Source organism: Protobothrops mucrosquamatus, unplaced genomic scaffold (genome assembly GCF_001527695.2).
Source record: "Protobothrops mucrosquamatus isolate PMUCROS unplaced genomic scaffold, P.Mucros_1.0 scaffold_168, whole genome shotgun sequence".
NCBI lineage: Eukaryota > Metazoa > Chordata > Lepidosauria > Squamata > Viperidae > Protobothrops > Protobothrops mucrosquamatus.
Window position 1 is genome coordinate 57541 of NW_015386244.1, and position 72089 is coordinate 129629.

Sequence of the window (72089 nt, forward strand, 5' to 3'; positions counted from 1 at the left end):
ACAATCTTAGTAGCTGCAAAACTGAATGTGTGTCCTTGTTCATTGCAGTGTGAAGCTACCAATGAGTTTGGGTCTCCTCATCTGACCACTCAGCACTATAAATACCACACACAGAATAGCACACACACTGCTAGAGAGAAGTTCCCTGAAGACAGGCTCCAGCCCAAGTCTGAAAGCTCAGAAAACAAAACCTCTGGTTTTGGATCCTGCATTAATGAAAAAAAATATGCTGAGCTGAGAGGAAGGCATTCTATTCTAGATCAGCACTATTGCATCCAACAGCTGTCTGGGAGGACCTCAGAAGAGAGACACGGTGATCAATAGCTAAACTGCCCTTATTGATGGATGATGACATTGCGAAAGATCCAAATCTAAAGATAATGTTCCTGAGAACAGAAGAGAGCAATGTCCTCCTTCCCAAAATGGAGTAAAAATTTTAATTTAATAAACAAAATAGATTTTAATTAAAAAAATATTTAATAAAGATTTGGACCAGCTGAAAATTTCTGGTCAGAGTGCAATACATACTTCCACTTAGTACTGTAAGAAATAAGGCAAAGGGCTACATCAGCGGTCCAAACCTTTCTGGCTCCACGAACCAGCTGTGGCAGTGGCAGTGGGGATGGTTGTGTGTGTGCACCCACCGCTTGCACAAATGGAGCTTCACACGCTCGGCTGCCGCTTGCGCAGCCCAGTTCCTAATGGGCCACGTGCCAGTATGGATCCATGGACCAGGAGTTGGGGGTCCCTAGGTTACATAATTCATCTCTTTCATTCAATTTTATTTCCAATTATATATCTTAAGATCTAGCCTTTTCTAATATTTTCTGGAGTTCTCCCATCCAAGTGCTAATCAAGCTTCATCCTGCTCGGTTTCTCAGCCCAGATAATACCAGGCAGTTGTTATCTGTCAGTATGTATATGAATATATGTATTTAACAGATATGTATTTAACAGACACTCACATTACATATGTTATATATAAAGTTAGTTGCCTAGATGTTAACATTGTGACATTAATTACTAGATGACCCTGATTTTGAAACAATACGCAAGACAATTCAAATCTATATGAGCTGCCACTTTCCTAAAAATGTCAGTGGGCATTTGCATTTGAAATGAATCCCCTTTCATGCCTATTTCACTACTTTGATGCACAAATTGTATTTGCTTATTCTACTTAGGTAAGCAGTAGATGCCAACTTTCCTAAATTCCTCCCAAATAATAGCACAAACTCAGAATCATACACAGCTGTTTGCTTCCTTGTGCAAGTGAACCAACAGTTGTTTGTTACATGCAGAAATATGCACGGAGGGGGAGTTGTATAAATGTACACAATAGCTGCCTCTTCAGATAAGCTCAGTTCAAGCATATGCACCTATGGATAACAGTGAACATCTATCTGAGCAGATGTCCATAACAGCACAAATATAAACACCTGTTTCCACAAAACATGCACAAATACTATCCACACATTTCAGATGATTAAAGATACCAGATGCAGTGCTTACATTCATATTCGGAGATAGTCCCATTCTTATATAAGGAGTGGGCACAGTCTGTTCTAGCTAGGAAATTCCCACCTACTCTATCGTTACATTAATTCAAACATGAATGGTGTTACCTGATTTGCTCCCCAACCTTTTAACCATTCCCCAGTTTGATCAATGTTTGCATTATTGTAAAATGGGGTTGATTGAGGTCAAAACTGCTTATTGCAGAGAAATAGTTGCTTTTTGCAGTTGGACTTCACTAGAAGGAGTGTAGAATGCAGGCCTGCCTGGAGGAAGGATCCAATTTGAGGAAAAGTCAGGAGTCCCTTTCATGACCACCTGGATACTGTATAGATATTCTAGCAACCAAGGAGCATACACACTGCACACACTGAGTAGATAATACCAAAGGACACTAACTAGCAATTATTGAAAGGAACCTCCTATATTCCTTCTTCTCCAAGTCTGCAGGATCCATCTAAGAATGAATTTCAAGTAATGTGTGCGTTGGCTGCAAGGAAACCATCCTTTCCGATCTCTGTCTTTTCCTCGTTGATTCATAAATAGTCTCTAAGTCAGGGGTGTCAAACTCAATTTCATTGAGGGCCACATCAGCATTGTGATTGCCCTCAGGGGGCCGGGTGGGTGTGGCCAGGGTGGGTGCGGCCTACTGGGTGGGCGTGGATGGAGTGGGTGTGGGCTACTGGGTGGGTGTGGCTAGATCTACATCATTCATGTCAAGGGTGCCTGGGCAGGAGTGGGACAGATCTGAGGGTCTCTGGAAGAAGGGGGTGGGACCAGGGCAAGTGCCAAGGCATGGTCCACTGGAGGACCATGGTCACTGTTCCTCTCAGGCCATGCAGGGGGGCTTATGGAGCTAAGACTGAATGCGTTTCAGCATAGATGGCCACCACAGAATTGTACATTGGCTCCCGGCTGGCCTGGGCCAGGGCCAAGGCAGAGGGGGCCGTTTCCTCACTGTTTCCAAGATGGCTTCACGGGCCACATGAAACCATTTCGCGGGCTGCGTCTGGCCCCCAGGCCTTGTGTTTGACATGTCTGCTCTAAGTTATTATCCACTTCCAAGCAAAGCAATGTCTATGCAAGTGGTATTGTCCCTTAGGACATTGATATGCGAATGCTACAACTTGCACATTTCTCTCCTGTTTTGATGTGCCAAGAAATCTTCTGTACTTGGATAAACAGGGTAAACTGAGTAACTTTTTGAAATCTGCCCCACTTCCTCTGCTACTCCCTACAATCCTGTTTCATCTTTCTTTCTTTCTTTCATTGAATGGCAAGTGCTTTTCTCTAAATTCTTGCCTTTCATGGAATTGAATAATGTGTTCATAATTATAAATAATAATATCCTACATTAATAACTGCTTCTTGTTTGATTGCCTTGTATAACATTAGCTTCAAGTAGTGTTTCATAAATTGCATTTATTAATTATAATTTCAGATTTAGTCTTTAAAATTTAACACTTAATAATCCTTAGGATTAAGATTTTGGTAGAAGTAGCCCAACGTATATGTCTGCTCACTAATCATACAACTTGGGGAAGTTCACAATCAATTCAAAGCATAATCAAGAATAATTAAAGCAACACATGGCCCTTGGGGTTATTTCTATCACCTAGTATCCTACCCATTGCCCAGTGTTTTTATCTACTACCAAATACCAAGAGATGTAAGTATTAAGAATTAACTACCAGTGGTTTAATAATCAGATTAACAATAGCAAGAAAGTTCAGAAACCTTTAATATCCTGAGGCACAGAGAACAGCAAAGAAATTACATAAAAGCATACCTGTGCTTCTACTCTTACTTGACCTTTAGACTATCTACTGAAGAAGTAAATGTTTTTTCCCTTTTTCATCTCAGACTTTTAAAACAGACAGATTTTGAACTTTCCCAGTTTTCTCTCATCCTAAGTTATTCTTTTTTAAAAAATAATTTTTTAATTTTTAATTTTTCAAAAATAAAAAAAACAAAAAACAAGAATTACAAACAGGACACAGAAAAAGGGGAAAAAATAAAAAGGAGTGTATACAACATATATATATAATTAGTAATAAACACACAACCTCCACCCTAGTTGAATGTTGACACCTGTATCTCACACAAGTCTAATAGGTTCGCTCCCTTACATTACAGGTCTACAAATGGTTATCCATTTTTCATCTATACTTGCTAATTTACTATTTTAAGTTACATTCTCTTAACAAATTTCTCAAGCATACAAATCTGTTATCTGTCATCAAGTTGACCCATTGTAGAAAACCTGTTCACTGTTAACCTCCCCAAATATATTAAAAGCCCTCTGTTAACAGTCCATTATTATATTTAACTCACAGAAACTCCATAAATGGCTTGTGGGCACTTATAAACTTATCCAAACCATTGTCTCTAATCAATGCAGTTAATTTCACCATCTCTGCCAATTCCATCAGTTTCAAAATCCATTCTTCCACTCTTGGTATTCCTTTTTCCTTCCAATTTTTAATACACACAATCCTTGCAGCTGACTCCATATACAAAAATGAGGTTCCAAATGGTTTTTCTGTCAATTTATCCATAATACCTAGAAGAAAGGCTTCAGGTTTCATTAGTATTTGTGTTTTAAGTATTTTCTGGATAACCCTTATCCAATATGATTTAGCATGTTTACAAGACCATAGCATGCATCCTGAGTTTGATTACATTTCCAACATTTGTTGGAAGTTCCATTATATATTCTTATCTATCTATCTGGAGTCAAATACCGTCAGTGCATCATCTTGTAAAAGTTTTCTTTCAAACTGTAATTCGAGATAAACGTTAAAACATTAATCCACATATTTTCCCATGGATCTAACATTATGTTATAACCTAGGTTTTGTTGAAAGAAAAATCTTCATCAGTGTCCAGTCCAAGCCGGGAATAAACAAAACGGAGACTGCTATAGAAAGAAGGTTGTAATTTATTAAAGAGCAGAGCCAGACAGAAATGTGGGTCTGGAGCAGATGACCACATGGAGCAGGGAGTGGTGGGTTTTTATACCTTCTTGGGTTTTTGTGTTTGGAGTTGTTCCTGTGGTATGAACTTTGACCTGAGCTTTGAGTGTGTCCTTTTTGGTATTCTTTTTTTTAAAAGCAAGTTTTATCGGTTTTTTAATTTTTACATCAAACTGCTTAAGAAACAATGTGGTGGTGGGGTAGTCAATCATCCAAAAACAAAATCATACATATATAATTCAGGTTAATTTATTAAAAGTTCCCTCTCCATTTCCCTCGAATAATATAACATATTCAAATTAATATGTTTCTAAATAGAATTCAATCAAACAAAACAGTCCTCAATAACATTTCATCTATAAAAATCCAAATCCTATTTTTGAGCTTTACTAATTTACAATTGCCATATTCCAATTTAGCCTTGAATAAACATATTATTAACACTTCGGGTATCCCTTGTTTCCCTTTTTTCCTAACATAATAGTTATATCTGAAAAGCTTATATTATTCCAGTAACATTCTTGTATTTTCACATATATACTATTTCTTAATCTAATAAGTCATTTATTAATACCATTTCTTCTCTTGTCACAAATCCCTCTTATTCTCCTTCCATTACAAAATAATTATTCTACCTAAAATAAAAATATTACTCCAGAGATTACTTTTCTACTCTATTTTAGATATATATTCTGTCAATCAATCTATATCTATAAGAAATCTTTTTAATCCATTAGGTAAAGTTTAAATCTCCTCCAAATAGTTATCATATCTAAGACAAGCATATTATTAAAAAAGATATCTCCTTACTAAATTCACATACTCCATTAATTATTAAATCAGTCAAGATCTCTAAAGCCTTTTTAACCCATTAAGTGAAATTTTAAGTCGCATTTTTAAATCTAACTCTGGCTTTCTTCCTGTGCCAAACCGGTTTCCATAATAAAGTTTCTGTATCATCGAATCTCAGTATTTGAGTGGGGGTATTTATCAACACTTCAGTCTGGTCAAAGTTCTCTTGCCCTTCTTCCAGTGTCATCTGAACGGTGTAATCAGTTTTATTCCATGTTGTAGTACTGGTTGATTATCCACGTTATCACAGTTTTCAGTAACTCGTGTCTAGAAGTCAATTCCTGTTGTTTTTGACACTGCAGGTATCTCAGTTGAAATCGTTCTTTGGTCGTCATGGTTCTCCATGACTTGTGCATGGGGTTCTATAAGATCCTCTTCTATGTTAATTGATTCCTTTTCTGTTGTTTCTTGACTTATGGTGTAATCAATTGGAGTCTGAAAATCAGTTTGAGGTTTTGGGGGCAAGAGCTTTTCTAAAATTAATTTGCTCAGTAGCTTCCACAATTTTCCCCGGTATAGGTTTATAGTTTATTTTATTTATTGAATTTATATATACCGCCCTATCTCCCTTACAGTTGAGTTGTGGGTATGGTTCCTCCATCTCTTTGAGTTGTGTATATAGTTTCATACAAGCTTCTTTAGAGCTAATCTGTTCCTCCTCTATTGTTCCTTGGCATATAGATTGATCCATTAAAATTTGAGATTAGTTTGTGGTTCTGAAATAATATTTCTCCAAGATTTCATGTACTCCGTAGCTTCCAAGATTTTTTTTTCCAGTATAAGCTCATAATCCAGCTGTGGGTAAAATTCCTCCATTTCAGTGGTGAAATAGTCTTTTAATCTTTTAGTGGAGGCTATATTTACTAAAAGTCAATGAATATCCACCTCCACAATTTCTAGTAAACAAATTCACCACCCAGCTGTTTCAAGTCCTTTATCTTTTCCCTTTTATTATAATTTGAAGGTCAAATCCATCTTTAAACACCAAGAGGAAATACAGTTGCAATAACAATTTTCGCCACAAGATGTCCTCAGTAGACTGTAAGATCTTTTCCCCCCCAAATTTATAAAATTTTATCTCATTAGGAAAATAGAGAAAAAAAGAAAAAATGCAGATATCTCCAGCATAATAAATAAAGTAATAATAATGTTCTATGATAGGAATTTTTTCAGGACCCCAAGGTATCCAAAAAATTAGATAGTCAGTAAAAGTTAGCTATTTCATTTCTTTTGTTTCCAAGGCTTTTTCCCCCAAGTAAGCAGACACCGCTTTCTTAAAGCAGGGAAGTAGTTTGAGGGCTTTTTACAGGAAAAGTAGTTAGGGAAAGAGAGGGAAGGAAAGGTCTCACCCGGATCCTCCACAGTGGTTCTTTACGCTTAGCTGTTTTTCTGACTTTCAGCTGGCGCGGCTAAGTGATTGGCCATTTTACTGGCCGATCTTTTCTCTGTCGGCCCTAAGGAGCTGGCTCGGACTGCGGAAGGAGCTGCCGCCCTTCCACAGTCAGACGAGGGGCCTCCTCAACGGTAGTCGTCCCTCCAGGGCGACTTTTCGACCCTATTGAGGGTCTACGGCGGATGGAAACCGGACGGCGAAGAGACGGCTCTCTCTGATTTGACCGCCTGCGCTGTGATCCGGAACCAGAAGTCTCCTTTTTGGTATTCTGATGGTGGTGGGTTAATCCTGTTATATCCTAAAGGTCATATCCTGCTTCCCTGTGGCTGTGGCTGATGGCTATGTCCTAAGTTGGATTTTTTGGGGTGAGAGGTTGTTGGTTCTAGAGATCTTTGTCTTTCTAATCCCATCAGCTCCAAGCTTCTTGCTACAGCCTTTCTGAAAGGAATATCAAATCTGCATTTCTAAAACTGGCCTGCTTGGTTTCTGCTTGGGGAAGGGAGACTTGGGGCTGTCTTTGCCTAAGATTTTTCATTATTCCTTTGGGGAAATATAATATTCTGTCCTTTTTAATATCCCCGCAAAATATTTACTTCTCTAGGAGGGTGGGTGGGTGCTGACTTCCAACAGTTTTTTGCCCATTTTGCCATACAATCCTTAACATATTCATCTTCCAAATTCATCCTAAGTATCATTATAAACAGGGATTTCAAAGTCAGAATTTGACTGGTTTCTTTTGCAATATCTGGATATGCTTTCCTATCTAAATCATCTGAAAGTATTTGGTCTGGAAGCATTTTTCTACAGTAGTGATGTTCACTTTTTCATAACTGAAGCCCCATAATCACTCGATCAAAGAATTTGGATCTCATCATAATAGAAACAAATTGAGGAAATTATGGTGTTTACAGGCAAGATCTATTTACAGTCAGTTTTAAAGACATTCAAAATTTCTTACTGTGTGATCCACTGAGACTACTTTTGATCTCTACTTAGGGTTGCTGCGGATTGAGAACCATAATCTGCTATGCATAACTTGCTATCAGAAAGAAGAACCTCATTGATATGTTTATAGTCATTAAGTTACTTACCCCATGTCAAATATAGATCTCCAAATATCCACGATATTACATAATTCAGTGAAATTGCTTCAGGCATATGCATTTTTTCCATCGTGTTTCATTTTTACCCAAATTTGGGGAAACGTCTGGGATTTTTTAGTTGGTATAAATCTCAGAATGAGATAAAACCTTTCCAGTCTGCATTAACACTACCCTGCATTGTGATTTATGATTTTTCTTTTCCATAAAGACCTGGTCCCTGACTTCTTCCAAAGTTTCAGTGAAAACTCTTTCATATACTGTATGTTTAGTGTAGGGTTATAAGCCCTGTAACACTGAGTCTTACCTGAGATACCTCCCATGTGTTAAGAAGCTGGATTCTACAATGGGGCTTTGTATTGTTTTGTTGTCTTCGGATCACTGTGTTCTGAATTTTATAGGTTGCTCTATCACAAGCACTTTTCACTGTACATTCTCAGGATATATAGCCTTCACTGGCTGACTTCTCTGCCGAATGAATGACTGGGACATGTTGAACAGATCAGCCCAAATCAAATAGCACGTTCTTCTATCACTAGACAATGAAGGCAATGCACATAAAAATGCTTTTATTACATTTTCACATCTTTTCATTTTAAAAAGAACAACACCCACAAACACTCACCCAAGACATTGAGTCTTATTCACAGTAATATTTACAGGGGAGTTTTCAAAACAGGGCAAGATGTGGGTGGAGCATTACGATGCAAGCCCCATCCTTTTTGAATGGAACTAATTTGTATGAGAGAAGAAATACACATCTGATCTAATTTCCTAGGAGGAAATAATAAACTTTGGAGTATTAAAATTAGGTAAACATTTTTTAAAAAGGAAATTAAAAAGGAAATGGTATTTAAAAAGAATATAATATATTTATACTGATAAATATAAATATTTAAATAGAGTTACAGTATATTTATCTTTTACATAAAAGGCAAATGCCTGTGTGGAAAGCTGAAGCAAAACCAGCAAGATACAATCAATGCAGATACGAAAAATGCCCAGTTGGCTCCGGATGCTTTGCAAGATGGTGCTTGTTGATCTGAAAAGTGGATTCTGCAAACTGAGAGAAAAACGCTAGGATGATGATGATGATGATGATGATGATGATGATGATGATGATGATGATGATGATGATGATGATTTTTTAAAAAATCCTATTGCACTTAACTAAAACAAGAATGGTTGTTGAACTGAATGGTTCCTGTCCATGAATATATTGGCATAGGATTTCATTTAAAGTTCAATAGGTGGAACTGGAATGTAAGTGCATTTTGTATATCCATGATATTATTTATTGGTTTATTTGTCTACATTGCAAAATGTTGAGTGAAATATCTGTTTTTCATTCCTATCCTCACAGGAAGAGCCACATTTGTAACACAAAGACCATCAGCATACAGCAACACACTGGAAATCATAATTAATATAAGGAAACCAATGCTAGACTAAAACTATTGCTACAATACAGCATAAGAGCCCTAAATATGATCTCACCAGATGATATATTCAGAGTAAATATTTGAAAGATTCAGTTATCTTCTCCATAAGCTTTGGGGATAGCATAAAAAAAAATCATGATTCCAGACAATAACAATGTTAATCTCTTTTGTTTGATTTCTCCATTTAAGAACCTTCAATTTAAGCAAATACATTTGACTATCAAATTATAGTGGACCTCCTCAAAAGGTATAATTTGATTTCACAGTTTTGATGGTCTCACACACCCTCATGGTTACAGGATCACGTGTGGGACACTTGGCAACAGGCTCACAATTATAGCAGTGTGCAGTCTCCTGCAGTCACATGACTGTAATTGTTGGGATTTTGTGCCCGTTTCCGACATTTACTTTATGGTTTTATCCAACTGGATAAACAAGATTCACTTAATGACTACAGTGTTCTTTTAATAACTGCAGTGTTCATTTAACAAGCACCACAAAATTTGTCAAAATAGGCACAGTGATGTGGTAGCCCACTTAGTGACCGTAAGGACTTACGACTGGAATTCCAGGCTCAAACATCAAATACTACCTGTATTGATTTTATCCACAATTGTTGCTTAACAATACTTGCACATTGTCAAACTGAATGTTTTGTTATCAGCACCCCAGAAGGTATTGAATAGGCAGGGACTGAAAATGGCTATCAGTTACATTTATGTGTTCAATTAAAACAGACTCACCCTGAGTATTGCAACAATCTCTGGTGCAGAATAAACTGCACAGATGTTATTCAGAAACTCCCCCAGATAAGGATTTCTTCTGGTTTATGTTCTAAAGTGCACCAGTGATATATAGTTTAATTACAGAATGGGTGATAGTTTTGCTATATATTACTATGAGATGCTATTTTATTATCTAAAACTGCCTCTTTTTGCTTAATATATATAGAAACAGGTTTCAGGTTTCAGTACAGACAATGCACTAAAGGACAAGGAACAGGTTAAAGCATAACATTTGGAGTGACCTACTATTAATTTGGTTCCAACCTTTTTTTTCAAAGTGCTTTAAGTTTTGTTGATTACTCATTTAGTTTGAATAGGTTTAAAATGTAATCTTCAAAAGTTGCTTCAATTTTTTTTGTCTTCACAGTACTTTTAAAGACCCAAATTGTAGTGCCATCCCTGTGGCCACTGATCTTATCTATTGACATGTCAAAAAGCAGATATTCTGGCTTTCTAATAATAAGACTAAAGCACAGGCAATTGTGTACCAGTCATGACTCTGTTGATCTGATGCAATAGAGAAGAGGATACAAAGCAGCTCTGCAACAACTACAATTTCAGCAAGTGTTGCATCTCATCTAAATCATGCCCATTGCAATTCCCTCTTCATCACATTGACTAACACTTCACATGCTCTGCCCTTGTCTGGTCATTCTAATGATGGCTAAAGTATGGTCATTATATGATTATGTTACTGCTTCATCTTACTATCTGCTTATTTTTTCCCCTTTGCAAGGTTTACCTAGCAACTGGCTCATAAACAGGATGTGGTACTACATGAGACTAAGGACAACAACTACACTTTAAACCAGGACTGTATCAAATTTTAGATACTGTAATTGCTCCAAGGTTATATACATGATTATAAATTGTAAAATCTAAAACCAAACTGAAAAAATCCATATAATCAACTTAACCAAGAATTATTGGAATTATATGAAAGCTGTTTGTGATTCTATTCTTGGTCCAAGGAAGATTTCCTTAGATGAAGTTTGGCATAAGTTATTTAATGACATCCTAGGTCCATCTGATGAGCCCCTTCTTGCTTATTATTAAAACCCATGCTTACTTCCTTCTAAATATTTGGGAGAGCCAAATATTATTATTAGCCCAAATAGCCCCAGCTTCTGATTAATAATTATGGAGATGACTCCCCAAAATACATCAGTTTGCCTACCCAATAAGCCATTAAAGGAAGCAGTTGATCAAATAAGTAATTATAATGGGCAGAAGGAATAACCTTGAATAACAGGAGAGCCACAACCAATACAATGGTCAGCTAAAATAAATCTGAGTCCAGGGTAGAAATGTAATTTGAGAAAGCATCTCAGACATGAGCTTTCCTAGTTCTCATGAAAATAAGGAAGGGGAAAATGGCCTTCAGACTTGCAAGGTTCTATTACTGTAACCATATAATAAAAGTACTATTAATTTGCATATTGTTGGTTTTAAAATTGAGTCTACCTTGGAGAGATTACAGTAATTAGTCCCACTTCCTTATCAACAAATTTCATTTGGAACCTCTGAAAGTCATCCAAGAGCATAGGATTTAGAAGTGGACCCAGCCTATTTATGGATTCTAGAGCAGCCATATACTGTATGGTAGCCTCCAGGTTAAAGAATATGTGAATGACTTTGTCATCAGAACACATCGCAAAAAAAAAAATCACAGTCCACACCGGAGAGTTCTTTCGTGCCACTCTGATCACATACATGGACAGAACAGCAAGAACATCCTTTCCTATGGTGATTTATTAAAATGACTCTTCGCAAATACAACTGAAACATAAGCTGATTAGAAAAGATGTTATACACTGATGTTAATGTTATTTGTGTAAACACTAGAAAAATATTTACATTTAACTTTGTATATATTGAAAGTACTAAGAACTGTATTTACTCAATATTGGCAAAAGGAAAATACTACTGGAAGAAGAGAAGATCAAGGAAATGTATCACTACCTAGTATGTTGATTATGGAATCATAGAACCTAACTATTATTGATTGTTTTAAATATATGAATCCAGACAACGCACTGTTTACCAAGTACTAAAGATTGTTATTGTAAAAAATTAATAAAATATATTTTTAAAAAAAGAAAGAACATCCTTTCCATCTAACCCACCTCATGGATTGTTGTTGGGTAAAAATTGGAGGAAAGAATGTTATTCTCCCTTCAGCTCCTGAAGGAAAGGCAGGACATAAATCTAACAAATAAATAAACTGAGTTGGTTCAAAACCTAGTTCTTTCCTGGATTTGGTGAAACACACTAAGTTTTTCATTGCCTGAATCCCACCATTCCCATCCATTCTCCTGGCACCATTCAGTTTCCCAGCTCCTCTATGATCCAAGATGTTGAGCTTATAGACATGATTGTTCTTGATAAGAAGCCCATCGTTTTAATCTCTGAGTAAACTGTACTCCTGATATTTTGTCAAAAGCTGGCAGACTACATTCTGCAATTACCTCATGTTCTTTACACAACCTCATTATACATTTGCACAAAGTAAGAGTTAGGGAAGCAGCTGCAGTTTCTCTACTTCTCTATGCACTTGGCATATTTATAAGCATTTACATGTCAGCATCTCTTTGGACTTCATCTTCCCAGCATTTCCTAAGCAAAGGGGGCAGATTAATTGTTATAATGATCTGAATCACATACACATTCATCAATGCCATTTAAAGTGCATTTCTTTCCTTCTTCTTTGTCTTTCTTAAAGAGAGAGAGAGGAAAAAAAATAACAATCTTTTCTCATCCAGACTAAAAATTAATTTAGACACTTACCCCACAAAATACTGCCCGAAAAAATTGCATTTGAATTTGAATTAATTGCTTTCTTTTCTTTTCAGTTGAAAGACCAGATGTTCACTTTGGAAGGAAAATTTCAAATGCAGAGGAGAACAAGCAAAGAGCACCTCTGTCAGTCTTTAAGTAAATGGATCATTCTCCAGACTGACCATCTCCTTGGTTCTTTTATCACAAAACTACCCAGTTTGAGGGATGCCAAGGCCTGTCATGCAAAGCAGTACTATTCTCTTGAAAGCTGCCTATCAGGTAAATATATGTAGAAATAAATGAAGTTTTGAACCTACCACTCAAGTTCAGTTACTATGTAACGCTCTGAGCCGATTCACTTATAGAAACTAATGTGCAAGCAGATTTCACCGGTTTCAGGGGCCACTAGTCACATGGTCTAATCATAACAGCTCAAGAACTGACCAGGGTATCTGCAGAGGAGTTTCAAAAAAAAAGTTAAGATAGTCACTGCAACCACAAGTCAAAGATTTCTGCCCTTTTTGCCATAAACATAAAAAGAGACAGATGTGATGGAATATAGTAGGGAGTCACAGGAGGGAGGGGCTCTTTCCCACAGGACAAAGAAACAGAGGAGCTTGGAATGTCTGGTAGGCAGGAAGAGGGTGAAGGTGGACCCTTCCTAGCAATTCACACAGTATATCTAATAGTTATGTAGACAGTTGCTTTAGCCTAGCAAGATTCTGTTCGAAGGTGAACGACATAAAATACTACACAGAAATAACTTCAGGGGTTGTTCTTGGTTTTTTGGCCTCACAGCAGCGCTTCAATCACATAGTCACAACAACCATCTTGATTTTTTTTACACCTTCCCCATGGATGCCCCTGGAACTAATATTTCCCAATAAGGCATAGCAGTGCCCTGTAAAGCCCCCTTAAAAGCTTTTTGTGCAGTAAATAACCTTCCAAATAACCTGCTGTCAATTATCGCTTAATTAAAACTTGAAGTAAGTTACTTTAAGAGAGCTAGTTTGGTGTAGTGGTTAAGGCACCAGGTTAGAACCAGGAGATCATATGTTCTAGTGCTGCCTTAGTCACAAAGCTAGCTAGGTGACTTTGGGCTAGTCTTTCTCTTTCTCTGTAATCTTTGTCTTTTTCTCTCTCAGACCTAGCAAGGAGGCTGTGGCAAACCCACATCTGGAATTTGCCAAGAAAACTGCGGGGACTAATCAGGAGTCAACACTGATTCAAAGGCACACACATACACAAAGAAAAGTTGCTTTAAGACTAAATAAGATGGGAGTGAGGGCAAGGTGAAGGACGGGATCAAATAATGTCATGGTAATGTGGGAATGACCTAGGAAGGAAGAGTGGCAAATGATAGACAATGGTTGGATAAGAGGCCACTTACCCCACAAAAAGAATGCAGACGTGACAACAGGTCTCAGAAGGGACCCTCCCTAGTTGTGGGGATGGTAAAGGCAAGGGGGAAAATGTTCTTTCAAACTTTCAAGATTCTGTTAGTGTAACTTTACGTTAATCCCAGCCAGCATGCATGAATGCTGAGAGTTGAAGACCATACTGTACTTCTTAAAGTTGCCAATTTTAAAAAACATTGAACAAGAGATACTAATGGAATGCAAGCCTTAAGTCTACATCACAAAAATTGATAGATTCATCATATCACTTTCAATCATTTGTCTCCTGTGTTGGGTGAGGCATTTGCTTTGCTTGGTTTAAACTTGATTAAGTCTACTACTGAGGAACAGCAGAGATTCATTTTTTTCCCATATATTTCATCACTAAGCATTGTTTTATTGAATTCTATGTTTGAATTCAGCTGAAGACTATTATCTCTCTTTTCATTCAGCTGGGCTTTTCATAGTTTAGATAATATCTGTTAGACTCTGAATCAAGCTGTACCATGTGTGCAGTACAGCTTGCTATTTTAACCTCTTCAAATCTAATCTTCAAATTTAATCTGTGGCTTTATTTTATTACATATTACAAAGTGACCAACTTTTATCATATTGTGTGCCTCGCACACTACCGAAATATTATTACTTTCATATCTTTTTCTTTAATGTAACAATCATTTTCTAAAAATAATGTATCAACTGATGAATATAAAGCTGGGTCGACTCTTTTTTTTTTTAAACTCTCTGGTTTTCTTTGAGGTTGAGCTGAACACGGCAGGTTGGTGTCCTGCTCTTACAGCAGGAGGACTGTGTCTCCATTGTACACTAAAATGTTCTATATCAGGGGTAGGCAACCTTGGCTCTTTTATGACTCATGGACTTCAACTCCCAGAATTCTTGAGCCAGCATGGCTCAGCTTGGAAACCTCTCTCTTTCCCCTCAGCATGGCTGGCTCAGGAATTCTGGGAGTTGAAGTCCACGAGTCACAAAAGAGCCAAGGTTGCCTACCCCTGTTCTATATGATCATGTGACTTTTTGTTGCAAGTTTAAAGTCAGCAGCGGCTTCTGGCATGGTCAGGCAACTATATGAATCCCATGGTCACCCATATCAAGGAAGGAAATGTGACAAACACAACGATAAGACCAAAAAATTAGAATGATCCTTGCGGCATCATTCCAACAAGTATGGAAGGTCATGAACCTTTGAATAATTCTAGTCATCTCATTTTATATTAAAAAGGGATTTTTAAAAAAACAGAGGATTGTCCATTGTTCTGTTAATGTTCTAAAGTAGCCTTTTTAAACATAGATATCTTAGACAATAACTCACACTATATCCATCCAGGAGAGCTGTAAAAGGAAACATTTGGAGAATACGAGTTTGGAGAATGCTAATCGAAGACATTGCCTGGAGCTGATGATTTTTGCCATATCCTCACAGGTTCTGTTTATCAGAATTGGCCACTTGAGTGAACTATTTGATTTACTTGACATTAAAATCATTCTCAGTGGTTCTCTGCTTGCCAGCAATTTCTGAAATAATTTCCTGTGGCATCTGGTTTCAGAGAACTGGAAAAAGAAAGAAGAGGAAGGAAGGAACAGCCGCTTAAATATTCTGGTTATTCAAATTATACATATTATTGTTAACATCATTATTCATCAGGAAACCCCTATTTTTTTCTGTAAACTATATAGGTCCTGAAAAATAAAACAGATTAATACATTATTGGGAAGAGAAGAGCAAGGAAGCATTCCAACAACTACTGTATATACAGTACTCGGTTGACTGAAAGGAGTATTCCAGTCTCCTGTCTGTCATAAACCTTTTGTTACTGTTTGACAATATAGGTCAAAAATGCAACTTCTCCCAACTCTGCCACTCCAGGCAACCTGGACAATTGGCACTCCGTTTATTAATGCCCCAAACAAATCTACACCTTGTTTAAAATTAGGATTAGGGTTTATATTTTGTAACATTCTCTTTCAGTATGAGTATTCAGTGAGGGCATTTTCTAGCCCTCATTGAATGAAGACATCTGAAATCAAGCATGGATTTTTGATAGATCATTTTTTTTCCAAATCTGTTTTGAAAGAGAAGCAGCTATTGGAGATTTGTTGTTGTTGTTGTTGTTAGTTGCAAAGTTGTGTCTGACCCATCGTGACCCCATGGACAACGTTCCTCCAGGCCTTCCTGTCCTCTACCATCTTCTGGAGTCCATTTAAGTTCACGCCTACTGGTTCAGTGACTCCATTCAGCCACCTCATTCTCTGTCATCCCCTTCTTCTATTGCCCTCAATCTTTCTCAGCATTAGGCTCTTCTCCAGTGAGTCCTTCCTTCTCATTAGGTGGCCAAAATATTTGAGTTTTAACTCAGGAGATACAATGGAATAAATGTTCTGAAATCAGATTTTTGTAATCTACTGCAGGTTAGGCAACTGCAGGAACTAATGTCCCCTCAGACACTTTTGTCCCAACTGACTATTCAAAAGATTCTTTTAATAAAAATACACAAGGCTGGCAAGCTGCAAAGCCGAGTACTAACTTCTAACAACCCATTTATTTGCAGCAGTATGTTTAGGTCCCACCAGGCTGGTAAAGAGCAATCTGAGAAATTAGTTCACTTTCTGTTAAATGCATGCTTGGTGACAAATAGGAAAGTCTCCTATGTCACCTGTTATATAAAAGCTCTCACCACTAATTTTTTAAAACACATACCGGTATGTTTCCAGAAGTTGTCTAACCCTCGAACCCTTATTTTATAAGGTTTTCATGGTTGTTGGATCCTTTTTAGAACATTGTTCTCCTAATGGCAGCCCACCTAATTACACATTTTGTTTCAAGTGACTGTGCGAATAATCATTTACAGTCTTATTTTGGCACCATAGAATATTTCACTCTGTGATTTTTAGATTGAAATTATTTAAGTTTGGCAAGATAGCTGAGGAGGAAATGCAGACAATATTTGAAAAAAATATCCCCAGGTAGCAAGCCCTCTTGTAGTCTCCAAACCAAATGGGTAGAGTCAACTGGGTTTTGCCTGATATGACCCGTACTGTGCCTTACTATAAAGGCCTTCAAAATAATGAGAAGTATTTTGAATTGGGCTCCAAAGGCATTACTGCCACAAAGGCATCTTAACTGAGTTAGGGCCTAAATCTGTGCATCAGCTGGTGCTTCAAATTTACCTACTGCAGTAATAGACTACCAGCCTTCATAGTTCATTATCTGACCCAACATTCTGACTTTGAATACACTATTTTTTACATTCTATAAACCTGAGAGTGGAATTAATCTGAAACACTAAAAAGATGCATAATTCAAAATAAAGAAAAAAAGCTGTCTATATTTTTTATACCACTGTTAGACTGGGAGATACCATTGCTTTGGCATTTCCAGACCTTTAGTCATGTATCTTTATCTGTTTAGCACTTTTTGCAATATCAAATGACTGCATTGCCTTCCACATTGTATAAAGCCTGGGTGGGATTTTTGTATCACAATTTCTCCTGAAATTGCCATACTGGAAGAATAACCTGTCAGTTTATTCTGGGTTGTTTTGTGATATATTGCCAGCCAGTCTTTTGCTGAGCCACACGCCTTTCTTCGGGTTGGAAAATTTGATTAGCACTCAATTGAACAGTTGGCTCAAATCAGAAAGGGTAAATTAAACAATAGAGATATTTTATAATTAGATTTAGCACTAGTTAATCAGCCAGAGCACATTCAACATTTTCAGATATAAGGAAAGGATTTTTTTTTTTAAATCCTCAGTGTGTGTTTTTCTTCCCAAATAATTATTTTAGGCTGTAACCCCCATGAGACTATAAAAACTACCTGAGGGAATTCACCAGGCCTCAGACAAATAAATGATATAATGGGGTTGTAATGGAGAAGCCATGCCATAATTTGTGTATAAACTTTTCAATGGATAGCTAGATTGGAAAACAGATATGTGAACTTTTGTGATGTATGATTTTTGAAGCTCATCCTACTCCTCCCCTTCCCTCCCTCCCTCCCTCCCTCCTTCCTTCCTTCCTTCCTTCCTTCCTACCTACCTACAGATGTAAAGTCCACATGTTCATAACAGACAATCATTCTAGAAAGCCTTGCAATGAGTGACCAGCATATTTTTTGCAAAGAAAAGAAAAAATAAACAAGAGTAATCACTTACTAATTCATACCCTTAAATATATTATGGAATCTATACAGATATTCTTTAAATTAAAAATCCACACCTCTCTGGGATTAAAATCTACCCTGTAAATTAGGCAGTAAAACAGATCAGATTTACTGTTTACTAATCTGAATATTTATAATCTGAGAATTTATTTAATAATTACAGCAGGGGATAAAGCGAAAACAATGCAAGGTTTTATTTTATTTATTTTATGTTATGTTATTATTTTATTTATTTTATTTTATTTTGTCAGGGAATTGTGCAGAAGCTGTCCAAATGAAGTCATAGAGACGATTAAACAAACTTGAAATTTTATATAAATAAATATATATGTACAGCAAACTAGATAGTCAGGAGCAGGAGCAGGAGCATCGTAAATCACAGAGCACACAGAAGAAAAAGGTGGGAAAAAAGGGAAACTCCCCCTCCACACCCACAGCAACCAATCACAGCACAGATTGCCTCACGCAGGAGCCAGCACTCTCCACCCACAGCAACCAATCACAACTGTGTGTTCTAGCTCACTGCACAACCCTACTGCTCCAGCTACTAAATTTAAAAATATCTTAACTATTTTACTGTATTTTATTTTAATTTTACGTAAAGGAGAACCAGATTATTTGACTGCTGGTAAGAAGCTTGAAGCTCAACCGTCTGGGAGTATCTGTGCTTGAGAAGTAGAAAAGAAAATGTAGTTTGCACATGTTCAAAAAAAAACCTTTATCTCCAGCTTTATGTCCCAGAATTTCAGTAAGAGTTCAAGTGATTATATGAGCTAATTAAATTAAATAACCATTACAATTTATCAGTCAAATCTAACATGTTGACTGCCAGGTCATCAGCATTTGAGAACTGTGGTTTTAGTTGGGTTCATTCTTTCTATTTGGAAGTATTTAGGAAAAAAATGAGAGTGTTCTCAGTTTAGCTACAGTGCTAATGCTAGTTGTATAGATGGTTATTGAGAAAAAAAAGATTAATGCAGAGAACTAGGGATTGACATTTTACATTTTGATTACACAGGATATCAAGCTTAACATTCATGACTGCCCTGTAGCCTTCAGATCAGTACTTAGGGGGAATTTTCTGCTCTGTCAACTACTGTGATTGAATCTGCTTTACATATCATGCTAGATTTGGGAATGGGGCTGTTCCAAAAATGCATCAGCACTTAAGGGTGAAAGCAAAAAGACATCCTTATTTCACTAGTCATTAAAACATCTCACATATAGGAATACAAGCAATGAAACATTGGAGTCTAATTTTAATGGACTAGATGACCTCCAAGGTCTTTTCCAACATTATTATTATTATTATTATTATTATTATTATTATTATTATTATTATCATCATCATCATCATCATCATCATCATCATCATCATCATCATTCAAGAATCCAAAGCTCATTAAAGAGTATAAACAGGTTATTAAAGCTTTTATTTTGTCTTTAACATGAATTCTCCCTTGTTTATCCGTACAAGTGTTTGTCTAAATGTTTGAATGTTGTCATTTTCATCTAGATAAACAATCTTTGCATTGTAACAAGCTTCCAGATGACCATCTCCTTCTGAATGAAGATTACAGATATGAATTGGCATGCATAATCAGCATTTTTCTGTGTGCTGAATTTGGCCCATTTCTTTTCATCGTTCTTATCTGACTCATATCTGATATGGATACATGTTATAGAACCTGATTTTTTTTCTTTTTCTTTTATTCAGTCATTGCAGCTATTGGAGTAGATGGAAGAGAAGCTTGTTCCTGATAAAAATAGGATGGAGTGCAAACAAGCATTCATGGAAAACTGGGCTAATTTTTTATGGGACAATATCTCATCTGGTGGACATCATGGTAAGGAAGATTGCTTTGAAGAGAAAGTGAAATGGTGAATAGTAACTATTAAAATGGGTGAAAAAGGTGATGTGTCAACTCTTCCAAATTATAGCTAAATAACCACAAATTCAACATGTGCCTCTATTAATTTTTTGCACATATGTGCTATATTTCTGTATTTCTTTGTACATCAATCAGATTCTCACAATAAATTTCACAAAGTAAGATTCTGTCTACATGGCGTGAGCAAATAAAGAACAGAACCTTGGCTGGATTGTTCTATGTCAGGGATCTTCAAACTTGGTCCTTTTATGACTTGTGGACTTCAACTCCCAGAATTCTTCAGCCAGCGTGCCTGGCTGAGGAATTCTGGGAGTTGAAGTCCACCAGTCATAAAAGGACCAAGTTTGAAGACCCCTGCTCTATGTCATTCTTGGGCTGGGCCTGACATTAGTCTTGCCAGACTAAATCCCTACTGAGGGGTCCTTGGTTCTCTCTGAGCTTGCTTGTTTTCTTGCAGATGTTTCATTACTCAAACTAGGTGACATCATCAGTGCAGTGCAGTGAGCTACAAATATTGTCCTTTATTGGTAAATCTTTACAATTCTCACCCTAACTGATTTACTCTGGGAGATTATATGAACTGGCTATGCTAAATCTCTTCCTCTGTCTCCAGTCTCCAGTCTAGCTCCAGGCTGTGTTGTCTCTTGTCTCGTCCCCCTCCTTGGAATGTGCTTCCTCTTCTTGGGAAATTGCTGCTTCATTGTAGTCCATCACACCATCTCCTCCTTTGCAGACACAATCCACCGCAGAGCTATTCATGCAGAAATTGGATGGGTATCTGTTAGGAAGAATTTAATTTGGATCCTGGCATTGAGCATTGAGCATGGATTTGGATTCAACAGCTTAAAATTATGCTTTCCAACTCTGTTATTCTATACGAACAGACTTCACTGGATAAGATTGATATTTCATTCTGTTATACTTTATAAAGCAATGAGCTATCACATTAATGGAGGTTGTTTATAAATCAAAACCTGCCTGCTACAATTTTTTTAAGTCTCTGCAATAATAATACAGCAACGCTTCAAAGGGACTATTCTATTAGAATTGCCTTAAAGAGATACAGTATATTTATAGTTTTTTATTATTATTTCAGTGTGCCTTGTTTGATCTTCTCTATAATTTATATGATTCATTCTATTCACACTAATTTAAAACCACAACGGCAACCTTGGTATTAAAGTGCAGGGATCACCTTCATACCTATTAGGGTTGTTAGAGCCAACATGCAAACTGAAAAATGGTGATAATATTGTATGAACATTCACTGCCATCATTTTGGTAGAAAGGATATATTCTTTTCAATTATTTCTCCTTTATCAGCCAATGCCCAAATACTTTCCAAATACTCATTGAGTCCCTATTCTCAAGGCATAGTAGAATGACTCTGGGGTTGTGTACTTCTCCCCCTGTGTGCATGGAAACTTTTTTTAGACACTATGTAGCTGGGGAAGAAGTACACAACAGGTTTTTTTTCTTTTCCAATGAATATATTCCATCACCCTCATGGTTCAAGAAAATGCAGAGAGTCAATGTGATGTAGTAGTTAAAATGTTAGACCAAGAAGGGCAAAGTCATTTCCAGTCCCCACACACACATCCTATACCCTCTGGAAGCATCTGGCTTCTGAGTTGCATCTTTCTGGGTCTTTGATCTATGCCACAGTTCAAAGCATTTGGGATCCTGTAGGAAAAAAGCAGGCAGAGCTAGGGGGGGGGGGAGGGAAGGGAAGGGAGACAGAATTAAATATATCATCAGCTTAGAGTCCTTACCTTGCCATAAATGGTCCAAGTCCAGCCTCCCTTGAATTCTGTTGATCCTTACCTAGTTCCAATTTAATGTTGACTTTTAGTTGACTAGATTCTTGTGTATAGGCTTGAATAAATCATCTGTGCCGTGACTTAACGTATGATCCCAATCCTTTGTGCCTGGCGTGCCTTATCACCTATTTGTTCTTTTTCAAGAACAAAGAGTACATAGGTTATATAAAGAGTACCACACCTGGAGATGGTCTAATGGCCCATTTTATCAGTGACATCATTACAGTCCAAGGCAGTTGATTTTCTGCCAAAAGATATCATACGAGAAATATTTTTTAGAGTGCCACTGTTGATTTTCCCTTCTGCAGGTATCAAACCAGGGAGCGCACGTTGTTTTCTTTATATTCACTGTTACAAGCTGTGATCCTGATGAAAGGCTCAAAGGCAAAAATGATTGCACACTGAAACTGAGAATTGTTTCAGATTGAAAGAGCACCCAGGTTTTAACAAGGCAGCCTTACTAAACTTGGTGGGATTTATTCGCAGGGATACTAACGTAGGCTGTCTTGGATCTTCTTTTGAAATTTGTCTGGACAAACAAAATTAGTTAATAATATGTCCAGTAGCTATATAAAGTGAAATGTAGGTATCTGTTTTAAATTGTTCATGTTGTTCTCTAACAATCTCATGGGTTTAAAGATTTCACCTCTCATATACTGGATGCCTCCCACTGCCAAATGGATTTGGCAGTGGGAGGCATAAAAAGTCACAGGCCTGAATCCTGCTTTGGATTAGAGTTTCTGTCTGGTTTTATATTCTCTCAAATTCTGAGTTAAATTAGACTATTACCTGAATCATCAGACTGGATCCAAACTGAATCTATACATCACTTCAAGGCTTGTAACTTCCATTTTGATTCTATTTAGTAGGTATTATTTATGTTTGCATCCTGTCCCTCTTCCAAAGAACAATATTGTACACATGTAATTTTTCAAAAATACATATCATACGATTTAATCAGGAAGAGTTTTGTAAATATGTAAAGAGGTTGTGGTCTTCCATGTCAAAGGCCAATACTGTTTGCAGTCTAGTCTTTAGAAGAAATTGCAATTTGATGATTCTAATATTGCTCAGTATCTTGGCCAGCTTTTTAAAATTAATATGTGCTTTAGCTGGAGGGACAACTAGCTTTCTTAATGTAGGATGAACTATTTAGTTTACAAGTTCACTTTAATGAGAGGAAATAACAAAGAGAGAGGAATGAAAAGATTGTCATTTGGAAAGCCTATAATACAACATTCTGGACTTGTTAAATGTAAAATGAATCAGGTCCACTTTATGTTCCATGTGATTAATAGGATCGGGATAAACAGTAAGAGGTAACACATGTCAAAAAGAGCTAGTGTTTGCTGCTGTTGTTTTGCATTGGCTCAAAAAAGCACACTAAGTCTCATGCCATGTGTCAATGTCACTTGGAGAGTTACTTTCATACATTTAAGAAACATGCACCAAAAATATCTGTAATTTGTATCAGCAACTCAAGACAGTAAATATTTTGAAAGTTATTTATAGAGAGCTAAATTAAGTCTCCGCAGACATTTAAAGCAGGAGTGCCTTATAGTAGATTAGGGTCTGCTGATAGATTTCTGAATGTTTTGCAATCAATCATAAGAATGCAATGATGCCTTGTTGTTTAAAAGCAATAATAACTAGATGGCACAGCTCTCCATGCCCTTTCCAAGCCCCTCCCCCCAAATAGAAATAGAGTATAGGAATGAATGGAGTTTAAAATAAGCCAGAATGGAAAGTCATCAGTACATGAATGGACTTTTCTGTATCAAATCTCTGACTGAGATTTCAGGTGAATCTAGTTCTCAGGTCAAACTTATTTGCCTAGGGTTACCAGACATCCAGCAAAAAGAGGATATCTCCTTGTGGTTATCCTCATGGCATCCATTCAAAACAAATATTGTCTGAATTTTTGAGAATTGAACTGAGCAGTTTTCTCTGGCGCAGGAGTTTCCTGATTAGTGTTATGGGCAAGTTAACGAGCTCAGTTTGAAATTGACCTTAATCAACAAAGATGATTAGGGGCCTGGAGGCTAATACTTATGAAGAACGATTGCAGGAATTGAGTATGTCTAGTCTAGTGAAAAGGACTGGAGTGACAGGATAGCAATGTTCCAATATTTGAGGGGCTACCACAAAGAAAAGGGGGTCAACCTATTTTCCAAAGCACCAGAAGGTAAGACAAGAAACAATGGATGGAAACTAATCAAAGAGAGAAGCAACTTAGAATTAAGGAGAAATGTCCTAACACTGAGAACAATTAACCAGTGGAATCACTTGCCTTCAGAAGTTGTGGGTGCTCCATCACTGGAGGCTTTTAAGAAGAGATTGGACAACCACTTGTCTGGAATGGTATAGAGTCTCCATGGTGGGGGTTGAACTAGAAGACCTTCAAGTTCCCTTTTAACTCTTTTATTCTGTTATTAATCAATTACACCTGAACGCTTTTGCCTCCTAACAGAGCAAACAGCTGGAGCTAGCATGTTCCTCTCCATGTATATACCCCATTGTGAACTTTTAACTCACTTGTCATCCTTTTCTCTCTCATCAGTATATAAATACAAATATTTAATAGTTACTGTATCCTCCTTTTCCCCATTTGTTCTCCTTTGCCTGTCCAGAACTGTGCCAGCAGTATCTGAGGTGTGTGTGTGTGTGTGTGTGTGTGTGTCTATCAAAACAGATAACATGGGTGCCTTGACAGCATGTCCAAGTCTCATGTCTTATGTATAAGTGTTGTCAATCATGCTTCCTACGGACATTGCTGCCCTGTAAAATTCTTTAATTCTGTGTTTTTAGAATTCGGCTCCAGCTAGAGAACATTCAAATTCTAACAAGGAAGAAAAGAAATTCTAGCTCTGATTAAAAGAGAAAATATCGGGCCTTTAACATTAAAAATGGGAGAATGCATTCAGCTTCTGAGCAAAGAGGTCTATCTGCTTCAACTACATAGGCAAATATTTGAGAGAATATTAGCAATTACTATTCAACTCTAGACAATGTATTAGGTATTCTATGAGCCATGTCAAAAATATATATTTTGGCGAGCAAGAACGATGTCTTTTGAAAGAACTAAAATTAAATGAGAGACTGTATTATTTTTTGCAGTCTCCATGAAAATACTTTCTCTCTCTTGTTTATCTTCCAATGCTGTTCCATTTGACAAATTTCAATTACTGCTATGAAATAAAGTGTTAGAGCCCTGTTTGCAACGTGGCATTATTCAGTATTTGTAAACATTAAACCTGTTTCACAAGATTCTAACCACTGGTAGTGAAAATATGTACTTGTATCTCCAACTCATTAAAGACTAGAAAGGAGAAAGTAAAACAATTCTGTTCCAATTTATCTCCACAGCCCTTTCTGTTCAAAATCCATATCAATAAATGAGGCCCCTTCCTCTGTCATTATTCTCTGAATATCACAACAACTTTCTTATGTGGAATCTCCTTATAAAATTGAAATAGAAAAAAAATAAAGGAATCTTCTTTTAATGCTGTTGTCTTTGAGGTACGCTGTCCCACGGTCTACTTTAATATTGCAGTGATAATATGAAGGATGTCTGGACATGCAACAGCAGACGTTCTGGTGGAAGGAAGAGCCCAAACATCCATGGATTACTACAATGACACAGCTAGAACTAGCAGGAACTTTGAGTTGAGGTTTAATTTAGTTTAGTGAAAAACCTAAAGAATAAATATAATAATATACAAAAAATATTTTGTTTCTCCAGTTGTTCAGAGACCTTTACTTAGCATCTCTATATAGGGTTATTTGTTATAAGTGCACCAAAGAGGAGTTGGATGGCTTCTAAATGTGGACAAATAAATCAATAGTCACAAAAGAAGAAATATAAGAAGGAGCAGAATCCACCTAAGCAGTATAAAATAAGATGAAATATCAGCCATCTCTTTCTACATGTACATTTACATTTATCCAGTCTTCTTCCTCTTTTCCCATTTTCCTCCTTCATGAAATGTGAACAGTCATCCTGTTATGCGGTCAGTTTAGAGCACAGTAGATATAGGAGAGAGCTGAACTATTTATTAAAAATAAATGTTACCAGTTTGAAATGAAGTTTTTACAATTGTACCTAAAAGAGATGCTTTCTCCATTCATGAGATTTTTTCTTTTAGCATCGTCACTGTGTTTTCAGATTTTGAAATGCCAGTAAAGACGTGAGAAACAGATGTCAGATAGTTTTTGTAAATCCCTTTCAACGACACCTTAAGCCCAGTGAGAATGACAAATCAAGGTTTATATCTTTTTGAAAGCCACCAGAACCAGGCTCTGCCAAGAATAATTTTACCTATCACCTCTAAATCATCAAACTCTCATTCAGACAATCCTTGACAGTTCTTTGGCTTTCTTTATGGGCCAGGGCAATGCCTTGGCACTCTGTTTCAGCTATTTCAGTCTCCCATCCTTATGGCACTCAGGAAATTGTCACAGACTTGGTTGTTCTCCCAGGTCTTGAAGAAAGAGTGTTTATGGAGTTCCCTATTTGTTTTGTTTTGTTCTTGTTTCATGTTGCTTTGTTTTTTTTATTTCAGTTTTCTGGTCTGTTATCTTTTAATTTTAATTACTGAATTTTTAGTTGTAAGACACCCAGGGGCTTGGACTAGAACAGGGGTCCCCAACCCCTGGTCCGGGCCGCAGCATGCCAGCAATTGGTCCACACAAACAAGCAAAGCCCCATTCATGGGATGCAGGCAGCACACAAAACCACGCACCCTCCGGTCTGTGGAAAAACCTCTCTTCATGGAACCGGTCCATGGGGCCCAAAAGGTTGGACTAGAATGCCTATAAAGTCCCTTCCATGGGTCCCAAAAGGGTCCATGGAAGCCCAAAAGGTTGGACTAGAATGCCTATAAAGTCCCTTCCAACTGTGTTATTCTGTATTATATTCTGCTGCTCTTCAGACACTAAGTGTTATCTTGGTCCCACATATCCCAGTTATTCCTCAAAGCCTTCCTATTGCTGCCACTGCTTCCTTTCCTCTCCCTGTATAAAGGGGACATTGACAAAAGTGATTCAGCAGCTGTCAGGAAAGGTGTGAGACCATAAGATCTAGTCCCTTGAATTGGCTCAGAAAATTGAACAGTTGTTCCATTAAAACAGGGGTTCCCAACCAGGGGTGCTTGCACCCCCTGGGGGTCCGAGATTATATTCCAGGGGCTGCGGAAACTTGGGTTTTCAAAATTATAATGTATATGCATAATTCGTTGCCGTTATTTTGAACTTTTGTAAGGAGTGCGAGGATATATCAGGAGCATTCTAGGGATGTGGGGTATAGAAAAGGTTGGGAACCACTGCATTAAAACAAGCAAACAAACATTCACCTGCCTAAGTTTTGGGTCATTTCAGTCATAATTTGATTTAGCCATCTTTGGGAAGTTCTGCCCTACACTGTGGAAGCAGCCAGAACAAAGGGCTGGCAGAAACAAATATGTCAATCAAGAACAAAATGGTCCTGAGAGGGAAGGCCAGGGAGAGGACCTCAACATGCATTTTCTTAGCAAGAGAAAAATCTTATTTTTAAGTACAATTCAGTAACATGACTGCTCTCAGCAAATGGATTATGGAAGACAAACTTAATGAGAGACTTTTAAAAGATCCATTGCATATCAAAATATGTTTTTAATCAAAATTATTAAAATTAATCAAAGTTATTTGTAATGGAAAGCTACAAATAATATACGCCATCTCTTTTCTTAATTCACACTTTTGGGGAATTATTCTGCTTTTTACAACCAGCTGCATATTATTTTCAAGATGGCAGTGAGTAAACCTTGATTCCAGAATGGAATCAAGAATGATTTAATTCTCATGTTTCTGTTGATCATCAGCCAAAGTTTTGTAAAGGACTACTGATGAAAACCGTTAGGAAGACAAAGTTTGAACATACCAGTTGGGCAGTTTCAAAAAATTATTTTCACAACCACAAACTATGGCCATTTTCTTGGAGTATATCAGAGCTTGCTAGATCTGCTGCCTAATTTGTAACCTCTTCATATTTAGTAGCTGAGCTGGGAAAAGCCATTGAGTTTTGACTTCTGGATATGCATGTATTTATCAATTTCATGGTGTTCTCAGAACAATTTACAAATCAAGACATGCCCCCCCTCTCCCTCCTCATCTACAGTAAGGTTTTGAAGATTTGCCTATTACTAAACCAAGTTTTTCCCAGTTGGCTTACAAATGCATTGGAACCACCATTGAAAAAGCTAAAAATTAAATGGAAATGCATACATTCCAGCAATAATAAGCAATTCACTGGAGACTAAGTTGCTTTTTATAATTCTGCATTCACTGTAATAGAAGTTCCTGTGAATCTATTCAAGGGCAATTAGGACAAGATAAGACAGATGAACATTGTGATTTGAAAGCTAATAGTGACTTCTGACATCAAATAGCTGGCTGGCCCAGTGGTACCCAAATTGTCACCTCTCCTTATATAGCTAAATGATAGAAAAAGTCGAATGTTTGCTTGTATGTTTGTTTTAAAAAAATAGGGCCATGTTTTTATCCTTTGATTCATGATGCAGAACTAACCAACACAGAGGATACAGAGAGAAATTTAGTAAGCTAAATCAAGCTGAAGGTCCTGAATCACTGGTACTCCAGAAAAAACTCAGGCAAGATGGAGTAAGATATTTGCATTTTGAAAATGAGATCATGCAGTCTATAATTAAAAATGTGAAAATACATAAAACAAGGATTAGCATGCTTTATTGCTCTACCTTACAATGTAATTCATAGTTGAACAGCTGAATGCACTATTTTTGCTTTATTGGACTTTCAGATAGGACCAGCCTGTTAAGCTCCCAGGAAATACAGAAACAGTAAAATAAAGAAGATTACAGACTGAAATGGAATATGAAAAGACATACGGATTTCCTGATTAAAAAAAAATACTTGTAAAGGAGGGAGTTGGTTTATTCAATTTATCTCTTACTCCTCTCAAACTTCTCTTTCCCCAATAAGCAAATAACATCTTTGAGATAGGAGGACATTAAAAAAGTAGAGATAAGTAACTCCAGTCTGTTTTGGTTTTTTTTTTTTAGATCTTGCTGTCACAACCTCTTTACCCTTGAAATTACTGCTAGTTAAGTATATTTGATTAATTTACATCAGAAGCTTGATTATCCTGATCATTTATTGTCAAAATATCTCTAGAGATTTCTAGATAACATTATAAATACATAATTATGCCAAAACAGAAACAGATATTTGCAATAAAAAAAAGCTCAAGTAACACACACAATAAAAAATTGGCTATTAGGCCATTTAGACTTGATTGATTGACAGATCAATCAATTATGTGTCATAAAATTGCTGTCTATTCTAGTCACCACACTGATAGATTTTCTCTAGAACTATCTGTCCCTAATGTGGTCTTTCAGGTCTTCCAACTGTGCAGTTGTTGCTATTGAGACCATCCTCTTGCTGCCAGGTGTCCTTCTCTTTTCTTTCACTTTTTCAGTATTATGAACTTCTCAAGGAAGTAAAATCTTCACATAATTTGTCCCAAATGTGATAATTTGAGCCTTGAGGGAAAACTTTATTCTATGATCTATTTAATTTGGGGGGGGGGGGGAGTGGCTGTCTGTGATATTCTCAGGAGTCTTTATTGTACGGTTACAGTAACAGCACTTCACTCTTGCTTTTATTTTCCAGGGAATTAGGGAAGATCCCTTCTGAGACACTTTATATACTCCCATTCCTTCTATAGGCTGAGATGTCCTTTATATGTTCATTGGCCACACTGTGTCTTTTCCTCCTCCTGTCTCCCAAGGATATTCCTTTAGACTAGGGGTAGTCAACCTTGGCTCTTTTATGACTCGTGGCTCAGGAATTCTGGGAATTGAAGTCCACGAGTCATAAAAGAGCCAAGGTTGACTACCCCTGCTTTAGACTGTTGACCTGTTTGTATCAGTGAGGACCTGTGGCTGTTTCATCCTTGCAGTTTTCTTATTTAAAGATATCTGCCGGCGTAATGTCTGATAAGCTGGTAACAGTTCAATATGCCGGTTGATGGAATGCTTGTTGGATAGCCATGCCTCTTTTAGCAGACGGCCACCCTTTGTTGCATCATGAAACAGCCACAGATCCTCACTGATACAAAGAGGTCAATAGAGGATCGTATCCCTTCCTCAATGGACTTAGGGTGACAGCAAATGATTGAGAGGAGGCAGACGGTGCCGATGAGTGACAGCAGGGGACTTGGAACCAACATGGACAGGGACGATGACAGCAAGAACAACCAGCTGAAACGGCAGCATCGCATATGCAAACTACATATACAGTACATAGGACCAATTTTAGGTTAAGGCCAAATACCATGAATGAATATTTTGAATCAGCAGGAGGCCTAGGAATGCCATATATTCTTGAGCCAGCAGAAGTCTTCAGATTAATCTTAACTCTTGTTAACAAGTCCCTTCAGTTTCTGTACCAGGATTTTGGAAGTGGTTTGCCCTTGCATTCTTCCTAGGGTTGAGAGAGAAGGACTGGCACAAGGTTACCCAGCCAGCTTCATGCCTAAGGCATGAATTCATGGTCTCCCAGTTTCTAGTATGGTGCCTTTAACCACTACACCAAACTGACTCTCCTATATATTGCAATAGCACTTAGACTTATCTACCGCTTCACAGTGCTTTGCAGCCCTCTCCAAGCAGTTTACAGAGTCACCATATTGCCCCCAACAATCTGGGTCCTCATTAAAAATGCCAAGACAAAATATTGGTAGTAATGCTGCATCCAGAAACAAACTCTCTTCAGGCTTTAAAAGAAGGCATGAAAAACCTGGGAAATATTTTCAATGCCGAAAGCAGTATAATAATATTATTGTACTAGAACAGCCCTTAGCTTGAATAAATTCTGAGATTGTCATCATACAAAAAAAAGTCTATCAGTCTCCGTGGATTGCTGGATTTTTCCATTATAGGAGAAAAGAAGTAAAATTTGATAAATGTACTAATAAAATTAAAAGGGAAAAAAATGACAGTAATTAAAGCTGAAAAAGATCATGAAGGAAACGTAAAATTCGACTGCAGCCGGAGTTTTGCAACAAAGCAAAGTAACTCCGTAAATCAGGCGTGTCCAACCTTTTGGCTTGCCTGAGCCGCACTTGCCTTAGGCTGCATGTAAAATATAGAGTATAGTTAATGTTTATAAATAAAAAACTTCTTTTATTTTTTTATATCTTTATAACGACTTTGTGGGGCCACATTACTAATTGTCCAGGGCCACATGTCACCTGTGGGCCACAGGCTGGCCACACCTGCTGTAAATGCTGCAAAGTTTTCCATAAACTGGTGAATAAAGAAGGACGGAGCCCCTGTGATTAATTAAAGTCAGTGGAACTATTACAGAGCCAGTCTTGCTGCTCATATTACCATTTCTTTAAGCTGCTTTTTCTCCCTATAATTTCTGAAGAAGTAAACAGGAGTCCAAAATATAGAGATAGGCAGAGAGCTTGAACTAGAAAAGTGTTGTAAAATTGCTGTGGACAATGTCCAGTCCTATTTTATTTTATTTTATTTTATTATTTTATTTTATTTTATTTTATTTTATTTTATTTTATTTTATTTTATTTATTATTTTATTTTATTTTATTTTATTTTATTTTATTTTATTTTATTATTTTATTTTATTTTATTTTATTTTATTTTATTTTATTTTATTTTATTTTATTTATTATTTTATTTTATTTTATTTTATTTTATTATTTTATTTTATTTTATTTTATTTTATTTTATTGTTTTGTTTTGTTTTGTTTTATTATTATTTATATTTTATATTATTTTTTCTATACTGCCCATCTCAGCAATGGACTCTGCCTTGCATCATGCACACACATACAGCTCCTACATCCAGATCAAATCAAGCACTGGCAAAATGGGACAAACCAGGACAAAAACAAGTAAAAGCATGAACTATAGGCAACAATCTCAAAGGTGCTTTTTTTCAAAAGGCAACTGGACTGTTTTTTTCCTTGAGGAAGATGAAGAAAATGTTTCGCTTCTCATCCAGCTTCATCAGTTGTGATGGTGGGCGGGATGGAAGGATAGGTACTGATGGTTGAGACTGGATGGTGGGAGGATGGAAGGATAGGCAACAATAAAGACAATAAAAATAAGGATAGGATGGAAGGATAGGCAAAAATCTACTATATATCATCTATACCTAAATCTATATATCAAAAGCAGCTACTGAAAACAATCCTGAGGATAGTTTGCTTGGATAGTCCCAAAAGGGAGTGGCTTTTGGTTATTTCAGCTTTAATCCTTTTATGTCAATAATAGCAACAGAATAACAATGGAAAGTAGGACACCAGGTGATCCCACCTCTATTCTGCACCATTAAAGTAACAATTTGATGAATAGGGATGATATAGCCAACAAAAGAAGTTACATTCAAATTTCCTCTGATAAAATGTCAATCGCTTGGTTTTCTTTTGAATGCCAGATGGTTTTGTTCTTGTTGATGATGATATTGTTCATAAATTGCCAGTGATCCTAACCTGGGGACAGGCTTTCATCTCTACCTAATCTGAACATTCCTTCTTGTGGCAATTCATGGGGTAGGATCAGTGGTGGGATTCAAATATGTGAACAACCAGTTCTCTATGTGGATGCCACTTCTGGAAGTCCACTCTGGGCCTGGGCAACAAAAAATTAGCTACCGATTCTGCCGAACTGGTGCGAACTGGCTGAATCCCACCACTGGGTAGGATTCAGGAAGAAGAGAGGGATTTCCCATTCAGTTCAATAATGTTATTCAGTGTCATCATAATTTTGAACAGTCACTAAATGAGTGGTCAGTAAGTGAGGGCTACCTGTAGCCCTGAAATTAATATACTTTTCCAATGAGTGTAGTGGTTTGTAGGATGTTTGATGCTTTTGCTTTATTTTCTTCCCAGTTTAGGTGAGAGTCTTGGGCTGTCCCAGTGATCTCCCATCCAGGTATTAAGCAGATTAAACCATGTTTAGCTTTTCTGAAATCAGCCAAAGAGGAAAAGTGCTACAACAGGTTTAACCAGCCAGCAGTGATTTGTAGTTGCTATAACTCTTGCACAATCCAGATAGCTGTGGAAGAGGACTCGAGGGATAATATTGGTCTTTTATTTGTCCTTGGCTTTAGCTATGCTGCTTGTGTCATAACCTTAATCCACAGGCACAAATAATATGAGACACTATCTTTCCCCAATCCTTAAATGTAGTCTTTTCTAACATGGTGCTCTCTGAAGTATTAGATCTGCAGACATATCTTTAGACTAGAGTTTCAGGCTGGAGGACGGGGTTCCAGAATTTATCCCTTTCATATGAAACATCTGCTTAATTTTCTAAAATATTCACTTTCCTGTGACAAAAAGTGTGACTGATCATGGCTAATCGATTATGTGCCATCAAGTCATTTCTTACTTCTGTTCGCCAGATGGCTAGGTTTTCGACTATGGCAATCCATCCCTAACCTGGTCCTTCAAGTCCAAGGTTCAGGTCCAAGGACCAGAATTGGAAAGTCCAAGGTCCCTTCTAATTCTGTTACTGTTAGGTCTTCCAATGGGGTGCTCATCGTTACTGTAATGGAGTCCATCCACTTTGTTGCTGATCTTGAGCCGTGGTGGCGCAATGGTTAGAATGCAGTACTGCAGGCTACTTGTGCTGACTGCCGGCTGCCTGCAGTTCAGCAGTTCAATTCTTACCAGACGTTTGACTCAGCCTTCCATCCTTCCGAGGTCAGTAAAATGAGGACCCAGATTGTTGGGGGCAATATACTGTAAATCACTTAGAGGGGCTGTAAAGCACTGTGAAGCAGGTATATAAGTCTGAGTGCTATTGCTAAGTGCTACTGCTATCTTCTTTTCTTCCATCTGTCTTCCATCTTTCTCAGCAGTAGACTCTTTTAGGATGACGTGTTCTAGATAAGAATGGGAACAGGTTTATTTTATTTATTTATTTATTTGAAAAAATAAGTCTCAGGAACAGAGGACCAAGCATTTTGTGGTGTGAGTGATTTCCTCATCCCAGTAGCTCTCAGAGGAGTCATAAGTGATACTGAAACCATAATGGCATTTGATAAAGTCTAATTTGGATGGTTCTCAGCTCTTTCATGGTGAAAGAGTGAAGTTATGCAGATACTACAGCTTCAACAATAGTCAGTTTATTTTCACACCAAGGCATCATTCACCTTGCCTGACATGCTATCTACCCCGAGAAGAGCTCTGGTGTTTTGAAAGCGTGCACGTTATTTCTTGCACATTATTGTCTCTTACGGGTAATGATAGATTAGGAATATTTCTATTGGATGTTGTGATTTTGGAATACTTTGCCCTCCAACAAATGTAAGCTGATCCTGAAATGGCCCACTCTCTAGTCAGTTCTAATATTGCTACAGCAGAATTCATGAATGAGGTTTTCAGTGCAGTGGATTGTTTCATATGGTGGCAAATTTTGATATATTTTTTTAGTATGACAATTGTTTATGCTTTATATGGGCCATTTCTATCATTCTGCTGGATTCAAAGAAGAGACTGCATAGTTACCTCTCAAGGATGGTTTAACTGGTGTTCCTGAACAGAGGGTTCAACTACATGATCCTGGTACTTCCTTCTACTGCCAGACTTCTGTGAGTCATTCCACAACTAGAATTGTATAAAGGCAGTCCTCAACTTATAACGTTTCGTTTAGTGGCCGTTTGAAGTTGCAACAGCACTGAAAAAAAGTGAGATGACCATGTTTCACACTGATGACCATTGCAGCATCCCCACAGTCACGTGATCAAAATTCAGAGGCCATATTTATGCAGTGTCCCGGGGTCATGTAATCACTTTTTGTGACCTTCTGACAACTGCAGTGGTTCACTTAACAACTGTGGCAAGAAAGGTCGTAAAATGGGGCAAGACTCACTTAACCACTGTTCTCGTTCAGCCACAGAAATTTTGGGCTCAATTGTGGTCATAAGTCGAGGTCTTACCTGTAATTAAATACCATTTCAAATGGTCAATATTTCTGGAGGATTAATTAGATCATTTAAAAAAATATATAGAGAAGAAAAGCATTGGTTGTACATGTGTGTGTGCGTGTGTGAAATGCTCCTTTGTTCTTCTTAGGTAATATTATGCATGATCCAGTATCAAAAAGCTGCCTCGTTAGTTAACATATTGTCCATTAGCAGTACTCTCAAAAAAGCAAGTAGCCTGACAAGTTCATTATACTTGCATTAAAACCTGGAAAGTCTCCTTTTCCAGTTATTCAGCCTTGAAGGAAAATATTGTGGAATAGAGATTTGCACTGCAGAACCCAGTATGTGTAACAACACTGACTCTTTGAAAAGTTGGCTCAGAGGATGAAGGCTGAATAGGAACTTGTAGAGTATGGAATGAATCACGGAGTAATAATGCAAGCTGTAGTTTCAACTGGATTTCTTTAAAGCTGCCCAGCAGCAAGCTAATTATTCGATAGGTAATCCATGTGATAATCCGTCAAGCAGCACTCCTTAAGGTGAGAGCCTCATTTCTCCTGAAATCCACGCAGCCACTTCAGTTTTGGCTCAGTGCTAGTATGCCATCATGAGAGGGCCTTATTGTTAAAGGAGGGCTTCCAGCTCTACAGAGGGAAATTTGCAGCACCCAATAATATCTGTGTTAACATTTCAGGAAGCTCGTACGTTTTCCCCAGTATTTTCCCCAATAATTAAACTTAAGGATGAAATATTGGTTACGGTGATTGTTAAGAAGATTGAGAGTCAGAAACACGTGTGGTTCTAGTGAAAATCATCTCTACTAAGAATTCCTGAAATCTGCTAACAATTTGCCTGGTAAATTGATAAAAGGAGTAGTGGTTAGAATGCAATATTACAGGCAAACTCTGCCCGCAAGCCAGGAGTTCGATTCTGACGGGGTTCAAGGTTGATTCAGCTTTCCATCCTTCTGAGGTTGGTGAAATGAGAACCCATATTGTTGGGGACAATATCCTGACATTGTAAACCGCCTAGAACAGGGGTGTCAAACTGCCGGCCCGCAGACCGGATGCATCACTGGGAAACCACGCCCACTCCATTGCCGGCAATGGGGGGAAAGCTCCGATACATTGCATGACGTCACGTGACATCGCAAGTTTGACATGTCTGGCCTAGAGAGTGCTGTAAAGCACTATGGGGTAGTATATAAGTCTGAGTGCTATTCCTATTGTTATCTTCTGTCCATTCCTTATACAGGCCGCTGATGACAATGCAACAATTCCAACAGATGCCTGAAAGAACAACAAAGAAAAAACTGCTACTCTTATAAATAAGTTTTCATGGAAGTGATAAATGTGTGTTTGATCTGATTTTCTGCTGCAAGTAGAAATTTGATAGCCTTTGAAAAATAAAATTCCTTGCAGCAGGATGCTGGAGAAGTTCCTACAACATTCATGGCAGCGTCATTGTTTATTTTGACAGCGGAATTTCCATCCAACTATAGCTGTTGTTTTTCCCCCCCAAAGACTATATTTGAAATATGTACAGCATATCCAACCGAATATACATGCACCCAAACATATGCAATGTTCCAATTTTACCAGTACTGAGCATTGAATCATGATTTGCACAAATACTATTGCTGTTATATCTCATATTAAATGATTCACACGTTAATTTAATATTTTTTAAAAAATAAATCAGAGTGCTCAAGACTACATAATCAAATGCCAACCATATTATAGTTTCTGAGTCCTGATCAAATGCTAACATACTATATGCTGGTTCAGATCTTGTAAATGAATGACAGCAGCTCCATCAGGCAAGTTCTCAACATCAATTTCTCCCTTATATTGGAGAAGGCTCCAGAAAGTCTTGAACGCATGCTAATACTAACTGTGCTAGGAGAGAAAGAGGGGTAATTTTTTTTAATATATCCTTACTGGAATAAGGATGTTCCCTGGTTGCTGCTGGTAATAATGATAGCAACTACAACATGAGACCAACCTGGTTGCCTGAGCAACAATCTGGGATATGAATTTGGCCAGCTTACCACATACTATATCAGGGGTCTTCAAACTTGGTCCTGTTATGACTTGTGGACTTCAACTCCCAGAATTCCTCAGCCAGGCACGCTGGCTGAGGAATTCTGGGAGTTGAAGTCCACAAGTCATAAAAGGACCAAGTTTGAAGACCCCTGTACTATACAGAGAACACTCCCCTAAGTCCTTTTGTAAGCTGATCATAATGGAGTTTTTTTCCACTTGGTGTTTCAAGAAAATTGCTTGGATCATAGTAGGGACTGGGAAGGAATATCTTTCCAGCCAATTCTAACATGCTTCAATGCCCCCTTCTTATTTTCCTATAAGTCTCACCCACTTTTTGTAACACTTAGGGTGTAAAGATGTCCAGATGCTAGAAGCTTTGGGACATTGCTTTTTTAAAAAGCCTGGGATGGTTTTATTCCAAATTCCAGAAAGGAAGGAGAGGAAAAGTCTACAGTTTACAGTTTACTTCATTGTTCACTTGCTATCTGCCTGGAAGTTAGCTACCATCTACATATGAAAGAAGATGCAAGGGACTAACATTCTCCCACTGAAGATAAGCAGAGCACCATCAGAATACAAAATATAACTATAAAATATGTTTGCTAGCAGCTGTCAATATTAGAAACTGAAGCCAGGGCTACCTATGTTGAAAAATAATTTAGTTGAAACAATATTTAGCTTGTCAGTTTCCGGCCTTGAACTGGCAAGTGGTTTATTTATGGGTGCTGGGCTTTTTCCAGTTGAAAACAATCAATGACTATTTGAGTAAGTCATATCTCAAGAGGCTTCACTTGCTGGCTCCACAGAAGCTAGTCTTATCCCTTGAAAAGGTCAGTATGCTGCCTAAGTCAGTAAACCAAAGTTTGTCAAGCTGGAGAAGCACTTGGGAATCAGGCAGAGAGTGTGTACACACAAGATTTCTACTTCCCATCTTCTGGTTTGCCACTTGTCTGGAAAGTAATTTCACGACCAACCTGCTATGGGTCTCTCTCTCTCTCTCTCTCTCTCCCTCTCCCTCCCTCTCTCTCTCTCTCTTTCTGTGTTTGTGTTTGTTTGTATGTATTCACATTCTTATCCCATCAAAATACTCCCATATTTACTATATCTTGCTAGGGTTTTAAATATTGCTCCCAGTGACAAGCCAATGTTCCATCCAAATTCAATCAATTTATTTTCTTATTGTCTCGAGTGATACCCTGTGCTTTAGGGACACCATTTGCCTGCTGACATGAAGGAAACACCATCTATTTGATCTGGTGAAAAACCTTGCTTCCATCCAAGCTTGGGCAGGACCTTGACCTGCTAAAAGTCAGGACTGCAAGCTTTTATTATACAGGTAGTCCTCAACTTAGGACCACAACTGAGCCTAAAATTTTTGTTGCTAAGTGAAACAGTTGTTTATCGAATTTTGCCCCATTTTTACGACCTTTCTTGCCACACTTGTTCAGTTAGTAACATGGCTGTTAAGTGAATCTGGCTTTGCTTGTCAGAAGGTTGAGAAAAGTGAAGTGATCCCGGGACATAGCAACCGTCACAAAAATGAATCGGTTGTTCAGCATCCAAATTCTGATCACGTGACCAGGCAGCAACAGTCGTAAGTGTGAAAAACGGTCATAAGTCACTTTTTTCAGTGATGCTGTAACTTTGAATGGTCACTAAATGAACTGTTGTAAGTCGATGGTGGAAGGCAGCCAAACGCTGCCAGGTTTTGTATGGACACCTTCGTGCTTTATTGCAGCATATTTCTGAAATACCTGGCTGCATCTCCCTTAAGGCAGAGATAGCAGGGATGAGGAAAGGACAACACAGAAATCCCTGAATTATCCAGCAAAGAGCCTAATCCTTTTTCTGTATCGAGTATAAACAGCAACTTGATATATTTTGCTTCTCTGCATTATTTGTCTTTACTGAAACTGCAGGCATCAAAGTAACAGACTTACAGCATCAGAAGACAGAGAATTTGCATGAGTTAAACCAGCATACATACAGTATGTACAGTCAGATCTAAGTTATTATTTACAGTGTAAACATCCATTTTTATTATATAAGAAACATAAATATCACAAATTTCACTCCACAATATATATTTGTTTTGATTTAAATAATGAAATCATCTCTTTGAAATGCCATGAGAAACTCAAAAAAATAGCTTGATCTTTTTTTTTTTTAGGATTTTTTTTTCCAGGACTTTTTGAAGGATTTTTTTTTTTAAATGAGTCGTCTTCAGAGATTCTGGAGAGAGAGAGAAAAAGAAAGGAAGAAAACAAAAAAAAAATATGAGCTTAAATGTTCAAGACATTTTAATGAACATTTCTTAAAAATTTGGTCTCACTAATTGAGCGTTGTTAGCTTGGGTTCAGATTTTTACGTATTTCCAGAAATTGAAAGAAATATTCATCAGCTGATTTACGATTCCGACTGCAATGTTTCCCCTAGAATAAAGGTGGGTGCAAAATCATAAAGGCCAGATCACATGGGTCCCTCCGCCTCTTTTGGTGACACTCCCCCATGATCCCCCACCTGAAATGTCTTGACAAACTACACCATGATTTTCTGCTGTGTTCTATTTTTCTCAAAATAAGAAGTTAAAAATATGTATTATGCCAGTAATGCTTAATCTGATTATTTTATTTTTTTTAAAAATGAAACCCATCAAGTTAAGAAAAGGGGATGAGAATTCCAGCCCCACCTCTGTGATGAAATAATTGCACTACTGTCATATTGCATGCAGCCCTCAGCTGCAAGGACAAATAACAGAACTCCTGGCAACCAAACAGTCAGATATTCTTATTCTAATTCTGTCAATTGGGTTTGGGGGATGTGATGGGTTGCAGAGTTAGGAGAGATTTGTTAATGTGTGCCACCTCTCCTGCTTAGCTAGTAGAGATTGTGTGCTGGATCAATTCCATTTCATGTCAACAGGAAAATGATATTTAAAACAAACTATATAAGTAAATAAAAACTTTCCTTGATACAGTTTTACTGTAGGGTGAGAGGTTTTCTTAAGTCAACTTTTTGAGCCAAGTTTTCTTACTTAATGTTATAAAACTTGCAAGCTCCATACTTCTGTTGATATACAACTCTTCTATTAGACTGAGAGATTTTATCCTTAGCAGTAGTACTAACAACAACAATAATATTATCACATGTTGCTTGTGCTCTAGAATGAAAGTCAATTCAATAAAAAAAATACTTTCTTAGGTTTTCTGTAATTCAGCCAATAGAGAAATTGTGCAAATTGCATTATAAGGAGATCTATGATCAGCTAGAAAAGGGATCTTCAAACTTGGCCCTTTTATGGCTTGTGGACTTCAATTACCAGAATTCCTCAGAGGCACACCAGTCCACAAGTCATAAAAGGGCCAAGTTTGAAGACCTCTGAGCTAGAATATCCTACTTTATGTATGATTTCCCCAAGTTTGCACGCAAAGTCTTTTATAGTGCTGATGGCCTCAATATGGGAATACAGGCAATACACTTCTAAGGATGCTCTTAGATCATAATGCTTCTTCTGGATGCTTTGTCATAAATAGACTGGGATAATGGACTAAACACCTTCTAGTGACAACAGATGTCTATCCATTGATCATGCTAATTGGGTTGATGGAAGCCACAGTCCAAAACAATTGATGCCTCTGTAGAAATCATTGTATCTACAGTATAATTAGATTCTGGACCCTCACATTGAAATAAAGGAAGAACCACGGTTTGGACAAAATCCTGGGAAAGTAGCATCCATAAGAAGCTGCTCTGTTTTCCAGGCAAAAAAGAGAAAACTCATTTCATTCTTCCTTTCATTTCTGGAGCCCGAAGTTGCTTATTTTCATCTCTCCTAGGACCCCTTAGAATTCTGAACATGGATAGTTTTTATAGGACCTTTAGTAGAAGGTAGCTGAAGGAAGGTAGAAACTAAATACATTCTTGAAAGATTCTGTTCTGACATCTGCAGTATTTCTAACATCACTATCTTTAAATATAAAAGTACGAATTGCCTGCATTTTGTTTATTGTTTGTCCCATTTATATAACATTGTTCTGACCTGTTGATCCTATAGGTTGGCTTTCATGGCAGCTGCTGAAAGATTAGCCTCTCTTTTGGAACAGGGAGAAAATATAGAGTATTATTTTATTATAGAGGTTGTTTATTTTCTGTACTGTAATATTAAAATATTACAGTACAAAAAAATAAATATTAAAGTTCATCAAATAAAACTGGATGGTGGAAGATTCAGAGGAGCTGAAAAAATGCTGCTCACAGTGTATAGAGTTGCATTTAGAAACTTACTAGAAAGAGTAGTCTTGATGGTTACCACCAGGCAGCTTTAAAAATTGATTAAACAAATTCATGGATGATAAGGCTATTAATGGCTATTGCCATATATTCCCTCCAGTATCAGATATATGTTTGTTCAATACTTGTTGCTCAGGAACAAGATTAGGAATGCTTAGAAGCAGTTGATATGATTTATAGAGGGATTAAATTGATCACCTTGGATAGGGTTTAAACCCTTAGATAGGGTTTAAGCCTGATCCACCATTGCTGCTTTTTATGTTCCAATGCTACATGTATAGTCTAGTTTAATGTCTTTCAAGTAGGATCTGATATTTCCCCACTTGTCAAGACATGCCTCTTCCCTACCCTGGTTACCTCAAAGTGATCTCCAAAAGGATAATAGAACATTATATCAAGGGGAAGCAAATCAAAGGTATAGAACATGCTTAGAACTAAATTAATCAATGTCAATCCTGAGAAAAAGCATGCCTGGCTGGCTGGTATCCTAAATAGGCATATGCTTGTTAAGATATTGCATAGCCAATATTTTGAACTAAGTACAAATTGTATTTCCCATTGTCTGTCCACATATATTGTACATACCTTCTCCAGATATGTCATTTCCCACCGTTTATGTCTCATAAGGTTCTTTGTCTCACTAAATTCCATCTCCAACAAAAGATCTAGGCAAGGAGGTCCATTTTAACTTCATAACCCACTGAAGAGGGTCTTGTATTTTCCTTCATCGATCACTTTTGACTGGCTTAATGCAGAGCAACTCACTGCTTTGAAACTATTACATAATTTCAGTTTCATATGTATGGGAACTCAGTCTGAGAGTGACAGCTAATCAAGGTATGAGACAATGGAAGTGCAGGTCTGGTATGTCAGGATAAACTTTGGGGATTGTTGGCTACAAATTCAATTTCAATTAATCAGAAGGATATGAAGAAAAAAGCTATGGACTATCTATCTATCATCTATCATCTATCACAGAGGTCCACAACCTTTTGGGCACTAGACCAGTTCTGTGGAGAGAGTTTTTTCCACAGACCAGAGGGTGCATGGTTTTGTGTGCTGCCTGCATCCCGCAGATGGGGCTTTGCTTGTTTGTGCAGACGGGTTGCTGGCATGCTGGTCCACAGTACTAGTCCATGGACCGTTGGTTGGGGACCCCTGATATATCATCTATCATCTATCTTCTCTCTATCTCATTAAAGGGAAGCACTTGTGCAATCATGTTCAAAGAGATTATTCTTGTCTGAGCTTCAGCTTAATATTAACAGTTTAAGAAAAATCCCAGCAAACTGAGCAAGTTAACCATGTCAAACTACTAATTTTCATTAGCTTATATATTTTAAGCCCCACAATTATCTTCTTGTGATATGAAGTTATATAATTTAAGAGAGTTTTTTTTGCAGAGGAGTAGCCATGTCATGGGTGTCAAGGATTGAAGGTCAGGTGATTTCTCTTATTGGGAACAAATTTCAACCTACCAGTGGGAGGCGGTTCAGAAGACCCATATCATCTACAGTCACATCATCATAATTTTCTGAGAAGGCTGGTTCAAGCAATTCTACTTCATCCCGAAGATTGGGTGGGTTGAGATCTTCTTGACTAAAATGGCGGAGAAACAATGCACATTTTGTTGAATCCCAGGAGCGTAATAATCTTTGTGCTTCTGCTTTTTATTGTGCCAAACATTACAGGTCTTTTTACTGAAAGGATACATCTCAAATAGTTTTGTCATATAAAATAATGTATAGCTATTTTATGGAAACACAATACAAAGCTTTTTATTTAGTAATTATAAAACCATTTGAGAATTAGGTCACCAATTCTTTGCTAATTAATTCCTTTGCATGCAGAAAGATGTCAAAAAATAGAAAACACGCACGGGTCATGCTCCCCTTTCTTTTCAGTACACAATTTGCTGTGCTTTAAAACTATTTTTATGATAATTTGTCCCCAGAAGAAAGCCACTGTTGCTAATTGTTTTTCAATACATTAAAAAGAAGATTTTGTTAATGGGTTATTGCTGTCTGATCCTTTTAAAACCCAGATATTTTTAGGCATTTCCTCTGTCTACCTTCTTTTCCCAGTTAAAACAGAGTCCAGGTACTTCTTCACCGCCATCTGTTTTCGTAAACGGCTGTAGTTGTCAGTGAAGACAGCATCCGAGTGACGTTTGACTGGCATCTGCTCATCAAGGGGGTTGTTGTCTCTTCAAGTAAAAATGGAGTTGCAAGAAGCATATTAATGCACAAGCCTCTCAAAGACTAGGCCAGTCAACACTCATACTTTTATTGTAATTCTCATTTTTAAAACAACAACAAAATCACTTGTCTTGATCTTACCCTCTGCTCTAATGGATGACACTTGATTAAATGTTTCCTGGGTTTGTGAACACATTGACCCTGAAGGAAAATTATAGCTAGAAGGAATGTCCAAGTATAAAATGTGGAGTTTTGGCCATGTGGCAAATAATTATTTTTTTTATTGGTCTTGAAACAGTCATCAATAGGTGCCATCCACAAAGTATCCAGCATATTTAAGTGCAGCAGTGAAATCACTGCAAATGAATTACTGATATCACTTTTTCAGGATAAAAGGCAGGTGACCCAAGGCACAGGGTGTTTCTGGTATTCTGCTTTACCAGAGGCATCCGTGTTCTGAATTGATTTGTTCACAGTTTAGTTCATTTGTTCACAGTTTATTCAAAGTAACTGGTTTGTACCGATTGCAAAGTCACAGTGGGCAGGTTTTCATGTCATTACCGGCCATATTTTGTATACGGCACACTATCAGAGTTTTTCTTAAGTTATGTTCTAGCTTCAGAAATTTCCAGCAGCTCTCTCTTTATTTATTTTTTTCTCACCTCAACTTCTCTAATACATGTATTCATCTGTTAGGTTTATATCCCATCTTTTTCCCCAGGTGCTCAAAGAATCATGTAGAACAATCCTCTAATTTTTTTTCTCTCTCAAGCTCAGCCTGGTCATCTCCTACATCAGTGGTGTCAGGCAGATCCTTTGTGAAATACCCATCAGTTTCCAAATGGTCTACAAAGCCAACCCTACATATCGTCTATTGCAGCAGGTAGTCAAGACATGAGTAACTGAGAGAAGGTCCTCCCATTCCTGGAAAGGTCATGACAGTTGTACCAGATGGAGCTGTGTGGTCTTCCTTGCCACATCTGCTACTTCTCCTCTTTGCAATAACAAAGATATGGTGTAGTAATATACTGTAAATATCTCGTCAGTTATAATTCAAATTTCTAATTTCATTACTAGGTTCAATTAAAGGTTTCTTCTTCACCATCACAAACCTCTTTATCATTAATACAAAATATAAAAAGTTACAAATATTCTGGATTATATTAAATATATAGGAGTATTTAAAGGTAACCTGCATTAGGGAAACACAAGGTACAATCACTTACCCAATCCTTTTTCCAACTAGGGACTCCAAATACTTTCTTGCAGAAAGTTGACCCAAAAGTTTGCTGTAGCCACTTGTAAAGAGCCCATCAGCATGTCTTGTATTTCTACAATGGATTTAAAATGTACGATCAATATTATTATACAGAAATGAAAATGAATGTGTATTGGTGATATGCACAAAAAATGCTGTGAATTGACTCCTTGTTGCAAAGTCTTTATTTCAAATAGGACATGTAGACCTACAGAGCAGAAAGCCTCAGTGAATTTATCAACATTAGTTCACAAAGGCTTTTTTTTTCAGTGTTTATTGGAGATCAAAGGTTTTACCTGTCAATAGCTCTGGACATATCAAAATAGAACTTCTCGTTTTCAGGTACGATAGTTTGAAGAATGTCAGCCTCAGGTTTTAATGAATTTTGGGTGTGATCAGATTCACTTTGTCCATCAAATGGTATTCTGTTTCCTAATCTGAGAAAGGTTGAAGGAGGGGAAAATAGGGTGGTAAAAATGTTGAGAATGATTTGGAAGGAGAGAATTCTCACAGACAAGGACTTCGAAGATACTTTAAAGTCATCTACTCATGTCATAAGGGTGGCATATTTCTCCATTGTCTAAAAACAGAAGGGAAACATACTGTGCTCTCACACCAGAACATTCCAAACAGAACTGAAACAATGTGAGATTTTGAATCATTTGCTTAACTGAGTGATATAGATCAGTTAATTAAATATGGACAATTTCATTCAGATGGGCTATGTGGAAAAAGAACTGAGGTCCCCATTCTATCATTTCATTATATACAGTATAATAACAGGATGAACGTAAAAATATTAAAATATGAATGGGAAAGCCAGGTTGTCAAAAACATACAGTACAAAATTTCCTTGTAGAAAGAATCTTCATCAGACTTCAGCATGTTAGTCTATGAATAAGGATTCTAAAACTTTTCCACTGAATACACAAACCAAAAATATAAGCAGAAATTACACTTTGCTTCCCTTAATACTGCTTTCCTATTACATCCTTCTTTTGTTCCATTGTTCCCACAGTGAGAGGTGGAAAAAGGGGATAATATAAGATGACCTTGAAAATTTAGCTCTAACATGTTTACATCTATTTATTTTTAATATGCTATTGGAAGAAATGAAGTACCAGTTTTGGGACATATGGTCCTTGGTGGTAGCCATGAATCAGCTCTTAATATAAATTGATTAGGTCTCTCCTCCTCCTCCTCCTCCTTACTGGACAAGAGGGACCAAGGTAAGGTTTGCAATAAGGATGTAAAATAATAGTGCTTGGAAAGCTCATGTTGGACAGTAGAAACTAATGGTGAGAAGGATGCCAATGTTCCTACAGAAGAATGATTAGTTTTCCCAAACTCACTCAGAAAGTTCCTTGGCTGCCTTAGAGTAAGGAAGTTGCTAATTAGCCTTATGTTGGGAAATATGTTTTAAAGTCTTCCAAATATTTGCTTCTCTGCTCTTATACTTAATTCAGTTACAAATTTTTCAGTCTTATTACAATGTGTATATTACTTTCTGTAACATTTGGGCAAGCAAAGACCTTTGTTTTACCAATAATTCAATGTGCTTTCTTCCAATTAATGTTCTACTAATTTGTCAGTTGATAGTATGATTAGGAAAATGCCCATTTGAAGCTTAGGCTTAGAGAAATTGGCATATGCTTCTTTTTTTTACAGACTGAATGTCATGACATTTAGTTGTTAACTACTACCCATGTTTATAAGATTCTATTGCTTTCCTTGAATGTTTTGTCTGAAACAGGGAACTTCTTATAATGTCTATTTCTTTTTAACTTTCCCCTAGTTATTAAATATGCAATTCTGTGATCATAAGGAGAACATTGCTGGAGCCACAGAATGCAGATTTTCCCCTTCGTAGAGAAAAAGTTTGATTCAAGGAACTCTTCTTTTGATGGCTGCAAAGGCTACTAATTTTGGTTAATCTTACAATAAAACAGGAAAGGGGCTGATTTCTGGGATCATATTAGATCAGTAATTCTTAGTTACGAATCCTGATTCTTTGTTACGAATTTCATAAAAGTAGATAGTCGACTAGCCAGCTAGCCAGCTAGACAGACAGACGGACGGACAGACGGACGGACGATAGACAGATGGATGAAAGACAGATTAATAATCCTAAATATTTCCTTAACACCTTTCCTAGAGCTAATAAAAAACTAATAGGTGATTTGATATAATATAGCCATAATATATCAATAATTTCCTTTTCATGGGAAATTCTTTTCTGTATCAAAAAAGAAATCTGGAAAAATATTTCTTTTGAAGGCAATTATGGCATTTCAAAATTATTCCACCCTCACATAATACTCTCTTAGAATATCGTTTGCCTCACTCTTCAAATTACTAATAAATTAGTAATTTAAAATAAGTTTTCATTTCATGATATCCCATGTATGAAATAATTGGTTATAAAATGTAGATTTCTTAATCTTTTACCATTTTCACGTGTTGTTTTGGGTGAAATTTGCATGTTGTAAAAATATGAAATATTTATTTGATCATTTTTCTCCTGCATATCTCCTGCATTTCAGTTTATCTGTGCATTTCATTGGATGGATTTCTACTTTAAACATTCTAATGAGGATCTAATGATGATGTTCTCAAGATTTTAGAAAATAAAATATTCTTCTGAGTTATAATGGGTGGCATTTACCACTAACAATGGTTACATGAGTTATGGCAACTCTGTTATTTTTAGTCCCAGCTTTCTCATGCTCATTACTTCAAAGAATGTTAATATAATTAGTAAATGTGAGCTAGCAATTATTTGCCCCACCTTGCTTCCTATTTGTTCACTTACCATGGTGGGTTTAAATAAATGGGGCTCCAGTCAATTTGTGGACCATACATATGAACATGTGAAAGTGAGGGTTATACATGCAGCATTGAGGTTAACTAATCCAGACAAGCACTAGTTCTATCTTAATGATATGGCTACAGACTCTTGCAAGTCTGAAAGTATTTTTCAGAACAATTTTGCTCTCTGAAAAATCTAAGGGGTTCCTTTTGAGACACTCTCCTTCAGACTCAAATTTTAGTTATCCCACTGTTATCTTGGCTGTGCCTCTTCCCTCCTGTCTGTCAAAGTCAATCCCACATAACACTACATAACAGAATAACAGAGATGGAAGGGACCTTGGAGGTCTTCTAATCCAACCCCGTGCTCAAGCAGGAGACCCTATACTATTTCAGACAAATGATTGTCCAAGCTCTTCTTAAAATAGTCAAGCTATTCTCCAAAGCGCCTGAAGGCAGGACAAGAAGCAACGGATAGAAACTAATCAAGGAGAGAAGCAACCTAGAACTAAGGAGAAACTTTCTGACAGTGAGAACAATTAACCAGTGGAATAACCTGCCTCCAGAAGTGGTGAATGCTCCAACACTGGACGTTTTTAAGAAGAGACTGGACAGCCATTTGCCTGAAATGGTATAGGGTTTCCTGCCTGAGCAGGGGGTTGGACTAGATGACCTCCAAGGTACCTTCCAACTTTATTATTATTATTATTATTATTATTATTATTATTATTATTATTATTATTATTATTATTATTATTATTATTATAATAATAAAAGCCTCCAGTGATAGAGCAACCACAACTTCTGAAAGCAATCCATTCCACTGTTTAATTCTTCTAACTGTCAGGAAATTTCTCCTTATTTATAGGTTTGCTCTCTCTGGTTAATTTCCATCTATTGCTTCCTGTTCTGCCTTTAAGAGAATGAACCTCTCCCCCTCTTTGTGGCAGCCCCCTAGATATTGGAACATGTCATCTCTAGTCCTAGTTCTTTTCATTAAACACACCCAGTTCCTGCAACCATTCTTCATATGTTTTAGCCTCCAGTCTTCTAATCATTTGTCTTGCTCTTCTCTGCATTCTTTCAGGAATCTCAACATCTTTTTAATATTGTGGAGACCAAAACTGGATGCAAAGTGATTATATGAATGATATATTGTTTTCTTGATAAAGTAGTACAACTTCCAGAATGATTTTTTTTCCTAATTCCAGTCTAGATTACAACACTAGTATTTCCTTTTGGTCTGCCATGTAACTACTAACTAGGTCAACCTTGCTTCACTTCTTAAGAATGATAATAAAATGCTTTCTGAATATCTCAAATATTGTTTTTTTAAATCTCTGAGACTTATTGCTAAGGGAAGTTCCCAAGTGAAGGTGTGTCTGTTTCCTTATGTGTGATATAGTAAAGTGTGCTCTTTTATATGAATGGAACCATGCAAAACAACCTCAGAATCCAGATTCTAGAGCACCAAATTTATGATCTGTTCCAAGTTTCTCATAAACAAATATAATGAGTACATTAACAATTTTCTAAATAATTAAGATCATATTCTTTATATTCACAAGCTACCAGCTGCATAATGATATTACCTGCTTACAGTTGCATGTGCATTTGCATATATGGAAATTTATTCCCCCCTCACTTACCCAAGCTTTGAGTTTGATAGTTTAAAGACACCCAAATTGAAGGGTGGTAAATTCCCTGATTAAATCTTTATTATTATTATTTTTAATATTTACTGAATTAAATTGTCTTTTCTACCCTAATCCATGTATACAGGTAAAGTCTAATTGCAACAGCTCAAAAATACCTAATTTATTTACCTAAATAAATATTCCAATATCTATTTGTTAAAGAGTAAAAAGTGTATAACATTCTTTAGATAACTTTGTGACAGTGGAAGCAATAATATTTGCCATTAGATTTGGCTATCAACACAAGTAACAGTTGTCTTATTTCAGTCCATAGGATTCAAGAACGTCTTAAATTTGCAACTCATGTTATCAGTTATAGAAGAGATTGCTTAGGGTTTTCTTACCTTATAGCTGAATATGTTCCTAAAGGAGGCAAGGCAATGACTTGAGAGCAGAAAACATAGAGGAATGTGAAAAAGAGGAGAAGATGGGAGCTACTTCTGTGTTCCATCTCTTTTGACCTGGATTGGCAAAAACGACAGAACACGCTATCAGTTTCCAATGCTTAATAAATAAAGATCTAGTCAGAAAGAGGTTGTTTTGGAAAATCAGTAGCATTGAGAGAGAGGGAGAGAGGGAGAGAGGGAGAGAGGGAGAGGGAGAGGGAGAGGGAGGGAGGGAGGGAGGGAGAGAGAGAGAGAGAGAGAGATGTACATCTACAGTAAATGATATCTACAATAGATATAGATATAAATGTAGGTGTAGATAAATAGATAAGGTGTGTGTGTGTGTGTGTGTGTGTGTGTGTGTGTGTATTTGTACCTGTGCTCATTTATAGCTCAAATTATGAATTAAGAATGTGGACTAGACATTTTCATTAAAATACTCAGAGGCCAGAAATTTCTTCATAGTGAATATCTGCAATAGGAATTATTATGCAGGTCTACACAGAAGAATCTGCTGATTTATAAGAAAAACTGTTACTAGTAATATGAATAACATTGATAATATATTGAATATCATAGCTATGCTCTGCTACTTGATAAATGCTTTCTTTCTTGAGGTTAAGCATATGGCATGCAGAGAAATTTTAAATGAATCCTGACATAAAAAAGCAGAAGTTGAGGTTCAGAGGATATGGGGGAAGGGGCGGAAATAGAGTGATTGACAGATAAACAATTTTGCTAATTATATATAATTAAAGTGTCAAAATATTAACTAAGATCATCTTGATTTTCAAAGTAATTTTATCCTGTTGTTAAAAATAGCATCAAAGAACTTGTATTGGCTGCACTTGCATTGAAGTTATGACAGAAAATAGAGCCAAACATTTGAAACACCACTAAACTCACTGAAAATTAGTCCATAACATCCACATAAAGAGCTCTGAGATTAAAGACAAGAACTTATATGGTGATGGTGATCCATTCTCCTGAAAATATTTATCCAAGGGAGAGTGTGACCAGATAAAGCTTCTGCTATAAAAAACATATAAATCTTCAAGCTGCTACAAAATTGTCTATTGTTTTTACTGTCACAGTCTAACACAGCTTCCCCTCAGGAATATGTTCACATTGTTCTGCAACTGAAATCCATTCATTGTTTTTTTAAAAAAGTATTCATTTTATCTGACCACAAGAACAGAGTTAATGTAAAAAATATATATAGAGTACCACTGAAATTTAAGTAAATAATTTTAGAGAAATTACATATTTCTTAACTACTCTTTAAACATGTGAATGTGAAAAACGATGGGAAAAAAGTCTTCATGATTTATTTAAAAACTCTTAAATTGCATATAAAGGAAATAGTTTAAATGATCAGAAGAAGGTGAATAATGAACATTCCCTTGTATTCAAGGAAAAGAGACAATTCAAAAAGAATATGAAATACTAATTATGAAATAGGCATTTTTAAAAGAAAAACTTTTGTTATTTGAGAGAGAAATCAGAAAATCATCCCCGAAGAGAAATTCATATTTTGAATTCATTGCGATAACTGTTTGCATTATTATTAAGTCATACCAACATACATACAGAAAATCTAAAAATGAATTTAGGGAAAAAAAATATTTCTCTAGACTGAAATGAACACATATCAACTTTTACTTACCAAGCCAGAAGACGGACTTTTGGATTCCTCAAAAATACGGTAATGGTGATTTTTGCACAAGGGACACTTGGAGCTCTCCTAGGTGCTGAATTTCTCTTCAGTGTGCCACACTTTCTTCTTCAGATACTGAGCAGAGTATTCAAAGGCAAGTATCTGGTCTGCTGGTCTGAAGTTTACCAGCCTGCTTTTCTTTGCAGGCTTAGTGCAGCCTTTCCAGCTGCCTCATTTAATAGGTTTATATACACAGGACCACTTTTCCACTTCAGAAACGGCGATCGCATTATGCAGGAGACGTCACATTCCCCAGGGGGTATATGGAAATATCCATCATGGTTTTGTTAAGGATATTATGAGACGAAGGAAGTTCATACTTAATTCAAAGGAAGGCACCCCCTCCCTCCTTCTCTGATTAGTCGATTTATTACTTGACTGATGAACAACTCAAGATGAGTAACATTGGGCCAGGCAAAGTGTTCAACTGCTTTAGGAAACATGGAATTGAGCTGGTAAGATTATCAACTAATATTGATTGTGATGGATACCCCTTTCCAAATTCCCTTGAGAAAAAAAGATGGTTACAAGGCTCTAGCATTCATCAGAACTGTCAGAAGAATTGAGCGAAGTTTGATATATGTTCGATATCATTGCATTTGTTTAAATGCTATGATCCAGAGTTGGAATATATATTAAGATGATTTTTAGGAAATTAAACAAATGTGATATGAAAATAAGCCCAAGCATTCTAGCTTGCAAAACAGTCTTGAAGTAATCTATATGTGACTTTAAAGATGCATGGGGAAGAAAAAGGATTATCTCCATCAGTAGAATTCCCTACTTTTCTCAATTTTAGCAGAGAGAATGTTCCCTTTTAATTTTTATGGTTCATGAACAGAATTAAAGAAAGTACTGGCCTTTCTTTCTTTTTGAATTATCAGTAGGCCATATTCACAATGCTAAATGGTTACCTAAATCTTCTTGAATATTTTGAGAATATTTGTTTTGACAGTCTTTCTAGAGTTATATGTAGCTTATTTCTTTGAAAACTATTTTAATTATTTGAAAACTAACAATGCCACCGCAATTGTTCTAAGATCTGAAATGTAAGTTTAAGCTATCTACTGAGTTTATATGGAACATGACTGATATTTGTCATGCTTTGAATCCTGGTGTATTCCTACAGGTATAAATGTTTGTCATCATCTGCTTTCTCATTTTAACTACAGTATTTTTATCAGTCCATCAATAGAACATAAACTGGACCTTGTATCTACAAGTCAAACCAAATAATGGTAATTTATTATTAAATTTACACATCAGACTTGCTAGAATCATCTAGTCACATCTAAAACAATTTAAAGAAAACAACAACAACAAAAATAACAGGAATTCAAGAAAATGTTCCTCAATAGAATGTTCATTTAATTCCTATTAAATGTCTAATCATAGAATAAAGATGTAATTAATTTGAGATACAAATGAAAATATGTATGATATATAAATGTACTTACTACTTTAAACAAAACACTTTCTCAATACATTTGCAAATATATTCTAGAGGCATACAAGAGAGGCTATCTGAAATGTAAGGTTGCCACCAGGAAGGGAATTTTGTAATTCCTACAGCTACCATAATGTTTATCTGTTCAGGACAGTATCTGTTAGAGCAATAAAATAAATTGTTGTATTTTAATGACGGGAATTTCAGGTACCTTTCATCAAGCACACATGTCCACAAGTTAGGCATGTAAGGCTCAGTCAGGTTTACTTTTTCCCTTAATCTGAGAAACCTGACAGAAGAAATTGTCCCAAGTTGCATCAGCAGTATTTCCTTTGACATATTTGTTACAAAGGAATGCAAGTATTACCCTACATAGCAACAGAGGCCTTAGCGCAAGTTACATTGTTAATTGGTACAGTTTTATATAAATGCTTTGAAGTTTCTCTCTCTCTCTCTCTCTCTCTCTCTCTCTCTCTCTCTCTCTCTCTCAAAATCTCTGATTTTAAGTTGGGGTAAAAGAGATGAATTAATGAGATAAAAATATTACTTGTGGCGAATCTGGAATAAAAATAGAAAACTGTGATATTCTTTTAAACAATCATGGTCTTAATATTTAGAAATAATAAGTATGTGATATCTATATTACACAACTAACCAATCATGAACAAGTGCTTTCCCTCTCCAATGTTCACTCCCACAAAATGTATATTTTGAATTAACCCTCATGAAGAAACCACTTGTGAAAGCTGCAATAAGTCACTGATTAGTTTTGTTTTAAGATGAAAGCATGATCCAGCCAAATTAAAATACTAAATTCCATCAATTCTAATAGAAAAAAATAAGCTTGAAGCTAAGCAATGCTTATTTTGGACTGGAGATTTTTTTTCAGTGGAAAACTAATTTCCACCGAATGTTTGGCCAGTAAATGTTGAAAGTTAAATTCAAATACTCATAAATAAAATACCACAGAAATTAGAAGAACATATTCCAAAGTTAAATCAATTTAGTCTCAAAGCCTACCAAACAGAGAAGATCTTCCTTCTAATAAAGTTTTCATCTTTTTATTTTGCCTATGATTCATGGGTTTGTAAGTTTAGACAAACTTAGTGGAGAACGTTCAATGATGTTTAATCATATTTTCTAATTCATTTAATGTAAAAATTAAATGAAGTAAGCCTCAGAAAAAATGTCTGGAAATCTCTTTCCGAGTTGACAGCTGTGACCTAAACCAGAGTGCTTACAAAATACTAATTCCCCAGGAAGTTTGTTTCTCTTCTTATTTCATGACTGGTGGGGGGAAAAAAAACCTGTTCTGTCTTAGGGGAACAGAATTTATCTCTTGCAGTCATCCAGGTTCTCCTTATCACATGGAAGTAAGAACTGAAAATGGCGTGCCAAAATCCCCAAGTTCTACTTTTTCCTCCCTTAACTGTCTCTCATTGTTCACCTCGGTGTAACCAATCTAATTCAGGCAAGCTGTTTTCCTAAACAGACAGTGCAAGTATATGCAGCCCCTCCTTCTTCCAACTGGGTAATCTTGAGGCAGCATCTCGAGGAGATACAGAATTTACTTTCATTTCACAAAGCATTTCCCCCTCCCTACAGTTCATGGCAGTCTGTCACAGCATAGTAATTTAGCACAAGCATAGCATAAGGTGGCAGCTGTCAGGATTCAAATCAAGATCACAATCTAAGGGAAATAGATTTCCTCTAGATTTCCCCTACTAATTAAATTAATAAATATATCCTACTCTTCCATGGTTCACATAATAACAGAAAATCTTCTGCATCCTCTTTCCTATGAAACTCTTGTTTGTTATACATGTCCAGTTTCTTGTACTGAGGTACACATTTCTCAATGCGTATATTTCATTTAGCTCTCATGGCTAATATCCATGGCTGGATAGATGTGATCTTCATGTTCAACATTAATGTACCTCTGTAAATGGAAGTTGCTTTTAGCCATGTACAGAAGCGGACTAATAAGAACAGAACCTGCATTTAATTATTTGTATATTTACTTTCTGTTTGTTTTAAAGAGTATTAGAAGAGCATGGAATAAGTTAGCAAGGAGTGATAGACTTAGGAGCAAACACAAGTAAAATGACATTGACATCCCCTAAACCAGACATGTCAAACTCGCGACGTCACATGACGTCACGCGACATATCAGAGCTTTTTCTCCATTGCTGGCAATGGGGTGGACACAGTTTCCTGGTGGTGCGTCCGGCCCACGGGCTGGCAGTTTGACACCCCTGCCCTAAGCTCTGCCGAAGATGTTACCTAGCCTGGTAACAACATTCAGAAACCAACCCACAGGCTCAAGAATGAACCTTCACCCATAAGTAAAAAGATACATGCTAATTAAAAGAGAATATAAGAAATTAAAGAACACAGAGAAGCAAACAGGGAGAAGAAAAAGAGGAGTAGCAGCATATTTGTCACTTTTTCCGTTTGCTAATAGCCACAAATTAAGTTCCACAGCTTTCAGAAAGCATGCAAAGAAAGGAACAATTGTGCTTCCGAATAGCTTAACAGCACCATCTAGCTATTAAATTAAGTGTTTTATTCCTGGCAAAACTGCCTGTGGGACTTACAACATAAATTATCAGTAATATCTTTAGTTAAAATAAACAAGCCGTTCAATAAAATTCTATGCCACATTATGAAAACAGCCATCAATAAATAAAATAAAGTGCTCCTCAGAAAGGGAATACCAGAATATAAAACTAGATTTCAAGTACAATTTAAAAGGGATGAAAAACTGTACATCAGAGGAGGGGGAATCCTGGAACCATCACAGGGAAGACTCTTGATTCCAGGGTGGTATCCTCTGAATATACTTAATTAAAGAGTAGAAGAGTATAATTTCCTTAAGATGGAGTACCAGTGATCCTCGACTTATGTCCACAATTGAGCCCCAAATTTCTGTTGCTAAGTGAGACAATTGTTAAGTGACTTTTGCCCCATTTAACAACCTTTATTGCCACAGCTGTTTAGTGAATTACTGCAGCTGTTAAGTTAGTAAAACGATTGCTAAGTGAATCTGGCTACCCCAGTTGACTTTGATTGTGAGACGGTCACAAGTGATAATCACTTGACTCCAAGACAATGCAACCGTCATAAATGTGAATCAGTTGCCAAGCATCTGAATTTTGATCACATGACCATGGGAAGGCTGCAACAGTCATAAGCCTCAAAAACGGTCATAAGTCACTTTTTTCAGCGCCGTGTAATTTCAAATGGTCACTAAATGAACTGTTATAAGTCAAGGACTACCTGTAGTAAGGTTTTTAAGGCATTCTGCATTAAAATTGGTCAATTCCATAGTCATTACAGATAAAGAGGAAAAGGCGTACTATTTTGATAACTTCCAAAAATCAATCCATGCCCCTCTCCCAAAAGTACACTTGGACATGACTTTAAGACCATGGAATGAATGTTTATAACTTTTACTTTCTACCACTCTCCTTAATCAGTTCCTGGTATCTGAAATGCATTTTGCTGCCTACCTACAATTGATCCACACTGGGGATGCTAACCTTGAACTGTCTTTTATCACTCGTCAATAAGCTGTTACATGTGTGTCAGGTCCTCCTCCCAAATATTCTCCAAATGTTATCTCTTTTCCAAATCTTTTTGCTCTTCTTACACTGAAAGACCATTTATATCAACCTGCAGATCAATGTCATGTCCAGCACTAACAGAAAAGAAACATCTATTTCTGTCTCTTTTGATCCTAGTAAATACATTTAAATGTCCTTTCTGACATCTGGGATTAAGCACCGAGGGTTTATGGTTAGCAGTAAGTTTTCATGTCCCTACAATGTTTACTCCATCCGTTGAATGCATGGGAGAAACTCACAGCCAGATTCGTGTTCATTCTAATGGAACGTCTTATTGGATTCTTCTTTGTTTTATTTTGACAACAGTGGTCTGAGTTGTCTGGATTGACAGGGTGGTCAATCATTGAACTTTTTTGGGGGAAAAAACCCTGATGAAGTGGGCTTCTACCTCCTCTGGTTGGTTTGTACTCAATCATGCCATGAGGCATTGATTAGGTGAAGCTGCTACTGTCCCTGTCTCTGTCCTATACCTCTGGTGCAACCTTCAAGCCTACAATGTATCCCCAAATCTATTTTGTTGGGTTCTGTGATTCTCTGAAGAAGGTTTGAGGGACAGAGACTCGGGAGGAAGGGGGAAGCCGTTATAGATATTATCATTTTGCAACATTTACTACACCTTGTACAATAATTTGTAGTTATTTTCCATTATGCCAGAGACTATCTACCCTGTCTGTGCTTGTTTATATGTATGTGTTGTGTGTATGAGAGAGGGAATGAGAAAGAGAAAGAGAGAGGCACAGAGACAGACAGACAGACAGACAGACAGTGATGTAGAGATATACAGAGAAACCAGAGACAGAGAGATTAAGTAGGATAAAATATGAATCATTTCACTTCTCGCAGGACAAGAACATGGAATAGGGTGTTTATAATGATAAAACCAGCTACTTGATCTCTTATTCTAGGATCATCACAGTTAATTATTACTGGCTAGGGAACGACTATCTAAACCATGAGAGCCTCTTTGATCTAATTGCTAAGACACCAGGCTAGGAACCAGGAAGCTGTGAGTTCTAGCACCACCTTAGCCATGAAAGCCGGCTGGGTGATTTTGAGCCAGTCACTCTCTCTCAACAACATCACAAAGTTATAGTTGTGGAGAAAATAGGAAGAAGAAGAAATATTAGCTATATTAACTGCTTTGAGATCTTTTTTAATAAAAAGTTAGTTAGTTAGTTAGTTAGTTAGTTAGTTAGTTGGTTGGTTGGTTGGTTGGTTGGTTGGTTGGTTGGTTAGTTAGTTAGTTAGTTAGTTAGTTAGTTAGTTAGTTAGTTAGTTAGTTAGTTATAATAATAATAATAACGATAAAGTTGGAAGGGACCTTGGAGGTCATCTAGTCCAACCCCCTGCTCAGGCAGGAAACCCTGTACCATTTTGGACAAATGGCTGTCCAGTTTCTTCTTAAAAACTTCCAGTGTTGGAGCATTCACTGCTTCTGGAGGCAGGTTGTTCCACTGGTTAATTGTTCTGTCAGGAAGTTTCTCCTTAGTTCTAGGTTGCTTCTTTCTTTGGTTAGTTTCCACCCGTTGCTTCTTGTCCTGCCTTCAGGCGCTTTGGAAAATAGCTTGACTCCCTCTTCTTTGTGGCAGCCCTGAGATATTGGAACACTGCTATCATGTCCCCCCTCGTCCTTCTCTTCGTTAAACTAGACATACCCAATTCCAGCAACCGTTCCTTATATGTTTTAGCCTCCAGTCCCCTAATCATCTTTGTTGCTCTTCTCTGTACTCTTTCTAGACTCTCAACATCTTTTTTACATCGTGGTGACCAAAACTGGATGCAGTATTCCAAGTGTGGCCTTACCAAGGCATTGTAAAGTGGTATTAATACTTCATGTGATCTTGATTCTATTCCTCTGTTAATGCAGCCTAGCACTGTGTTGGCTTTTTTGGCAGCTGCAGCACACTGCTGGCTCATATTTAAATGATAGTCCACTAGGACTCCGAGATCCCTCTCACAATTACTACTATTGAGCAAGGTACCCCCTATACTATACCTGTACATTTGGTTTTTCTTGCCTAAATGTAGAACCTTACTATTTTCACCATTGAATTTCATTTTGTTAGATAGTGCCCAGTGTTCAAGTCTGTCCAGATCCTCCTATATCCTAAGCCTGTCTTCTGGAGTGTTGGCTGTTCCTGCCAGCTTGGTGTCGTCTGCAAATTTGATGAGTTCCCCATCTATCCCCTTGTCCAGATCGTTGATGAAGATGTTGAAGAGCACTGGGCCCAGGACAGAGCCCTGGGGCACCCCACTACACACTTCCCTCCATGTAGATGCGGTTCCATTGAGGACCACACGCTGAGTACAGTCGGTCAGCCAGCTACGGATCTATCTGGTGGTGATGCTGTCTAACCCGCATTTTTCTATCTTATCAAGTAGTAGGTTGTGATCTACTTTGTCAAATGCCTTACTGAAGTCCAAGTAAATTATATCCACAGCATTCCTCTGGTCCACTAATTTTGTCACTAGGTCAAAGAATGCAATAAGATTTGTCTGGCATGATCTGTTTTTGACAAACCCATGTTGGCTTTTAGTAATGACTTGGTTTGCCTGTAGGTGTTCGCTGATTCGTTGTTTGATTATCTTTTCCAGAATCTTCCCAGGTATTGAGGTCAGGCTGATAGGTCTGTAATTTCCTGGGTCCTTTTTCCCCCCTTTTTTGAAGATGGGAACTACATCAGCTCTTTACCAGTCCTCTGGTAGTTCCCCAGTGCTTCAGGATCTTTGAAAAATAAGTTAGTTAGTTAGTTAGTTAGTTAGTTAGTTAGTTAGTTAGTTAGTTAGTTAGTTAGTTAGTTAGTTAGTTAGTATATAATTGCATGTGGAGGTGATACAACTGCCCTTTGAGAAGCAATTTGGAGATGACTCTGAAGAAACATCCTACGGAACTATAGATATTAGCTAACTACAGTATGTCCAGCTGCTTCAGCTATTTTAGGCACAGGATCTAGTACTTCAATTAAAATGACATGAGCAGCATTGCATCATCACAATGGAAGCTCCACCTTTTTCATATGGGCATGCAATGTCTCAATGCATTTACAAAAGTGACAGAGCTTGTGTTGCATCAGCATGGGGCTGCTCACATAATGTGTGTCCCCCTTGCCTGCCCCCATAGATGTGTATTTTCAATAGTAATGGCACTTACATTCTATACACTACTTCATAGCGCTTTACAGACCTCTCAGAGCGGTTTGCAGAGTGAGCATATTGTCCCCAACGATCTGGGTCCTCACTTTACCAACCTCAGAAAGATGAAAGGCTGAGTCAATCTTGAACCAGTCAGGATCAAACTGCTGGCTGCAGGCAGAGTTAGCCTGCAATGCTGCATTATAACCACTGCACCACAACGGCTCCTAATCCAGTCAATTATAGGGTTAGAGAAGGTTGTCTTAAAACAGAACTAGGATTGTTTAGAGTCAAAATAATTCCATAATATCACGCCCGTCCGTCGTCGTCCAGAGTAACAGAAAGAAGGAACGCAGGTACGAGGTGCAGGTCAGGTCAGTTTCCATAAATAGGAGAAACTGAACCTTTCCTTTCCTTTCATGCCACTTCCCACAGAGACAAAGCCCTTGACTGGATCTACCAACATTTTCTCTCTTTTTGATATTTTTAACAACAGTCATGCATGGATTTGACCATTTTCTGACTTTTTTTCTCCTCAGACAATTTTTTTTAACATTTCAAAGGCCTAAGGAGGGGACCTATTTGTGGGGAAATTTAAAAAATGAATTAATTCTTAAAACTATTATTGGAATAAAAAGAAAAATCGATCCAGTCATTTCATCTATGGAGATTCTCACTCATCCAGGTCATGGTTGTCCCAAAGATGCTTTTTTCAAAAGGCACCTGGACTTTGTTTCTCCTTGAAGACGTTTCCTTTCCTCATTCTTCAGTTCATGAGGAAGCTTCTTGAACTGAAGAAGCGAAATGTCTTCAAGGAAAAACAAACCCAGTCATTTCAAATATTCTATCTTAAATAGGATGGGGAGCTTTTCTTGTTCCCCATCTCCTCAGAACTACCTTAGTTTTAGTGGATTTGATAGACGTGAGGGCTTAGCATCATTTGAATCTGCAGTTCCAGAAACCATAAAGGAACTGAATCTTTTTTCTTCCCTTCCTAGTCTCATACCTAACAAATTACGCCTTTGTTTTTCTCCATAGTCACAAGGGTGGCCTCTTTTCTTTCTTGAAGTGAAACAGCCTGGAATGTATTTGCACTATGAAATGTATATGATATTTATAGAACAGTTTTTGCTATTCAGATATCTGGGCTTATCATGCTTACTAAATCATTTATATGCAAATGTGATGTTTCATAAAGACAGACTAAAGGCGAACAACGAAATAAAAGCGCATTAAGCTGCAGTGGTAAATCTCTGGCAAGCAGGATGCACAAAAGTCTATTCTACTTCAAAGGAAACCCCCAGGTTGATTCTCAAATAGGAGAGTAGAGAGTTATTGTGGTCTGTTACTCCTTGAAGCCTACAGAATGCTTGTCTTGAAAAATAATAGTTTGCTTTAATTATACATGTCTTGCCTGGGTCCCTCTGCTACTCCCTATCGGTTTCTTACTACATAACCTGGGAACTTGCAGTCAGATCACCTCCTCTCCTGGGGTATGGAGCAAAGGAACAGAAGCAGCAGCTTTGAGGATTGCCCATTTGTGATAGGACCCAAATTCCAAGGGTCACATTCCCATTGTCTTTAACAAGTAGAAACACTCCTCATTTTAGTGCAGTGGTTCTCAACCTTTTTAATGCTGCGGCCCCCAATCAGTCGTAAGTTGAGGACTAAACCGGTTGTAAGTCGAGGACTAAACCGGTCGTAAGTCGAGGACTAAACCGGTCGTAAGTTGAGGACTACCCAACCGGTCGTAAGTCGAGGACTTTCCCTGCCCGGGAGCGCCGCACATGCGTGGTTCCACCCCCTGCGCCGGCCGAGGCGTAGCTGGCAAGCGGCAGAGATGGAGCAGGCCGACCACCAGCTGGCCCAGCTCAAGGGAGGTAAGGCACCCGCCAGAAAAGGGAAAAAAATGGCGGACAGCCTTGCTTGGCGACCCCCGTGAAATGGCCGATCGACCCCAAATGGGGTCGCGACCCATAGGTTGAGAACCGCTGTTTTAGTGGTACGTCACACTCACATTTCATAAACACGTATTTAATTTATATTATGTGAAGGAGAATATATGGGCTCTCTGAATCACATTTAATGCCCTTTCTCTTTCCCTCTCTCCCATTCATGAACTGATTAACTTTACTCTTTTGGCTTTGCAGAGAGATACTTCCTATCTCTGTTTTCATTAATTGCTGAATCATATCACTAGCATTTGTAATCTCCTGAAGTATTTCTAGGCGAAAATCTGGCACGGGTTGATGCATAACTGGGCAGCTTCCAGTAAATACTGTTTTCATTTTACTTTTAAAAAGAAGTAACTGAGATGAGTAAAAAAAAACAAGTAGTGATTTTCTGGTGAACTTTAAAAATCCAATTTTATCTAAGTTCAGATAATCTACCGGATGACTTTTCCATCAATTATACATCAACATCTGCAAAATATGTTTATACCAGGATTGTAATTTATTGCAATTCAGCTTTGCTCTATTAAAATGATATTTGTGATCAGTTATCCAAGAAAAGTACTTTTTTTTGTTTAGGACCTAAGAAAATGTAAAATTACAAATAGATGTAATCAGAAATTCTGAATCCCTTGGTCTAGAGATGGATCCAACAAGAATATTTTTTAAAAAGATTGGCTTTATATGCTAAAGATTAATACATTCAAAGAAACCTTGGCATACAAGATATAGGTGTATCCACAATTATCTGCAGTGTCTGTCCTCTGGAGAAACGTTCTCCCCTAAGATCCAGATGGCTCCCCACCTGCTTTTTCAAAGGGTCTTGCTTCTTGTTCAGCCTTTAGATTGATTGAAGACTCCTTTTGAAGATGTGGCAGTGTTTTTGTTTTTGTTTTTTGTTTTGCTCTTGTCCAGTTTGTTGTCTTTTACTCCTTGTTCTTGTTTATTAATTTATTTATTTATTTGAATCCCGCCTTTATTATTTTTACAAATAACTCAAGGCGGTGAACATATCCTACACACCTCCCCCCTCTAGTTTTCCCCAGAACAACAACCCTGTGAGGTGGATTGGGCTGAGACAGAATGACTGGTCCAAAGTCACCCAGCTGGCTTTCATGGCTAAGGTGAGACTAGATCTCATGGCCTCTTGCTTTCTGGCCTGGTGCTTCAACCACTAAACCACACTAGCTCTCATGTCATATTCCTTTTAATGGGAACCACCCTGTCAGTCCAACCAGATAGATTAGACTAAGAAACCAAGGCTGGGGTTGGACTAGATGACCTCCAAGGTCCCTTCCAACTATTATTATTATTATTATTATTATTATTATTATTATTATTATTATTATTATTATTATTATTATTATTATTATTAATCATCGCACAGTCAGTCAGATGTTCAGACTGGATTTGGCATTTTTGTCTACCTATCGAGTCCTTACCAAAGACCTGGGATAGGCAGATGTGGATGTTTGATGGTATTACAGATATCGTCGCAGGATGGAAGCAGTTCCTTATTATGATTATTATGATTATTATGATTATTATTTATACCTGTAAACAGCTCTAATAGCAGACTCTTGCAAGTCACTTTATCTTTGTGTGAATTAAGAAGCAACTTGTTGGAGATGTTTTTTTCACATTTTTTTCCTTTTGTTGGTCCTGGCTCAAGTCCCGCTTATCTGACTGTTGCCTTGGTAGTGACTCTTCCTCCTGCCCTTCCAACAGCCAACCGCACCTGGACGACTGAGAATCTCCATAGACATTTAGCCAACCACATACTGATAGTATTTTCATTTTCTAATATATTACAGGTAGTTCTTGGTTTACAACTTTTCATTTAGTGACCATTCAAAGTTACAGTGGCGTTGAAAAAAGTGACCTAGGACCATTTTTCACACGTACGGCCGTTGCAGTGTCCCCATGGTTACATGATCAAAAATTCAGATGCTTGTTAACTGGCTCATATTTATGATGGTTGCAATGTCCCAGGAACACATGATCACCTTTTGTGACCTTCTGACAAGCAAAGTCAATGAGTGATCCAGATTCGCATTAGAACCGTGTTACTAACTTAACAACTGTGGCAAGAGAGGTTGTAAAATGGGGCAAAACTCACTTAACAACTGTCTCACTTAGCAATGGAAATTTTGGGCTCAGTTGTGGTCATAAGTCAAGGACTACCTGAACTCTAGGATCTTGCACTAGACTGCCATTAATTAATTAACCTGCCAAAAGATTGGTCTATTGACTTCTGGAATAACTTTAGTTAATACAAATAAACTATGCTCCAATTCACTGCATGTGTTTTTCAACATCATATGCACAATAGATTTTTTTTTCTATCTGGGGTATTTTATGCAAATGTTTAAGGAGCTACAGCCCACTTTTCCACCTGGAACCATTTAACCCAAAAAAAACTTTTAATAGTACAGTAGTACCTTGGTACTTAACTGCTTTTAAACTCATCAAATGTGGTACTCAACGCATTTTGACGTGAAATTTTTCCCCCAGTACTCATTGTTGGTTTGGTACTCAACACACAAACCAGAACTTGTCGGTGTCAGCTGCTTTGTGACTCACTACATTATTCCTTATGGGAAAATTTGGTACTCATCGTTTTTGGTACTCATCATGTGTTCTGGAACCAATTAATGATGAGTACCGAGTTAGCACCATATATGATTGAATCCATTTCTCTCCACCCTCACTTCTTAAGCACTGACAAAACTTGAAAACAGAAAACTTTAACTGAAAATATTCAAACTCTTCTCCTGTTACACCATGATCACATTAGACCTCCAGAACTTTTGCATGTAAAGTGGTCATGCAGTGGATGATGCTGCCCTGGTTTTTTTTGCAATGGGTATTCAAGATAAATTTGTCAGGAACACAGTGAAGCTTTCAGAAATGCCAGGCTGGCAGTAGCCAGTTTCCTTCTCCTAGGTCAGGGGTAGGCAACCTTGGCTCTTTTATGACTCGTGGACTTCAACTCCCAGAATTCCTGAGCCAGCATGGCTCAGCTTGGAAACCTCTCCCTTTCCCCTCAGCATGGCTGGCTCAGGAATTCTGGGAGTTGAAGTCCACGAGTCATAAAAGAGCCAAGGTTGCCTACCCCTGTCCTAGGTGTCAGAAACCATGTGACTTTTCTTTAGAAGCACTCATATCTGTTGGTGTATCACTGATTCTGCCTCTACAACAAACAACTTTGTGTTTCTGTCCTTTCTTGGAAATTGGATTAGCTCATTCATACATGCAAAAACTCAAATACTTTGTGAAAGGAAAAGAAAGTGGATCTTTAGAACTATGTTGAAACAGTCATAGGACTGAGATAAAATTGTAAGTTATACTTGCCAAAAAATAAATGTATCAGAGAAACCGAATTTTGTGTCTCATGATTTTTAAGCACTGTGAGAAAATACCAATTTTTAGGCACAGTGAGAAAATACCATGATTTTTAACCACAGTGGGAAAATACCATTGGAGAAATCACTTTTCTTCTATTTTGGAAATGGAGCAGCATGTAAGCCAAAATAAACAAAACAAGCACAGAAAGTTAGGAACCGAAAAGGATCTGAATACTGATCAAATCACAAGTCTTTCTATCCTTTGGTACCTCCCTGCAAAAAATAATAATAATAATAGGAAATCAAGACTTTTCGAAGAAATGTATTGCAAATGACACCGCAAGGTGGAACGTTACAATAATATTTGCCTCAAGTATTCTAAAAAGAACACCACAGGGCAAGACATCAGAGACATTGTGTCAGTGCCGTGCTAGGGAAAGAATTGTAAGTGTTTGGGGATCTAACAAAATGCAATACCTATCTCTTCCCTTTCCCAAAGTAAAATTCCTTTAAAATATAATGTAGAACAAATAATCAACTTACAACACAGATACAAGAGTCAGGAGTTTATTTAAATTGCATCATTTCCACAGCACTCATGAAATACAGATTCAACCATGTTTTAAACATATATCAATAGACAATTATTTCACAAATTGTTATGAAATAAAGAATGTATACTTCAGCTTTCCTAACTTGACTACACACATAAAGGGAGATTTGTGTCAGTATTTGGGCTGAATTATAGTAAGGGAAAATATCTTCCCATATGCTGCTTATGAAAATTAGAAGTTACATGTAGAATAATATCAACTGTAATTTTAAATTACTCTTCACGATCAGCAACCCACCCACCCACCCCAAATTTAACATTCTCCTTGAGAAGGTACCTTTCAGCTCACTGGACAATAAAAGGCTCCCATTTTTATAGTTATAATCCATAAAGGATTCTAGCATTAACAAGGAGCATTGTCTTTTTACAAGATCAAATTACACTCACACCAGAGGGAAATATGTGATTTGATAGGCACACCCTAATATCAACATACATACTTGCTATTTCTCAATCATGGGCAAAGCAGTTTAGGATGTGAAGGTGAGTTTGCTCTTCTCAGGTATGAATAAATCAAGGGCTCAGTCCCAGAAGTAGCCCTACTATATGTTTTTTCCATATTTCATTTGTTCAGCTGGGGGGTCTGAATGACAGAAGCTTGCTTGAACATAAAAACATCTTTCAATGTGATTTGAATGTTTAATAGAGCATAATTCCACAAAGAAAGATCCTGTCATTCGAGCAAATGCAGGCACATCTCCTTCAGATCACCCAACTAAAGCTGACGGTGGTCAGAGAAAGCAACTTTAGATTTAGGTTCATTAGAGTTCATTTTTATTGGTAGTAAAGGAAGCCCTGGGAAAAATAAACCTCTTGTTCAACAACAAAGAATGGCATTTGCATGTCTAGGTGTTCTGAAAATAAATATTTGAGAAAACTCTTCCATTCATTTTTCTCATGCCACACAGGGACAAGTCAGAATGCAATTCAGATGTACCTGATCTCATGATATAGGCTCACTTTTGGGAATGGGGTTGATAGCTCAGCTGTGAGATATCTGAAACTGCAGCCATGCTGAGTTTTTCACTGGAAGTGCTGCAGGATCACCCTTCCCTCCTTCCAAGGTTGGTAAAATGAGGGCCCAGATTGTTGGGGCGGGCAATATGCTGGTTCTATAAACTTAGAGAAGGCTGTCAAGCACTATAAAGCGCTATATAAATCTAAGTGCTATTATTATTGCTATTTTTCAGGAAGCGTTTTCTGCCTTCCAACTATTTTGCTTCTCCTCCTCTCCAACCCCCTTCCAGGGTAAAGTTCAGCTACTGTGCTGGACCAAAATTATGGCTCTCTGCATTTCAAAAAAGAGATTGGCAAGTTTTCTTCAACTGTTTTGGAGGGACTGGAAATACAAAACATGATGGGGTGAAATTGTGCTAAGATTGCAGCCTTGTGCCCATGTTCAGCACCAAGCTCCCTTAAATTCAGCAGAATGCTGCCGAAGTTGTGGATATTCCTGTCTGTGGGAAAACCTCTCTCCACGTAACCGGTACCTGGTGCCCAAAAGATTGGGGACCTCTAGTATAGGGTCTCCTGCTCGAGCAGGAGATTGGACTAGAAGACCTCCAAGGTCCCTTTCAACTCTGCTATTCTATACTCTATTCTGTAAATATCATAAGGTGTATATGAAGTGTATTTCCAAGTCATCACACATAGGAAAAGGGATCTTAACATATTTCCTTTTTTTACTCCCATCCTCGAGATTCATTTGGTTTTTTTAAACTGATGTTTTCAAACGCATTTGAAGGCTGTTGCAAATGGGCAGAATGTGGATTGAAGTGAGGCATGGAAGGCCTTGCATGATGCAAACCACCAGAGAAAGGGCATAATGAAAGACATACCTCTCAGCTTCCTCATTACTGGAATATTTACAGGAATCTGTACCAGGCTATACCAGTGTTTCTCTGAAATACTTTTCTCCTTTGGGGAAAAAGATCCCACAGCAATTTTCAAACTGGGTTGGAAAAAAAAAGCAGAAAGAAATGTAGGGCACTGCATTGGTTTCTAACAGCAGTTCCTCAGTTCCTCAGAAGCAAAAATGTCTAGAGTCAGTAAAATTTACACAAGGGAAGTGGAAATTAGCCCCCACTCTTAATCAGGGTGTGGTTTGTAGCTATTTCTAAACATATAAACCAAAAACCTTTTGGTTCTGCCTAAGTAATACATAAAGTAACCTAGATTTCTGCTGAAGAGTAAGTGAAGACCCTGCATTCATATACTATATTGGCAATTGATATACAAGTCATAGGAGAAATCAAGTCTGGAAATTCACATTCCCAGGGAAAAGGCTTTGAAATTAAAATCCCATCTTAAAAGAGAAAACACCGCTACTTTCTAATTAACAGCAGGATATTTACCATTGTGTTTATGCTTTGTGTCTGTACGGCAAGCCATTTTGTATTGTCTAAATGAAAGACAATGCTTAACAAGCAAAGTTAGTTATAAAAATGCATTAACACTGCAGACATAGCTACACTTGTGAGAAAGATCTTCAAAGCTGAAGAACATCCAGGTTCCACGCCATCTGCTCAGGTTTCACTATATCCTTTCTGTTCCAGCACTGTAGTTCTTTTTGGCCACAGTAAGCTTCCCAGATATCTTCACAGCCCACAGAAAATCGTAGAATCGAAGTCAAGAGTCTGGAAAAGCTTTTATGATAGAGTCATAAGCAGGAGGTGGAGTTTGTGTTGAATGACAGACCCGAAGACTGTTATTTGGCCAAGTGAATTCTGGATGAGAAAAGCTGTTGGTGGGAGTGCTAGAAAGTGTGGTGGTCGGACTGGTGGGGACCAGAGTAATCAATTGACTCTCAGTTTCCACAGGAAGTGGAGGGCATTGGAGAAAAGGATGAAATGTAGAGGCCCGAAAACTTGATTTCCTTGGGAAAGAGTTAGCCTGATCTAAAGATGCTTGCCTTTGGAAGGTGAGGCTAGCTAAGCTGAGATTGCTTCGGCGCTCACAGCTGCTGTTGCGGTAGAATCCAGGCCTGCTGGCAACACATCCATGAGCAGCTCTGGTACGTCGGCTGGATGATGAGTTGCTCCAATGGGAAATGTGGGCACTGGCTCTGCGGCCAGACAGGCAAGTCAAAAGGGCCCAGATTATGCTTCCAATGACAAGTCCAATCACCATAGAAACCGAAAATGCTATTATTATTTGATCTAGAAAGGAAAAACAATGGTAAGTCAATTAATCACAAATTCAATGAAAAAAAAAGACATTTTTGTAAAAAGCATGCAGTGGTCAATAGTAAGTACAGCTCTCATGCAGAAATGTTTTTTTCAAATGAATAGACCAGATTTGTCCAACCCATTTCTCTTTAGATGCGTTGAGATTAAAAGTTCAAGGATTTCCTTCCTATCCTGGCCAATAATTATGCTAACTGAGAATCCAGAGAATTATGCCCACTATACAGAGAGGAAAGATTTCCAGGCCAATCTAAAATCTTTGGAGAATCATGAGGATTGGTCCTTGCTGGGGCCAAATTAAAAAAATAGTTTTTGTTTTGTTTTTAATAGTCATACTGAAAACTGACTGTCTCCCAAGCTTTGGCTGCAAATTGTCAAGATATAATCTTGTAAGATTTCAGCCACCCATCATCATCATCATTATCATCATCATCATCATCATCATCATCATCATCATCAATTATTATTATTATTAGTCTAAATTAAAAACAATATAAAAAATACAAATATTACAGTGCACCCCCCAGAGACCATTTTTATTACCTGTATTTCTTCTCATATAACAACTAACAATATACAATATATTTCAGTTGTGTCCTTATCCCCTCCAAAACAGCATATTTATATTCCTGAGTAGGTTTATTCCCTTTGCCTTCCACCAACACTGTTTTTATAAAATCCTCCAATATTTCATTATAATTATTTTCTTTAATCATCCCTTTTTAAAATTTAATGTCTGTTGTTAATTTATCATTACCACAGTCCATATTTCATTACACCACTCATTTCTCTGACTAACCCAATTCCGTCTCCAATATTTAGCCATCACTAATCTAGCTGCCATTATCAAATTTACAATCAGTTCCTTTTTTTGCTTCATTTATATCTTGTTTTTCCACCAGTAACAGTAATGCAATAATGTAATTGCTATTGCATTACTAATAGCAACCCAGTTGTTTTAAGTGAGTCTGGCTTCCCAACTGACTTTGCTTGTCAGAAAGTCACAAAAGGGGATCACATGACCCCGGGAGACAGCAACGGTCATAAATATGAACCGCTAAACAAACCGTTGTAAGCTGAGAACTACCTGCAGTCTTTCAGCTCCTGGGATCTGAAGCTACGGAGAGCTTTTATACTTAATATCAGCATCTTGAATTGCAGCTGGAAATGAACAGGAGCTAATGAACATCATAAAGACCCAAAGTGTGAGGTGTTCCTTTTGCTTTACCCACTTCTAGTCAATAATATTGCCTTACTATTTGATATTACTTTTTTTTTTAACTTTCTACAAAGGTAGCCTTAGCTACAGTGCACTGCAGTTATCATTTTTTTAGGAAAGCTGTAATAAATATGCTACTTTAAAAGTCTGAAGTCTGAAAATGTAACACTGTTCTGTTGGAACCAAGTGGCTACAGTGGAAATTAAGCTTAATGAGGTCACAAATCAAGCCACTAAACACACTACTTGTGTATACTGCCAAACCATCCATCCAACCAAACAAATATAAATCCACTCTAATTTGCAATAGCATTTTAAAACTCTGTCTGTTCCTTTTGCATTTAAAGCTGTGCATTTAAACTCAGCACCTTCAGTATGCATCACTTATGCACGATAGTTTACTAGCTGTGACCCAGGAATTTAAAAGGGAAATAAAAATATTGGCTGCAACTGATGAAGCCTTTCATGAGTAGAATTCACCTTTCACTTTGCAGAGATTAGGTGTGCTAATCTACTACAGCAAAATTGTTTAGATAAAACAAATATGTGCCACAAGATTCTTTGATCAATTTGCTCTGCAATGTAAGGGATTACACAGGGTCCTAAAAATCGGAGAACTTTCAAAGAATCATTTCTCTGTGACATGTTTATGGGAACACTGCCCTCTACTGGACATGTGTGTGAATAAAGCAATGAGATGTTTAAATGAAAGCTGTGTGAAATAGTAACAAATGCCATTATTTAGAAAGAAATTGGTTTCCTTAGCCTTCTAATTTAATTCAGAAGCTTGTTATATCTCGTCTTAGACAACTATGTAATAGATAAGTTTTCTTTGTTAACATTCCTAATGCTACCTGTCTGATCTCACTGTACAGTAAAACTGTTTTATTTTTCAGCAAAAAAGAAATAATGGGGGGAAAACAGATTACAAATGGAAAATTACAGGTTACAAATTGAAAATGAGAGCATTTCATTACCTCATGAAATTCTACTAATCACACAAGATAATTACACCATTTAAGTGTTAGTGCTTTCATATCTGCACTGCACAAATCCAGATTACCATTTAATGAAAGCAGGGACCGAATTTTCTGTTTCTTTTTATTGCTATCTAGTGGTTACTTAAGCATTTCTAGCCTAGATATGGTTCTGCTTACTGAGATACATTTGAAAACATCCTGAGTAGCAACATACGACCCAGGCCCCCAAAACAGGCAAGATCTCTTCTTTTCATTGGCAACTTTAGCATTATAGTTGGGTTCCATATTTCAGCTGTAAAAATCAGGATGGCCATTAGATGGCAGCCTCCCCCCAAAATTGTTAACTTCTCATTGTACGCAGTGGCTGAAGGATTTATTTCAAAAGCTGCTGCTTTCCCTAAAGTAATGCAGCCCACATTACTGTTGGAAGCCAAATTGCACTTTATTTTCTACATAACTTTCAGAATAGACTGAGTCTTTGTACTATATGTTGTTGTAATTTTGTGTTGGGTCTTGAAGGGCCTTTTACTAAAATGCTCGGGCATGGATAGATAGTTTCTTTGGATTTCAACCACTATTCAAAATAAGACATTTCCTTCTGCATTATTTAAACAGAATCATTAGAGAATCAGTCAGTACATTATCAATCTAAATAAAAAGTAACTAATATGTGTGAGCACTAGAATATTAGTGCTCTTAGAAAAATTACAGAAACATCATCAAGACCTATGTTCCTCTCCTAGAAAATGGTGTCTGTATTCAAATAGATCTTGATTTATTATTTTCGGTTATATACAAAATTAAATTAGATGGAAGTAGCAGTTTCCTGCTGTTGTTGAGCAGCCACCAATAAAAAGAGGTTTTGCAAAAGTTGGCAAGCACGAAGCTTGCTGTGGAGCCAGGCTGCTTCAGGTGTCCCTTAATAACAAGGAAATTCAACAGCACTGCAGTCTGCAAAATATCCTGCTGAAACATTTGGTAAATACATTATAAATCTGATCAACAGTTTTTTTTTCCAGACCCCCTCCACCTTAGGCATGGTGAAAAGCCATACATTTTAAAAATTGGAACTGTAAAATAAAC

The 72089-nt window shown here is 37.3% G+C and overlaps 2 protein-coding genes across 2 annotated transcripts; both read right to left on the reverse strand.

Annotated features, from left to right (window-relative positions):
• Window positions 1-39246: 39246 nt before the first annotated feature.
• Window positions 39247-49854, reverse strand: VIP (vasoactive intestinal peptide). Its single transcript, XM_029285196.1, has 6 exons — window positions 49748-49854; window positions 45195-45335; window positions 44867-44971; window positions 43514-43648; window positions 42921-43041; window positions 39247-39384 (listed from the first exon to the last, which is right to left on the reverse strand). Exons 1-6 carry the CDS (start codon window positions 49852-49854, stop codon window positions 39376-39378), a joined length of 618 nt encoding a protein of 205 aa, XP_029141029.1. The 3' UTR covers window positions 39247-39375.
• Window positions 49855-67904: 18050 nt separating this feature from the next.
• MYCT1 (MYC target 1) lies at window positions 67905-69652 on the reverse strand. The gene is made up of 2 exons (XM_029285204.1): window positions 69586-69652; window positions 67905-68781 (listed from the first exon to the last, which is right to left on the reverse strand). Exons 1-2 carry the CDS (start codon window positions 69650-69652, stop codon window positions 68252-68254), a joined length of 597 nt encoding a protein of 198 aa, XP_029141037.1. The 3' UTR covers window positions 67905-68251.
• Window positions 69653-72089: the final 2437 nt, after the last annotated feature.

Coding starts and splice junctions, on each gene's coding strand:
- MYCT1 (XM_029285204.1), bottom strand. CDS start 69,652: ATGGCAGCTAGATTAGTGATGGCTAAATATTGGAGACGGAATTGGGTT. Junction 68,782..69,585: donor TAGTCAGAGAAATGAGTGGT/GTAATGAAATAT, acceptor TTTCCTTTCTAG/ATCAAATAATAATAGCATTT.
- VIP (XM_029285196.1), bottom strand. CDS start 49,854: ATGGAACACAGAAGTAGCTCCCATCTTCTCCTCTTTTTCACATTCCTC. Junction 45,336..49,747: donor GGAACATATTCAGCTATAAG/GTAAGAAAACCC, acceptor AACCTTTCTCAG/ATTAGGAAACAGAATACCAT. Junction 43,649..44,866: donor CTAGTTGGAAAAAGGATTGG/GTAAGTGATTGT, acceptor TTTTACTTGAAG/AGACAACAACCCCCTTGATG.